Here is a 72,089-nt window from a genome sequence, read left to right on the forward strand (position 1 = left end):
TACCATAGTAATTCCACAATGATCAATGGATGGATCAATTACTGATAGAGATATCAACAGCTGAAAACAGAGTACTTAGAAATTGCACCTACCTCCAACAATAAAAATTGGAATAGTCTATTCACTGACAATTTAATTCTATAGCAATTCCAGAATGATAAATGGATAGTTTAATTATTGCTAGAGCAATTAGTAATTGGCAATGCAGTACTGAGTATAACCATCTGCACTGTAATATGGCCATTGTATCAATATATCTAATGATCATAGAAATTCCGTTGAAATTCTAACACAGTTTATATATAGATTAATTATCGAAATAGCTATTAACAATTGAATATACAACGCTGAGCATTGCCAAATATGCTATGCTATTGTCATTTGAGTAATCTATTCAATGAGCATCTAAATTCTATAATAAATTCTAGAATGATCGGTGGCTAGATCAATCATCGCTAGAGACTTTGACAACTGACAAAGAAGTGTTGAGTACAGCCATCTACAGAGTGCAATAGCCATTATGTCAGTCCATATAATGATCACATACACTCTACAGCAAATGCAGAATTATCAATGCGCAGATCATTGATGGCTAGAGATCTTAGCAGTTGACAGAACAGTACTAGTAATGCCATCTACACTGTACTAAAACCATTGAATTAATCTATCCTCTGATCACATATATTTTGTAGCAATCCTAGAATGATCACTGGATTGATCCGTTATGGGTAGAGATATTAACATTTGGCAATGCAGTACTGAATGCAGCAATCTACACACTGGCAAGGCCATTGGATTAGTCCATACACTGATCATGTAAATTCTATAGGAACTCTAGAATAATCAATAAATAAATGATGTACTATTGCCATTGAAATAATCTAACCGCTGATCCTCTAAATTCTATTGCAATTCCAGTATGATCAATTGGTACATCAAATATCGCAAGGGATATTGGCACTTCACAATAGATTACTGAGAATATCCACGCACATAGAGCTATTGTCATTGGATTCATCTGTTAACTGAACACTAAATTCTAGAACAAGTATAGAATGATCAGTGGATGCATCAATTGTCGGCCGAGACATTAACATTTGGCCCTACATTACTGTGTATAACCATCGACCCTGTAATATAGCCGTTAAATGAATCTATTTACCGATCATCTAAATTCTGTGGCAAATACAAAATTTACAGTAGATAGATCAATTATCGCTGCAGATATCAGGAGCTCTTCATAAAGTTGTGAGTATAGCCATCTACACAGTGATACAGCAGTATGTTTATCCTATTCACTCATTATTACATTCTATAGCAATTCCATTATGATCAATAGATAGACATTCTGATGCCATAGATATTAGCATTTGACCACATATTGCTGTATATAGCCATTTAGATTGGATTATAGCCGCTCAGATAATCTATTCACCGATCATGCAAAATTCTGTCGCAAATCCAAAATGTTCAATGGATTGGTCAACTATAGCTAGAGATATTAGCAACTGCCAATATATTACTGAGTATATCCGCCAACACAGGACTATAGCCGTTGTATTAATCAGTTCATTGAGCATTACTTTACATAACAACTCCAGAATGATAAATGGATAGATGAACCACCGATAGATACAATGGCAAATGACAAAGTAGTACTGAGTACAGCCAAATGCACAGCTATATAGCCACTGTGTCAATCTATATAATGACCATAGATATTCCGTTGGAATTATGGATTGGTCATTGGATAAATCAATTACAGCTATGGATATTGAGATTTGGCATTGAAGTACTGAGTTCAGCCACCTTCACTGTCACATAGCCATCGGATTAGACCACACACTGATAAAACAAGCACTGTAGCAGTTCTAGAATGACCAATGCATAGACAAATTGTCGATGGATATAATAAGGTCTATGCATTGATCATTCTAGAATTGCTACACAGCAATCGTATCTTAAATCATCACTGAATAGATTACTCCAACGACTACAGTGATCGGCTGGCGGATGTACTAGGTACCCCACTGGCAATTGTAAATATGTCTAGCCATAACTGATCTATGCCTTGCCCATTCTAGAAATGCAGTGGAACCGAAATCGTCAGTGTACCAGGGAAGATTAATCCAACAGCTACATTGCTCTGTTGGTGGATGTGCTGAGTACCGCACTGCCAATTGTAAATATCTTTACCCATAAGTCATCTGCACGCTGGTTATTATGGAAATACCCTGGAACTGAAGTCATCAGTGAACGAATTAGTCCAGCGGCTACAGTACTGCGATGATGACAGTTCCCCATGCTGTTTTGTCAATTGCTAATTTCTGTAGTGATGATGGCTCTGCCATTTGTCATTCTAGAACTGCTACAGGATTTAAATCAACAGTGAACAGATTAATCCAATGGCTATAATGCTCTGTTGGTGGATGTATCAAGTACCGTATTGTCAATTGCAAACGTCTCTACCCATAACTGATCCATACATTTATTACACTAGATTTGCTGTGGAGTGCATATCATCAGTGAACAGGTTAATCCAACGACAACTGTGTTCTGTTGGTGAATGTATTATGCACCGTACTGTCAATTGTTAATACCTCTAGACATAAATGCTCTATACGTTGATTAATCTGGCCGTGCTGTGGAGTTTAAATCATGAGTGAACAAATTGGTCCAACTGCCTCAGTACAGTCATGCTGGCTTTACTCTTCACTGTCCTGACATATGTTAATTTCTGCAGCGACAATTCCTCTATCCATTGATAACTCTACAAATAACTTAAATGATCCGCGGACAAATTAAAGCAATGGCTATGTTATTGTGTAGATGGCAACACTCGGTACTGTATTACCATTTGTCTATATCACTACGGACACATGATGTGTCCAATGATAATTCTAGAATTGTTATGGAGTTAAAGTAATCAGTGAGCTGATTAAGCCAACGGCAACAGTGCACTGTTGGTAGAGGTACGATGTAGCGTATAGTCAATTCTAAATATTTCTAGACATAACTGCTCTATATATGGATTATTCTGGAATTGCTGTGGATTTAAATCATCAGTGTTCAATTAATCCAACGGATGCAGTACTGTGGAGTTGCCTGTACTCAGTACTGCTTTCACATATTGCAATTTCTGCAGCGACAATTGCTGTATCCATTGATCGTCCTACAATTGTTGAAGAACATAGATGATCCGCGAACAGATTAATCCAATGGCTATAGTTTCCTGTAGATGGCAACATTCAGTACAGTATTTCAATTTGTCATTGTCACTACCGCTACATGATCCATTAATAGCTCTAGAATAGCTTTTGAGCTTTAATCGTCTGTGAACAGATTAATCTATCGGCAACAGTGCTCTGTTGGTGGATGTACCAAGTACCGTAATGAGAGTTGTAAATATCTCGTGCCACAACTTATCTACGCATTGATTATTCTGGAACTTTTGTGCAACTTCTATCATGAGTGAACAAATTAATCTAACGGCGACAGTCCTGTGTTGATGGCCGTACCCGGTGCAGTTTCGTCAGTTGCTAATATTTCGGGCGATAATGGGTCATTCGTTTGTCATTCTAGAATTGCTATATAATTTGTATTATTAGTGAACATATTTATCTAACGACAACTGTGACCTGTTGATAGCTATACTGAGTACTGCACAGCCATCTGTCAGTGTCTCCAGCGACAATTGCTCTATTCGTTGATCATTCTACAATTGCTGAAGAAATTAGATGATCTACGAAGAGAATAATTCAAAGGCTATAGTATTGTGTAGATTGCTACACCAGATAATCCATTGTCAGTTGTCAGTATCACCAACGATATATGATGTATCAATTAATCATTCTATAATTGCTATAGTGTTTAAATCATCAATGAACAGATTAAGCCAACGGCTACAGTGCTCTGTTGGTCGATATACCGGGTGACGTACAGTCAATTGTGTACATCTCTAGCCACATCAGATCAATCCACTGATCATTCTAGAGTGGCTATAGAGCTTAAATCATCATTGAACAGATAAATACAGCTGCGACGATGCTCTGATTGTATATGCACTAAGTAACGTACAGCCAATAGTGTATATTTCTGGCCATAACAGATCTATGCATTGCTCATTCTAGAATTGCTGTAGAATTTATGTCATCAATGAACAGACTGATCCAACGGCTACAGTGCTCTGTTGGTAGATGTACTAAGTAGCGTGCGATCGATTGTGCATATCTCTAGACACATGAGATCCATCCATTAATCATTCTAGAGTGGCTATGTAGTTTAAGTCATCCGTGGACAGATTAATCCAACGGCTACAGTGCTTTGTTTGTGGACGCAGTAAGTACCTAGCAACCAGTTGTGTATATCTCTAGACATGACTGATCCACACGTTGATCACCATAGAATTGCTGTGGAGTATATACGATTAGTGAATAAATTAATCCAACGGCTACACTCAGCACTACTTTCTGAATTGTTAATATCTCGAGCCATAATCGATCAGTCGTTTTTCATTCTAGAACTGCTATAAAGATTAAATCATCAGTGAACGTATCAATCAAACTGCTACAGTGATCTGCTGGTGAACGTACTAAGTAACGTACTGCCAATTGTGTATATGTGTGGCCACAACTGATGTATACATTGATTATTGCAGAATTGCTCTGGAATTTTAATCATCAGTGAATAGATTTATCCAACGGATACTGTGATCTGTTGGTGGATGTACTGAGTACCGTACTGCCTATCGTAACTATCTCTATCCATAACTGTACTATACAACGATTACTCTAGCAGTACTGTGGAACTTAAGTCGTCCGTGAACAAATTGCTCCATATGCTACAATACAGTGATGATTGCTGTACAGCCACCAATAGAGCATTGCTGCTGTTGGATTACACTGTTCACTGATGGCTCAAACACCGTAGCAATTCTAGAATGATGAATGTATATATCACACATCGTTAGTGATATTGACAATTGACAATGCAGTACAGAGTGTAGCCATTTACACCATGCTATAGCCATTGAATTTATCTGCACGATGACCAACAAAGTTCTTCAGCAATTGTTGAATGATCAATGAATAGAGGAATTGTAGCAGGAGACATTGACATGTGTCAATGCAGGACTAAGCTTAGACACTAACAGTGCATTTTAGCGGTTTGATTAATATGTTCACTTATGATATAAATTCTCTAGCATTTCTCGAATGACAAAGGACATATAAGTTATTGCTCGAGAAATTAACAACTAAGAAAACCGTACGGAGTACAACCATTGCAACAATACCGTGGCCACTGTATTAATTTAGTCACAGACGATTTACATTTCACAGCTAGTCTAGAATAATGAATGTATGGAACTGTTATTGCTGGAAATATTTACATTTGACAGTACGGTACATAGTATATTCATCAACGGACCACTGTTGTCGTGGGGTGAACCTGCTCACTGATGATTTAAGCTCTATAGCAGTTCTAGAATTACAAAATGCGGATCCATTATCGCTGAAGATATTAACAATTAACACAACGGCCCAGACAATAGCTTCCATCACAGTACAGCAGTCGTTCGATAAATTTTTTTACTGATGACATAAATTCGGCAGCAGTTGTAGTATAATCAATGCATACACCATTTCTTACTAGATATGTTTACAATTGACAGTACTATACTTAGTACATGCACCAATGTAGTACTGTAGCCGTCGGATTAATCTATTCACTGATAATTTAATCTCTGTAGCAACTCTAGAATGACAAGAGACAGATACATTGATGCTCGATATAATAACAACTGACAACACAGTACTGAGAGGGGCAATCATTACACTACTGTAGCAGTTCCCTAAATTTGTTCACTGTTGACTTGAATTCCACAGCAATTATAGAATTAGCAATGCATTGATTAGCTATGGCTGGAGACACTTAGAATTGGCAGTACGGTACTTAGTACATCCATCAGCAGAGCAATATAGCCGTTGGATTAATCTGTACTCTGATCATATATACTCTATAGCAATTATAGAATTTTCATCGCAGACATGATATATCGGTACTGATATTGACAAATGGCAATACAGTGCTGACTGTAGTCACCCGCACAATAATGTAGCCATTGCTTCAGTCTGCTCGCTGATCACCTAAGTTCTTCAGCAACTTTACAATGATCACTGGGCAGATCAATTGTCGCTGGAGACATTGACATTTGTCAAAGGGGTCCTTAGTACATCCACCAACAGTGCAATGTACCGGTTGGATTAATCTGAACAATGACGATTTAAATTCTATAGCAATTCTAGAATGGCACAAGATTGATCCATTACTGCTCGAAAAATTGGCAACTGACAATAGAGTACTGAGTACACCCATCACAATAGTACTATAGTCGTTGGACTAATTTGTTCACTGATGATATAAATTCTATAGCAACTCTCGAATGACAAATGACATATCCATTATCGCTCGAGATACTAACAATTGATGGCAAAGTATTGAGTACAGTCACCATCACGGTAATGTTGCGGCTAGATCAGTTTGTCCACTGATGACGTAAATTCCACAGCAATTCTGGCGTAATCAACATATTGATCAGTTGTGTCAAGAGATATTTCCAACTGACAGTGCGGTACTTAGTGTAGCCACCACCAGAGTCCTGCAGCCGTAGGATTAATCAACCGACTGATGATTTAAACTTTGTAGGAATTCTAGAATAATCAATGTATAGACCTGTTATATCTAGAGATGTTTACAATTGACAGTGCGATACATAGTACATCCTCAAACAGAGCACTGAATCCGTTGGATTTGTTTACCCATTGATTACTTAACTTCTATAGCAATTTTAGAATGACAAAGCACAGGTCCATTATTGCTCGTGTCATTATCAATTTGCAAAACACTGCTGAGTACAGCTATCATCACATTTCTATGGCCGTTGGAATAATTTGTTCAGTGATGATTTAAATTCCACAGGAATTTCAGAATATTCATTGTATAGTACGGTTATGGCTAAAGATATTTACTATAGGTTGTACGGTACTTAATGCGCACATCAACAGAGCTCTGTAGCCGTACGTTAATCTGTTCACTGATGGTCCAGACGCTATACCAACTCTAGAATGGTCAATGGATAGTTCAAATGTCGGTAGTGATATTGACGAATGACAATACAGTACCGAGTGTTGCCTTCAACGCAATGATATAGCCCTTGAATTAATATGTTAGCCGATGATTGAAATTCTATAACATTTCTAGAATGACAAAAGAGAGATGCATTATCACTCGCGACATTAATAACTAACAACACAGTACTGAGTACAGCCATTATCACACTGCTGCAGCCGTTGAATTAACTTGTTCACTGATGATCTAAATTCCACGGCAATTCGAGAATAATCATTGTATGTATCAGTCATGACTGGAGAAATTTACAACCAGCAGTTCGGTTCTTAGCACTTCAACTAACAGAGCACTGTATCCGACGGATTAATCCGTCCACTGATGATATAAGATATATAGCTGTTCTAGAATGATCAATAGTTAGTAGTTCAGTCATAGTCCAAACATCGGTGGTGATATTGACGAACGACAATACAGTACTAGGTGTAGCCATCTACACAATACTATAGCCATTGATTTAGTCCCTCCGCGGAACATTTAACTTCGTCAGCAATTGCCGCTGCAGTCATTGACATATGGCAGTACAGTACTCAGTGCAGCCACCAACATAGCACTGTAGGCGTTGGATTTATCTGCTCAATGACGTATTAAATTCTAATGCAATCCTGGGATAACAAAAGGCAGATCCATAGTCCATCGAGATATTAACAACTGAGAACAGAGAAACGAGAACAGCCATCATTACTTTACTGTGGCCGTGGGTTGGATTGCTAACTGATGATTATATTCCGCAGCAATTCTAGAATAGTCAATGTATGTATCAGGTATGGCTAGAGATATTTACAACTGACAGTACTGTACATAGTACATCCACCAACAGAGCACTATAGCCGTTTGATTAAACTGCTGACTGATGACATAAATTCCACGGCAATCCTAGAATAATCAATTTCTAGTGCAGTTATAGCTGCAGATATTTACAATTGACAGTACGGTACTTATTACATCCTCTAACAGAGCACTGTAGCCGTTTAAATTATCTGCTGACTGATGATACATATTTTATAGCAATACTAGGATGTCAAAAGACAGATCCATTATCTCTCGAGATATTAACCCTTTGAGCGCTGAGCTGTTCGACGCTAAGCGTACGCTGCGGGACAGCCCGATTCTTCGGGCAGTGCATGCGCTGGACTGCCTGCCTTTTACAACGAAGCGCATACTGCACCGTTTGAGATTCGGTTGTGAAATATGTTGATTTTAACTGAAATAACTTGCGCGGTGTCAACAAAGACCTTAACAGAATCATTTGTTTCATTAGGCAACAATAACATATAAAAAATACAATATAAGGAATATAACTATTATAACATGGAGGAAATGCAATATAAAAAAATACAGCTGTAATATCATATAGGAAATGCAATATGAAGAATACAGCTATAATAACAAAATTCAAAATATAGTAAATGATATATTTGAAATTGAAACTATAATAATTTTGTACTGCATAATATGTTTCGAAACAGGGTTCAATACATAAGCCAATGTACGCCTAATTAATTTTGAACATTTAATTAACAAAATGACTTATCTTATTCACCATTGTCAAATAAATATAATAAACTATAATTACGATATATGTGAAGAAATAATTGATATTTAACAAAATGTTCATGCATACAAGTAGGAAACGGTGGGAGGAGTTATTATTTTACTAACAATCCTATTAGCGCCTATGAGAAAAGAAGAAAGAAATTTGTTACTATCTATAATTGTTCGTTGCACAGGTATACGCGACTGGAAAAGGATAATCGTAATTATGTCGTAAAGTTAATGTTCAAGGAATATCAATCATAGCTGGAGAAATAAACAATTGACAATACGCTACTGAATATAGCCATCTACACAGTTCTAAAGCCATTGTATTAATCTATTCCTCGCTCATCTATCTTCTACAGCAATTAGCGAATGAATAACGTTATTCACTGAATAACAAATCTTTCATGCAACTTCAGCGCAGTTTGACTACAGTTCCAGTGCACTTTTAGGATATTTGAGATTTTCTGCGGTAAATTTTTTTACTGCTTCCGAGCTGCACATAATAACACTATTTTAGTAATGTCACACATTTCCTGCAATTGCAGTGTTGTTTAATTGCTGCTATAGCGTATTTTTAGAAAATTCGCGATTTTTGGTGCAAAGATTTGCTACTGCTTTATAACTGCTCAGAAATACTTTGTTTTAGTAATATCACACATTTCATGCAATTTCAGCACCGTTTGACTACAGTTTCAGCGAACGTTAGGAAAACTTTAGATTTCTTGCTGCAAAGTTTTACTACTGCTACAGAACTACACCGAATAGCCTTATTTTAGTAATATCACACATATCACACAATTTAAGCGCAATTTGATTGCAGTTGTATCGTCTGCCGACCTTTATATATAGGTATAGCGCGCTGCGTTAGCTGTACTCCACTCATAAAATATAAGAATCTATACCACACGAGCGATCCAATAAAGGACTTGTACCTCTTAAATATAAGAACGTACAGCATAGAGCGATGCAACAAAGGACATATTATAACCATATCATAACACGGTCGTGAGACCCGTGCATCTGCTTTTCCAAAGCCAAAACCATTTTTAAAGGTCCAGATGGCGAGTCCCGTTTCCAACCGGAGGAAAACGTATGTGAGTGCCATAGTGGCGAGCGAAGGAGCTTGGTCCCGCTCGTGCGCCAATTACGCCTTTCTCGTCCCACGATCCTCGCTATTCACTCTTCAGTAATGGCACTCTCGGCACGCTGTGCTTAAGTGTCACGTTTATGGTTATTAACCATTTGCGCTGGGAAATATTTTCGAGATGGACGCGCAGCAATTCGAAACTTTTCACGTATGCATCTATGGATTCCGGTTGCTGCCATTTATGGTGAAAAGAAAATAAAAAATTACGAGTAATTCATTTCCATTTTTCACGTGAAGCTAATTCAATTTCAGTTACTATTATATAGTCGTCACTTAAGACGAACAAACATGTTAACATTGCAACTAACATGAGTTCATCTTTCTCGATTTGAGTATGGACCCTTATGGGTTTCAATTTGTGAACATTACTCACATTATTGGTATCGTCTTTATATTATTATCCTGATACTTCAATGTAAAATTCTCAATGATCTTCCCTCACTCTAAGTGTTTCGTTTGCGACAGTAATTTTTCGGTTGGTACCTTTTTGCATGCGAATATCCTTTGCAATTGCTGAAGTCTGTATATTGCTTCGTCTGGGAATATTCACTACAAATTCGGCTTCACTTATTTTGTCATAGTCCTCACAGTTTAAATCAACTATCAAATAACTGCATGTTACTTCACATTATTCCTCATATTACGACAAATGTTCGGAAATAATTCTAATTTATTCCAAGTTTGCGCACGTAAAAGCAAAACCTTGCATTTCCTTCCTGAAATGTATTTCATTACTTTTCTGAAGTGCTTATACTAGCACCAGAAGAAACATACATCACCTTCATTTATTGCTTCAATTATTACATTTAAATTTTTAACGATAGCAATTACTAATTGCCTAAAATTATATTTTAATTAAAGTAATTGAATTTCGCTTTAATTACGTTCAATGATGCTATTCACATCGTGGGGCACATATTTGGTTACTAAGCATTCCAATTATAGTTACAGTCACAAATTGTTTAAATCGTATTTCTGCCAGGAAATGCGCGGCGATTTTTAAGTAGTTAATGCACACAGTTTCATTAAATTCGGAGAACCTGCACACTCAACATTTATATCCGAAGGAGGGGAATGCATTTCGAAACGTTCTTTTGCAAGGCATTTATATTTTCATCTCGCATAGGCTTTTCATAAATGTTCAATAATTTAATAAAAGACAAGGAAATACAATTCAATTTTAATAATTCAAAGCAAGCGGAATAAACTCGCATTACCGGGATGCGAATCAAACTTATCATGGCATCTGCTAACAATCACACATTCCATAATTGCCACCGTTCGAAGAAATTCGTACATGGAATCGTACTTTAAATTGGAAAATCTATTTTCGATAATGATAATTCTAGCGGAATGTAAGTAATTGACGAATGATTATCCTTTCGTGTAAATACTGTGAGAAAATGATTAGACGTTCATCATGAAATGGGTAGGAATTAAAATTTGATTTCTATGGATATTTTTATATTCATAAACATACATTAGGGATAATATGAATAGACTACCATCGAGTTCAAGCTATATTATAACGACATAATGCAGAATGTTGTATTATATAATTAATATATTATAGATGGAAGTAAAAATAATTTAACATTGGAGATCTTTCAATTTCTAAGTTTCCTTGTGATAAAATATATATCCTAACATTTCTAATTGGCCTCTGAAAATGGAGAACTCGTTAGAAGGCTATTATTATCAAGTCTGTTAGTAAAATTGAAGAATTTAGTCATTAATATATCATTCTTAAGGAAAGTATAGTTATACTCCAAATAACAGTATGAAACTATTTCAAAGGAGTGAATATTGTACAACTAGCCAAGCTAATTCGGTGTAACAAAGCATTGCATGCTAACACACAAGTCAATTCAATTTAGTTGCCAACATAGATCAAAGCAATGAATTAAACAGTAATGCAAACTGCCTGTCAGAGAATTCTATGAAACTCGGCACCTTAATTTAAATTGCAAATTTGCTCTTTAGGAAATGTACGATACTTGTTATTACGTTCAGCTTCACGACATATTGGGCAGCCCACGTTAGTTTCGTGTCATAACTCTGAACTCATACCCTCATCACTCAATTTAACAACTTTAGAAGGAACGAGGGAAATCTCCGATACTTTTTTTGTTTATGAAGTGCTTAATGGCCTTGTAAGATGCTCTGATATATTGGAAAAATTCTCCACCAATGTTCCAACTTTTTGTTCAAGACGACAGTACTCTCTTCACGTGCAAAAACTTTAAACCGTTTTGGCAAACCACTCAGGCATCAATAGAAATATTATTAGTGTTAATAATACATATCCCACCCTATGTTTATTCAGTCAATCCCTTCACACCATAAAACAGCTGTTATATCGCAACCCTCTGTAGAAAATTCTTTTTTCCCTATACTTATACACATCTATTCTCTTTGTATATAAGTACATTTTTATTATTACTTTCATTTCCTTGTTTAATTAGTATTTTCCCTGTTACCGTTAACTTTGTACCTCACAGTGATCATTTCCTTGTAACTTTTCTGATCTGTTAAATCCGTATAGATAGAGCAATAAATAAATGTACTAGTCATTTATAGATGTTACGATATTGAGCAATAATTCGTGCCGTCTACCGATCCATCTTAAACTATCTAGTCGACCAATATTCCTAGTTATCTTCTCGGAATTATTAAAAGACACAATTAAAAATGATAATTAGGGTAACAACTGAAACAGCAAACTCAGTCCACCCGCCAACATTAATTAAAGTAACGAATTGCATAACACTTCAATGCATATAGCAAAATTACCAAGAACCACGAATCCAGCAACAAATCCAAGCCATATGTATAACCAAACCTATCCATCAATAGTAACCCTGTAGTATAGGACGGAAAAGAATAAAGAAAACTTCCAAGTATACCAAGGGAGAGATCGTCGGTGAAACTGTTAACAGAAGGAATATCATACCGATGGCTACCCGATATAGAGTTTGTAGCCAGTTTCTTGTATTCTTGCCCGTTGAAGTATCTGTCCCGTTTCTTGACTTTCCGTCTCGAACGAATCAAATTCGCGAATCCGTGTATCTTTGTCCACGCGCGTCTTTTCCAGGAGAACTATGAAATGCTGGAGGCGGAAATGCGCATTACTTACTTCCGTTACGCGTTAGTAAGCATCTATACTGGCAACGAGACTCGAAGAAATTGGAATTAGGCCGTGGAACGCGCTTCATCGACAGAGTGCAGATTCAACACCTTGCCGTCGGCGGTTCAGTCGTTGCGGGAAAGTAGCCGTTCGAAGCTTTCCAGCTGAAAATTCGACGAAATTACTTAAAGCAGTGTGAGAGATGTCGGGTACTAACTAACGCGTGAAATTATTATATTTCGACGATAAACGCACCATCATTTCGTATTTATCGCTAAACCTATCACAGGTTAATTGAACCACGAATGAGAAAATGAAAGTAGAATTTGAAAAAAGGATAGTAGAATCAAATTAACGGATATTGGACGCAATATCACGCAATCATATGACCAAAGCAGTGATCGATTCAATGGGGAATTTCTAGTAAAAGTTTCTGGAAACGATTTCAGATTTTAACTTCGGCAGGTTTAATGCACGAATTAATGTTAATTATTACAGTACTCTTCTAAGTCCATACACCCAGATTTATTTACGATAATCTGAGCATGCTGATGTCACTGAATTTTAATTGGCAACATACATATCCATTTTATACAAAATAAAATTTTGTCAATTTTGGGGTTTACTCAAATTTCGCGCTCGTTAAAAGACGCTTCATGTTATCTCAGTCTAATGCCATTGCAGTTGATAGTCATGGCATTTAGTATGTGAATCTCACGACCATGTAGACTCGAAATGGCGGTGTAAGCGGTTAACGCCATACGCAACAATGTATATCTTTTGCATACTTTCGAGAGCCTTACATTCGCATCCCTGGATTGAATTTGCATTTAGACTGTTTTACTGTAGAAAACAGAGACAGTTTCCTTCTGAAAATTTGTAAAAATTGGAACACTGTTAGTTTCAATAAAGAAACGTCTTTTTTGCATTACGTTTAATTACGGTGTATAGAATCACTAAAGTCACAAGATGAAAGTAAATGGGCAATATCTGTTTGCAAGTAATTTCTGACTGAATGAAGAGTATACCAGCGACATGTTACTTACTAAACAATTTATATGGCAGGATATACGCAGGATGCAATTCATACTGAGTAAGCACAAGTAAAACTCCATCTGGATATTAATGTAATATCAAGAATATTCGGAGTGTAATAGAAAAATTTATTCGGAAAGAAGTTAATTTGGAGATGAAAATCGTATATAAAATTCCATGGGGTTTCTGCAGTAGTCCAACTTTCCCTAATTTGGAGCTCAGAAGTGAACGTCTAGAATGAACAGGATTCTAAAGATTTCCACAATCCTTTAACCGAAAACCCGTATCTGCTTTGCAGCACAAAAACATCCAAGTAAAAATTCGTTCGTTGGATGCAAGGATACGGCTTCACTCTTTATATGGAGCCCGTAAATGTTATTCTACGATCTCTCCTCGCAAAGTTATAACTGCTTAAAGGCGAAGGTAGCGTAGCTACAACTTAGCACTTGGTTGCATGAAATGAAATGTCATTGAACGCAGAAACAAGTTGCTGGATATTCAGTTATCTATGTAAAAATGCATTCGATGCAAGCACCGTGTTTTTGACGTCGGAATATAATAATGACGTCGCGGTAGCACACATAGTGAGTGCTAACGAACGTGTATTTTCATATTGTAGACGGCGAGCCTATCATATGCGCCGCGAACCGGCGACTAGCAATAGGTGTCGGTGCTCTAAAGAGCGGTGTTCTAAATGTTTGGCCCTGTTACGTTTTGCATGCATGCGAGCAGCATGGTTTCCGGCGCGCGTGTTCCGCTCTACGACATAGCGGCGTTTGCCTTTAAACAGAGCTCATTCCGTCGCCTCCTTCCAGAAACTTTGAAACGAAACGTTGTGTTTATTATTAGTCCCTTCCAATGTTGGGCTGCTGCAAGTGAATACGTTCGAGTCGGGCATGATGAAAGCATTAATTAGAGCTTTCTGCTGCAACGCTTATTTCCAAGAGTATACATGCCCATTTTGTTTCGTCGGTTTTGTAAATTCGTCGTCCTAATTATTCTAAATTTAGATGCAGTTTCTCTGGTAATATTATTATTACAATTTCTACTAACTACTATAATTGGTGTAGCATGATCTTATTGTGTATTTAATTAATTGGAAAGAGCAGTCCCAGTAAATGTTTCTGGAATTGTTAATTTTGAATTTTATTCAGACAGAATGATGTATTAATATTATTCATGTATACCGTATTTGGATGCATTTTTACATAGAATTACGACAATATATTGTAAACAAGACTTTTCTAGACTCTAAATGATCTAATACTTGTTTCTAAATGTCATAAGTGTATAAAACCTTGAAAAATTACACAGTCTTATAAAAAAGTTGAAAGAAAAATATGAGGATTCAAAATCTTTATAATAATATGATACTAGTTACGTAACGAATATCTAAAGGAAGCAATGACCTTGTTAACGGTACTATAATTAAAACTCTATTACAAGAGAAGTTATAACAATGAATGGGAAGATAAAAATAAAAGTGAATTAATTATAACTTACCATAGATTTTACAAACCTTATCGATACCTATAAGAAGTAAGATCTAGAGATTCTTCCATATGAAATCTAACGTTTAAAATTGACAAAACAACAATGACAGAATAACACCATCACAAGATTCATAAAACTATATTAACGAAGGAAATAGCACCCAGTAACGAAATGAAAACACACAGGGACACGCTCTAATTTATCTCGCTTTCGAACACCAAGCGACTCACGCCCGTGCCGGTCAGAATTGATCTCTAAGGACTCCGCCTTTGTCGTCCAGGAGCATGCTTTTATGCTTTTCCTAATCTACGGTTCACCTCCTTGTAGGGAGCACTGAACTTAATTTCGTTCGGAAAAATGACTCTTCCATTTGCTTCTATTAGAAATTGGTCATTGTCCAACATATAGGATAAGGAATTCTGTCCTTTCTTGTGAAGAAATTGATAACCGAGGTTAATCAACGAATTTAGGACTGACATGTTGAAATGAAATGCAGACTGGAGGAGAAGAAATTTTGAATTAATCTTCTAAGTATCGAAATTGCTGTTCTAAACGATTGATTTAAAATTCGACATTATTAAACATTAAGGATAAAGTATCTTGCTACGAATGTTATCGAACGATACGTAATGAAGGTAACACCTTTGTGGGAAAAGGTTGAACATATTTGTTAATTTGTATCTCAATTATTAAACAATTTCGCCGCTAATTTACATTCATGGTTATATCTAACCTTTATTTTGATGATTCCCTTCTAATTCATAACACAGTTCCTTAAGAGATAAGGGCTATTGAATATAATTGCACAATATTTGACTATTACTTGCTTAAAGAATATGCACATATCGTGTGTATTCTATGTCAAATTTTCCAAAATATCTACTTCTGTTATACACAACAATATACTATCCTTTCCCTCCCACTCTTTTCCAAAAACTTATTGTAGGAAATTCAGAAATTGCTATCTTTGTCCTGTGAAAAGGAAGTCCAATTATTTCTGGATTGAATTCGGAACTTCAACAATTCACAAAAGAAACTACAATTCCTGTAACGATGTATCAATACAATATACTCTTCCTCAATCGATACACCCTTTAAAAGCAAATTTCTAAAATAAAGATATAATGACCTTAATTTACATTTAGAAATTCTTATCGGTTCGTTCAGAAGGATTTTTCGCCTTGACATTGCATAAGGAGTTGGTGAGAAGGGATTAGAATCGCGCGAAGAGATGGAGTTAGGGAATTGCTGGATGTCAGTGCATGTTTACTTTAAGCGGAGCGTTTGCAAAGTCATGTTCCATTCATGGGTTTCGGAGGTTCCTGGAGGAAAATTCACGGCGAAGAAACTGAGGCGAAAAATCATCGTGTGCTTTGCATTATAAATCCACGCTGAAGATAAACCTGAGTATCGTTTATTATTCTTCGTATTCCCTATGCTGGACAAATGAGATACACAAATAATACGCATTCTCCTCTCGATTTATTTACCTTCAGTTATGTCGCAAAATTTCCCTTATTTGATTCACGATTTATTCCCTTAAATAATTTATTCCTTTAAGTCTGACTCAATTATTCATATTTTATTAAAATTTATTTCCCTCATTTACTTAGCAATTGAGTCACTGCAATATGTGCATGCAAAACTAAGCTATTTATAATTGATTTTTTTTAACATAGTTGGTAATATTAAGAATTTAATCGCGTACTAAAATTTTATTGAAAGAGAATAAATTCAAAATTTTGAAAAGTGTATTATTCTGATGTGGAAGAATCGAAACAATAGCGTGAGCATTAAAGTGGAATTTAAACGCTGATATTTAACAACGTTTTATAACGGAATATGAGTTTCCGGTTATTCGAATGTTATCATATTCGTACTGTTACATGGTGAGCTATAATATTAGAGATATGAAGAATTACTCGCGAAGCAAGAGAGAAATGGATCCGTGTGACGAGTAAGAAATTAACGAAGAGTAATGAGAGCAAGTTGAGGAGTAGGGTATATTAAAGGAATGTACTTCGTAACTTTTTAACCAAACACAGGAAGAAGGGTAACTCATATTCTACTTCCGCTGAATGCTCTACATCCGTTTCATACCACACAGTGCGTAACTGTAGAAATATAGTGATTGCTGTGGAGGACCTCGGCTTCCATCATTTTAAGTTGAATCTATAGGGCGCAATTTATCTTTGATAAACATGACATTGAGGTTGTTATTTGGGAAATTAAAGTTGGAAATCTGGTCATTTGGAGATCTTGTAATAAGAAATTACTGTGTTTATCTGAGAAACAGGAAAAAACGAAAAATATATAGTTATAGTGAATAAATAGTAACGAATACTCCTAAACTATTGCTTATGTTATGAGTAATATTAATTTGCATGTTATTTTAAAGTCAAAATCTATTTTATTTTAAATTTCAGTTATAAACGTGTAACGATGAAATTTAGAAAGATAGATGCAAGGAAATTTAAATTATTTTAAAAAATAGTGGATGTGAGTGCTCCAATTTATGTATATCATCGAATATCTAATTATTTAGTCTTCTGATTAAAATTATTCTGACACACGATGCATGGAGTACATAAAAAGTTTTAGTGAAATATATTTAAAGTACTGTAATATAGAACGCTGGGTTGAAGTTTATATGTGGAAATTGAAAGTGAGGGCAATCTTTCCAGTGAAAATATTGATTTTCCCTAAAGGCTTTTAATTAACAACGCCAGTAAGTACCAGAGCAAATATTAACAACCAGGGTATACAATTAGGTTATATTAAAGGAGAAGATTCGAAACAAAACGTTATTAACCGGTTGGTCTATAATTAAAGCTTCACCTGTTCCTTTTGGGGCAGGTTCCATTTTTGTCTAACTTCATTATCCCTTAAACAAGGTCATAGTTATTTAATATCGACCAATATTAAGCTAAAGCATAATTGCTAGTGCAGAAAATGTATCAGAATATAATTTTCAGGAATAATATTTTAGTCCGTCCTTTATCATTCCTATTTCTCCAGTTTCTAACATAAGAACGAACCTTTAATGAAATTGTGTGCAAATTAAAATTTAAAAATTTACATCCTTTCCTGAGAAATTTTATTACCATCATCTATTATTAGTAAATGCATTATTAATTAATTCGATGAGAGCGTATTCTATTTGGAAGGTCTCGCTACTTACTATCAATACCAGAGGAACAAGGATACAGATACTTGTTCTATTCAACATTTTTATAACCTTCATCGAAGGTTAATTTTGTCATTACTATAACTGCAGTCTCTCCTTTACATCTTTACTAATATTTACCAATAACTCCAAGAATTCCATTTAATCGACTGTCAATAATGTTCCAATGTACTGATTTATATATTAAGTAGTTAAGAACGAAAATTGTATACAATGAGCCACAATAATCAGAGAATCAACATATTGCAGATAAGCTTAGTATAGTACCGCTGTTACACATTTATCAAATATCACGCGCTGTGCCAAAGTTAGATTTCAAATCTGATGAAAGCTTTTCATACTGGATACTATTCACGATGAAATATGTTATTTCCATTATAAATAAAGGGAGAAGGAAAACATTATGTGGTATTTTTCGCAAGAAAGCAGATTTTAAATTTAATATACTTCATGTCAATTATACGCCTTCACATTTAAATTAGAAATTCAATATGCCTTTTTGCCGTAATATGTGCGTAGGATATTAAAAATTAGAAGCAATTTCACATAATTTAACGAGTTTACAATTTCCTTTTTTAACAAACTTATACCTTTGAAACTAATAAATTGGTTGTACTTTTATTTATTCTTACTATTATCCTGTATAGAATAAGAGTACAGTGAAGTATCAGAATATTAGAACACTAACTATATTATACTAAGATATTAGCATACTCTATTTTACACATTAATAGAAATCAAATTCAGGAAATCGAGGAGAATGGATATTTCAATACATTACCTTTCTTGTGACACCTTCATATGTACTGAATCGCAAAGAGCGTGTAGTCTCGGAAGATATTACTGACAGAAGGTTCTAAAAATGCGAAACAGTAGTATCATATAATGGACAATTGTATTGAAATTGTAACATGCATGGTTCCTATAAAAACGTTACAGCTATGCTAGCTGATCTTGAAACCCCGTATTTTTGAACAGATTACTAAGAAGGATCCACATTACCAAATAATGTTAAAATGAAAAATTATCGAAATACGATATCATGTATACCTCAATATAAAGCATATCATACAGTTATATAATTTCCTTCATATGAATTTTATACCATAAACTCGTATCATGTAAAATAAAACTTAACGTCAGAATAACCAAACCCGTTAAAATAACGAATTCCTAACTCCTTGCTTTCATAATTATATAAAAAATACTATTTTCACAACAAAATTATTCTTGATATTTATCATAATTGTTAGATGTGGATTATATATTCATACTTATTTTCATTGAATTATTCATATAATACGTATACCTTTGTCAGACGTACGTTGCAACTCGGAAGAACCAATGTTAAACAACAGACACTCGCACAAATTTCTGCATATCAATTTTACGTCTCGAATCCACTGCTGAATCCCACTTAACAGAGAATATCCAACAAAAATAAAAACAGCGAGCCACAGTTACATCGATAGAAAAGTTTCAAACATTTCGATCAATTTATTAGTAAGGCAAACAATTTCTAAATGGGAAGCAGTCAAACTCAATGGTTAAGTGCCGAAAGACTGTAAAACCGATGCACAATCGAAATTTCCCAGCCTGTATAAGCACTGGTCTTTGAGTGCACGACTTTTCAATCGTCCGGTATCCGAAAGCGAAAGATAGGGGTAGAATGACATTTTATTCTACATCTTATTCCATATTCTCGTTTTATCTGTCCACGCGGAATCGACCACAGCGATTAGATATCACCTCGACGACACACCTCGGTGCACATTCGTTTACCATTCTTCGCTCAAATGTGACCAAGTTAGAGTTGTATCGTTTCCTCGGTAAAGAGTGTCGCTGGAAGAACGATATCTCGGCATGCATTATTGCCATTCATTTATTGTTACCGAAACATAAATCTCCGTAGAGAATCCAGTCGGCGAATCGATTAAATCCGGTTTATTGTGAGACGCTACTTGGACAGATACATAGTGACCGTTGAATTAAGCTCAGGAAGTTAATGCGAAAATTTATGTTGAAAGGCCGGTAGTAAGACGGAGATGAACCCTGTCAGTTACAATGACCGTAATAACAATTAACCCTTTGTACTTTGAAAACATTTTTAGTTCAGTTCATTCAGAATATTTGCCAGCTTCCTTGAAGTGCGGTATCACTCAGTGCTTTCATGTTAACTGGTCACTGAAGATAAAGACAAATAAAAAATTGCAAATCAGCGACGTTGATCTACAGCTACAAGCGGCGCTCAAAATGTTGACAAATTGTACGTGAGAGAATGTTGTAGAGAATAATTTCAAGTAATACTGCAGCAGTAAAAATGCTTATAGTATTATATAAATATTGTGTAAGGAATGGAATATAATAGGAAAATTGTAGGAAACGAGTAAGTATCTCATTTTAAGGATATAGGTAAGGCTATGAAGCTATAAGACTGATGAAGTAATAGGAACTATGTAAAGGAATGTAAAATATACAGATTGACTGTACCCACATTTTCACCGATATTTTTGAAACGAGATACTTTCGACCTCTGAATTTTTATAATTACATGCTGCTTCTGTAACTTACATTAATATTATAGTTCATACTTACCCTAGTTATACCTGCACTTTTACACTTAGACTTTTACAGGTTCTAAGATTTGTTTTACTAGATACTTCTATATATAATATATTTAGTTAACGAAATCACTTCACTCCCCTTCCAATGACTCTACATCCCATAGTACCTACTTACCCGAATTTCACGTGAACTCTTACATAACTTGCGATTCGTAGAAGCCATGAGATCTTGTCCACACATTTTCTAAAAGTGTGCCACCTTCTTCATTGGTACCATAGACAAATCCAACTTTATTAATCCTTTACACAATGAAAATTTTTCTATGATTAAACATTATGTGCTCATATCATAGTGAAACGCTATACGTGACTGAAAATTTTGTTTGAAGAAGCAATGAAGCTCACAAATAGGCTCTCTCTCGTCCTGTACCTTCAAAGGAAGGAAACTAAGAAAAGTACTGCAGATTATTAATCTCATTACATCGACGCCAGTAGAGTGCAGAGATTTGGAGTCCCATTTGACTCCTATCGTATTAGGTTGTTGCGTATGGAATATCGGATTTTTAAGTGAATATATAAAACTGGACACCTTTTTCCAAAAGCTGTTTGTTCGATCAAAATATGCTCCATTCCCTTCAATACACTTTTCCTAACGAGACTTTAAAACATAGATCCCTGTGATAAAATATTCTGATCTTTCGAATCAATAAGTTTTGATATAGAATTTTTGATACTGTCTTCATTCTCATACTGTTTAGCCAGTGAAAACTGTTGTAAATGTTTTAAAATATGAAAGTCATTTGGCGATATATCCGGAGAATAGGCCGGGTGCTGGGAAACTTCATATTTCAATTCATTTCATTTCGTAATTGTTTTGTGCAATGTATATGTCCGAGCACTGTAATGGAGAAGTAGTGGGCCATGCCGATTAAAAAGTGATGGGCGTATAATTTTCAATTTTTCATGCATCTCATTAATGTACTTGCAGGACTTTTCGGCCGTAATTGTCTGCCCAGTTCGAAGGAACGAGTAATGACTTACCGCAGTGACATTCCACCAAACTGCGGTTAAAGTCTTCCGTGGATAAGGTGATGGCCTTGGAGCGTGAGCACAAACCTCATCCCTATCGAGCCACCGAGCACACCTTTTCCTGTCTTAAAGAACACATTATTCATCACAGGTAATAATACGATGAAAAAATGAATCTCGATGGAATCGGGTTAGTAGCGATGGGCGTACATTCAACCATTCCAGCTAATTTCGCTCGGGTAGCTGGTGCGGTATCCACGTATCTATCTCCTTCACCACGGCAGATGTCGCAATATCGTTATATGGTGAACTTTCATCCTAGTAAGAAGTTCCCTCGTCGATACAGTTGAATTCGCATCCACCGATGCCTACAGATCATCATTTTTCACAGACCTTTTGGCTTTCAACGCGGATTATTTTGTAGTGAAAAAGCAGCACACGGAAATTTTTCAAACCAAAACTGCACTTTTCGACCGTTAACAGTATTCTCCTCAAACACTTGGTGTATGTTGCGTGCAGCTTTTGCAACATTATTAGCAAATTTATACTCGTACAAGGAAATTACACGAATATCTGTTGATTCATATCGGTAGAAAATTTAAAACGAATGACAAGGGGGAACACTTTTGAGACAACCTCCTTGTTAAAATGTGAATCTGGCAATATACTTAATTACTAAAGAGCCAATTAAATTTGCGGCCAAGAAATATATGTATTATTAAGATCACTGTTAATAACAAATTGCTCAGAGCATGAATTTGTGGTGAAAATGAAAGGTACGAAAATAGCTTAAAAGATTAAACTATAAATTTCTCGTACCACTGATTAAACGAATTTTATAAGGGAAGAGGTAGCTGTAGGTAACACTGCCCAATTAATTTTAATTTCTTTTTAAATCTTTAGGAACCATTTTGTAATTCTTTTACAGTTTACTTTATCAAAGACGAATGCGTATTCTAAATGTCCTAGCATACTCAGATTTAAAAAAAAGTGCGTTTATCCAAGAATAAACTGTAACAATGTTAGCAGGTTCATTCTTGCTTCACAAGATAGATCAGTGCATCCTGAGTTTATCTATGTCTCTAATTAAAATTATTTTTGGTTCTGAATAATTATAACTAGTTATCAGAGTTTAAAAATGAATCTCCGATTACACTTCCTATGAATACTCTTAGATCTTCATAAAAAGTGTATTATATGATACGAATTTGCTTCACAATAGAGTATTCTGTACATTCCAGCATTATTAGTATAATGATCAATATTGATTGAACGGTTAAATACATATCCCCAAACCGAAAAACAAACATATAAAAAGTAATACGGTTAACTTGACATAACGATGTGTACAAGGGAATTCCTTAATTTATAAATCCTGTAAACCGCATTAATAATTTTGCATAAATTTATTGTTAACACCAAATTCATATTGTTAATAACATATTACCCAAATCATACATTTACAATGGAAACAGAAAAAGGTAAGAAAATATCTACTATTATTGAGAAAAAGAAATTATTATCGAAATCGACAAAATTCGTGAATCCCCGGCCGATTTCCGATACCGATTGGGGGTCAAATGGAAGGGGCACCGCGCGACCGCTCAGGACTATGCTGGATGGAGCTCGGAAGGGATACTTCGGGGTCTGGAGCAAGCACTTCCGGGACTTCACCAGTGGTACCTTGGCGACCTTCCCGACGTTCATATGTGGGCTAGCTAGCTTCGGTAAATAAATTTTGGTACAGTCTTTTGTTTCGGTTTCTTATTCTCGTTTCGATTCAAATATGCCGCTGTTATCTTTAATAAGTCTCATCCTTCCCCTTTTTAGTCAGTTCTTTTCCAGATCTGACCTACATATTTCCTTTGTAGGTTTAATATCTGAATTCGCAGATTTGAACTCGAGTTCATTTGTTGTTTTGCCTCTTTGATAGTAACTTCTGTGGTTTCGAAGAGTGGGTCGGAGGAGTGGTTGGAGGTGGCATTTGGGTGGGGTGGTATTAAGGTGGAGATGGATGGTGGTCATTGTCGAGATCTTCGGGCTTGTAGATAGCCATTGTCCACTCCACCTACACACCACACCCATCCCTTTTTCTTTCAGAATCTACTTATTTGTATTTCGAATTCTTTCTTCGTAGGTTTGTTATCTCGAGTTCGGGTTTATTGCATCAATGGGCTGTTTCTGTCTCATCGATGGATTTTTCCTATCATTCGGTTAACCTTTAAGGTTTCCGTTCTTCTCGCTTCTATTCCCTTTCCTCTAACTAATCCGCATTCCTTTGGTTTTATATTTAAATTAAGTCTCCTTCCAGCTTTCGGGTTTCTCAATATTTATTCTGGAAGACATCGTTAGGCGACGAGGGATGCGTGCGGTTAGATACATCTAGTTACGTGATAGGAGACATCGTTGGATTTCGAGGGTTGCGTGCGTTTAGATCTAAGCAGTTATAAGTAGTCTTAAGGTAGATTCCTAGGCTAAAACTTATGTGCGTTTTATCTGTGCAAAGGTAAGCTACTTAATTCGGAGCGAATTCATTAGTTCCGTATTCTTTCTCCCTTATCCCTGTCGATTACCAAATAGAACATAATTCTTCTCGCGCTAATCGCGATCGTTCTTAAGTACCGACTAGCCTACGCTACGTAGTCCCACGTATTCGATAATTCCATGCTTCGTATGCCATCGTCACGGCTCATCTCCGACACCCTTTGAAGCCAATGTCAACCTCATCATTCGTCGGGTTCCAGTATCTCCCTGGGGTCACTGCTTCTTCCGGAGTCAAGGCGATGTTCCAGCATCCCCTGTCGTACGCTGCTAGGGTATAGACCTGCAATTGGTCCGCCATGTGTCTACGGTCAGACCACTTGTGATGATTAAGTTCTACCCCTTGCGGCAGTGTAGGTAATGTCTGTCGGGCTGCAAGGCCACAGGGACTACCTTGGTTCACGTCTAAGTCATGGCAAGGTCGGCAATGGCAGAGTTGGGCTAGGCCCGATCGTTAGGCTGCACCTGGAGTTGTCTTGTACCCAGGGGTACGTTCCGTATACTAGTCGGTCTTTTGAATAATCGCGAACTCGTTCAGGCGCGTCGCAATTATAACAGATATTCTCTGCCCGCGTTTTTGATATTTGATTCCCCAAATTTTTGGGAAAATAGAAATATTAGAGCCTGTTTAAATGTAGTATACTAGCGTTATATCAGTAGAGTATATATTTGAGTATACCAACCCGAAACCCTTTTTGTAAGGAACGAAATGTAATAAAGTGTCAGTAGCTTCACTTTAACTTCCTTCGCTCCAAGTTAGATTACATATCCTTGGAATATATGTCGCCAGCAGGCTGCGACACTAGGTCGCATTCCGGGCCTCGATATGTGGCCAGCTCCACAACATGAATCCTGGTAACTGGTATCGCATTCCAAAGAGCAACTTCCGGAAAACGATATCAAGCTGAGGGCTACGTACAAAGTTTACGATATTTTCAATCTAATGGAAATGCTCAATGTTCCTTTTGAGCTCCGAATATATAAAGCGATAAGAGATTATTCTAATGAAACGTAAGTTAAGAGATTAAGTTTGGTATATGTTTCACACCTATTTCATTATCTACAGGACACCAACATTACAAGACATTACTCTAACCAGGATTCGGGGACTGTTATTGTGTGCATTTCATCGTATATTACCATTAAACAACGAAGATACATATCAACTTGTGTTTTAAAAGGAGCTTATAGTTAATGAATTGAAAATTTGTGATCCATAGTAGTTGTTTAACTTTTTATGAAGCAGGGTACCGAGGTCTTAAATTAATAATAGTATTATTAATATAATATTATTAATTACGTTATTCAAACCAAGTGCTCGATTAATTATATGCAGTATTGAATTTTCAGCTATATAAATTAATTACTGACCTAATATCTGCTACACCTTTAGAACTTCTAGTCTTCGCGGTACCGTACTTGCCGCAATGGAAGGGTTGACACGAACGCGTAAAAACCGCGTTTCCACGATGCCTGGCAGAATAGGTTACATTAAGCACATTTCCATAATACTTAATCTTCGTGAGTTGTGAGTAATATAATCCATGACGTTTCACGGGAATGGCGTAATTTCGATTACCTCAGAGGGACGAGTCAGGCTGCAGTTTATGTCAGTATTTCTCTGCTTTGTTTAAATAGACGAAAACGCTTTCCGAGACCATTTCACTCTTTGCAAAGGTTACTGCCGGTGTAAGAATTCGCGTATCAAACCCATTATTGCAATTGGGAACCACGATCTACGAATACCAATTCCATCTCGTGTACCTAGATTTAGACATTTGCAGTCGGTTTTAAATTTTACCGAATTGAATTACAGCGTTCCTTTATTAATAATCGTGTACAGATTTTAGAAAATGTTATCTATAACATCGTCACTCTCCTTCACTCTCTAACCTATGAAGGTTGATTAGCGTAGATATTCAATGGCACAAATACTCATCATACAGTTACGCGAACCTACATTATACATTATAGTTGCTGTCACACACGTGTGGCAGAACTATGTGTTTCGTAGAGCTGTCCGAATTAGGAACTTATACAGTGTACGTATTAAGCGGACTATAACAATCCTCTTGATATCTTCGATGCATATTTTCGAATTAATCAGTTAACAGCGAATTTAACATAATTCTCAATTCTTGTCGACCACTATATATCGCGGCAAAGAATTCCCTGACTTCAATGCATGTTCCTAAACTATTTACTCAATTTACCTCGTCAAACTTTACCTAATTCTTCGCTGAATCTGACAAGATAAATCTTTTCTGTGAACTTATGTTTATAAATTAATTACCTGATATATTCCATCAAAAACACTAACTCGAATTTCCTGCAGACTTCACAAATAATTCACCAATGATAAAAACAGTAAAACACATATTAACAATAGAACTACCAAAGGGGACAAAATCACTTGCTTTAGATATACTATCTTCGCAATTACCGATATTATGCAGCTGCGTATGGCAAGATCAACGTAGTATCGCACATTTTCCACCATGTACACGTAGCATTTCAAAGGTGACGAGGAGAACGTGGGTCGAACATACAAAGCCCAAGTCAATCGGGGAATCCGTAGGTAACACGTCGAAACATTGGTATGATAGTATATGGTCATGTTAATCTTTAGTTGAAGTCGAAGGTAATTGTTGTTTAATCGATTTGTAAAGTTGAGTGTAGAAGTCATACAGGTTTGTGATATTGCAATACTGTGTGGTGCGTTGCAGTGAGTCGAGAAATGATTCGTAACTTTAAAGTCATTCTCACGTATTTATAGTTTTGTTACCAATAAGTATCTTCATTTTCCAATCTCTGTATTAATATCGATTTTTATTCGATCGTGACCGTAACTATGTACGCTCTTTTAATTTCATTATACTGATTTAACACTTCGAGGAGCGCACTTTAGTCACCATTTGATAAAACTTTGAAGATCGATATTGCTAAATATGTCGAACTCCAAATAATAAAACGGTGTGCGAGGTATTGAAATCAAATAACACTACGGGTTAATTTAGGTTTTACTAAGATCGTAGAGTGCGAATGGTTAACTGTCATCAGTATTGTATATGATATTAAGGTACTCAATACAGGTTCATGGTTCTAAAGTTAACAATGTACTTTAATCTGTTAACTATTTCAAGCTTCTAAGCAGAAATTGAAATTCCATATGCTTGTCAATTTTCCTTCGAATATCTGATGAAACGTAACCTACTTTCTAATTTTCGTTAGTCTCCAGAAAAACTGTTGTTAATCATGCAGCAATCATCGTTGAAATTTCGAAGATACACGAAAAAGGGGAAGTGAAACTTGGAACACTGCCGTGAGAATATGAGAAGCCAGAGAGGTTGAGAAAATATACTCTACTACGAATGTGGAACATAGGCGATGATATACATGGTAAGAAAAAGATGACGAAGATCCTTGATAACAAAATGGAGACTCCAAATATTGAGCTAACATGCACTCTAGAATACTTTGACTGATGTGCGCCTATCATTTGTTTGCTATAATGACTCAGTATTACCAATTGGATATACTTCTGACCACTCCATATGCCTCATTATGATTGATACAATTCTCAACTACCACAGTGCCGCGATGTTAAGGCTCTTCCTAAATTCCACAGAGACCAAAGGGATCACCGCTCCATCTTTCAATCTTTCTTCCAAAATTTCCCCTTTGCGCTATCTCGAAATCTCCGCCGCCGTATATAGATTCGTGAGAACGTGCGTCATACCAGGACGATCGATAATACGACCATATCGTGGCTGGAGTTCACCGACAGGTGACGTACTGGCCCGGAAAGTTTCTTAGAATGGATGTAACGTGGGTGAAGCGTAAAAACTGACCGAGTGTGTCGTTACTTGCGAGAGACACGGTGTCGGCCGAAATAAGCAGAATATCACCGGTATATGTAAAGCATTCCCTTCCACCGCCAGCCGACACTTGCCTGCTCCTTGTCCTCTCTTCCTTTTTCCCCTTTCCTGTTCCGTGCTTTTTCCACGCCATATTGACGTAGCCGGACGTGTCAGTGGTCGCTTGATCGAAGTGCTTCCGGTCCGAGCTGCCTCTAAAAGTGTCCACGTGCACCATCGACGAGGGTAACTAAACGGGGCCCAGTTATTATTTGCTGGATCTCTGAGTCTTGGAGAATTTTCTCACAGGATCCATTTTCTTTCGAATGGCAAGGATTTTCATGAGGCATTTGGTGACTTGAGTGCTGATTTTTGATGAAGGCTTGCTTGTAGTATTGCCGAAATTCGCGAAATATTTGTTAGTAATTTTTGGTAGGATGTTGTTTAGAATTTTGACGTACACTTTGGTCAATTAATTGGAAATTTTTGGTGCATTTTGGATCAAAATTATGCTTCGATTCCATAGAGAAATTTCAATATACACTGTTGTAATGATTATTGTAAGGAATATATCTAATTCTGTATCTATTGCACTTCTTAAGCATTAAAGATATTATTACCTTTAGAAGAGTTACGTGTAGAGAAATTAATTTTACGATACCTTTAATTCGCATCTTTGAGTATATTTTTGCGTATTTATTTGCATGTTCTAAACGAATTCTGGCAAGAATTGTATATCGAGTACGTTATTCATTCGTTGGAATACTCGCGAATAATTGTAATCTTTAACGCACATTGGAGATATATTTATTTCGAGATCTGCTGGAATATTGTTAAGAGATTTTTAGTCATCCATAACGGTATAAATCGACCAAAAATTCTGAGATTAAACGTAAATAATTTATCTTATTTGAAACGAATTTTAATTTGTAACGTATAATATGTTTCCCGTCCTCCTACGAAAAATAAATATTTAACTTTAGGAACAGTCGCTAGTATTATCCTCACAAAATATCAGTTTATTGACTAATGCTATGAGGATTATGAATAGCAGAGGACATTATTCTTAATTACTACCAACCGTGGCTAGTTAATTCATGTAAGACCACATCGCTTGCAGTAAATTTGATTTCTGGACCTGTAAAGTCAATTAGCTTCTGAGGTCAGTGATCTACCATTTACTCCAGTATAACAAAAATCTTAGGACATGTTGTACATAATATCATATAAGCAACGTGACACTGGGTTAATTTAATATGCGTAGGAAGCACGTAATAAGATATTTTAAAGACATAATATGCAATAATACCATTTTCAAATAATTTCTCATTTCACTCCTCCTGTCGCCAAGATATAATTCTGAATTTTATGTTCATATGTACGTGCTGTACTCACTATACTAATTCTATCAAACCTTGTTTCTTAAAATGTATAATCTAATCGAATTAATTTGTACTACACTAACTCCAGTATTATATCGAATTTCCTTTCGTATAAAATATTCTCAAAAAATCTACCCAACCGTCTACTCAAAATGACGGCAAAGATAATCCTTCACGTTTTCATACTTACCAGTAGCACCAACACGCGTTTCGTTACCAAATTCGGATTAACGCCTACGTATTATAAAATGCTTGCAAAAGAAGTCGGAAGAAGCATTCGGTCATTTTATGAGTATGCATGTGCACATCCATTCACGTCATTCTCTCTGGTGATTCTGCGTCACGTGTTCCTGTCATCGCTATGTGGCTGCAAAGGGGAAAAGAGAAAGAGAGAGAGAAAGTGAGAGTGAGAGAGAGAGAGAGAGAGAGGTAGGACTAGTAAGATTGGACGGTGTTCCAGAAAGACGAAAAATGTCACACGACCGCTTCTTCATGCCAGAATTATTTTGCATTCTATTATCTGGCTTAATTAGTGAGTCGAAGGTCTGTTCTTCGATCTTGTTCGTTTTCCAAGGATTTCGTGTCTTAATTTGGATACTCGTGATCGTGGGCGATCACTTATAACAGGTATTTGGTTGTTTTTGGTATTCGGTGCGGCAAACTCATTAGTTTTTATTCTTTACCCTTCTATATATTGAAAGAAATTTCCCTCATTAAATGTTGCTTGATAATTTAATGGTTGCAGTTTATGATGTAAGTCGATAGATGCGGGAGTGAGGTTAAAGAGACAGGTGTGCTGAATTAACGACTGAATTAAGGAGAATTACAATATTCACCGGTTATCGAAAATAGATTGATAAATATGAGAAGTACACTTATGACATACTAAAGCGCCAATAAAGCTGTTTGTAAGTAGTATTTTACCGATGTATATAATTTAGACTAAATCCAAGTTATCACATCGGAATTAATTTGTATATTACTGCAAAATTTTGTTCTAATGAAAGAAACAGAAAAATACTTTTTTCTACGACATTTAAATTATAACCACTCCTTTACGCTCACTTTACATAATGAAGTTCCATAATCCTCAATGCTTCATACAAATCTACATACTAAATTATACAAGTTTAATCTAACTCGTCCACTTCACGCTGAAGAACATTTCAAATATTGTCTATGTCAACTTATATATTTAATTATACCAACAAATATCATTCCAAGACATTAACTAAATCTTTTTATTCCACGAAAATATTTTTGCTTCAAAATCACATGTCCACTTGCTTCTGACCACGGTGAGCATATTAATTCAGGCAAAATTTAGTACCACATATGTGGGAATATACGCAGCAAAATTTGTCTCATTTCAATCATTTATCTACATATAAATATTCATAACAGACAATACAAGCGACGGAATCATTCGTAGGGAACCTATATAGAACGAAAGTAATGATAAATAGAATTGAATACCTCTTACACCCTGCATCTACTAATAAATTTCCATTTCAGACACAAGAGGTGACGAAACTCTTCATGAAATATCACAGCAATAGCTACACTGTGCGACAAAATGATAGTCCACTCTACAACCTTCAACGCCATTCATCTCTCGGAAAGAAATTATTTTCTATTATAAACAAATTTGATTGTACGGGGGAACGTTAGCATTAAACAAAGCAATTGATAAATACTTTGGTGAAGCTGTTACTATTTTCACAATATTATATAAGGATAAAAATGAAAGTAGTCAAAACCAATTACTTTTAAATATATATTACATAAACCTGACATGGCAAACGATATTTGATCTTAGATTCGGATTCATCACATAGAGCTATAAAAGATTTTAAGGGAGAGGTCTTAAAAATCACCATCCCCTTGATCTGTCTTTCATTTGATACATTCATCATGCATTATTACATTGCAGCGATTTTTCACATAAACCGGTAAAATTTGTAGAACGAAATGTAGGTGGTAATTAATGTTCGCTTGTAGTATTAGAGACTGAAGACACTGAGCCAATGCGTATGCAACATATGCGTACATTGAATTTCGATTTAAGGCACATTGAAGCCTGCAGGATACATAAAATCAATCCCGAATCAAGACTACTTCCTCCCATAGTTTCAACAACCACAGCCAGTAGTAAAGACATTGGATAAGACGAGTACAATGTTTGACCGCTATACATATTTCGTATGTCTTCCGGTTTCCCGAATCCATCGAAGTTTCTAAGTGCCTGTGTCACGATGGCGATGGAGAGTCTGGTTCAAAACATGTCAATGAAGTACTAATTAATTGACTGAATTGGTGGGCTTTGAATATTGTGAAGTCAAAGGAAGTATGACCAAGTCTCTAGAATCAACGCATAACGTAACGACGAGCGGTTTTAGGGAATTGGACGATGAAAATGGAGGCTAGAAGACGAGGCTAAATGGAAGTTGCTCGGATGAAAGGAGAAGGATGTGTGCGCCCTCTGTCTCTCTGCCCTCTTGCTCTTTTCTCCACTATTTTTGTTCGGATTATCAGGTATGAGGAGTACGGATTCTTGTTCTTCAGAATCGGGTGCAAGGATGAAATTGCGCTGGTTATGAAGTAGTTGATTGGGAAGGGTTTAGCTTGAGAGGAGGGATGAAGGAAGCGATTAGTTTGGGGGTTTGCAGCGCTTTGTCTTTTAAGGGCGAGTAATATAAGTATTACGTAATAATATTAAGAATATTTTGTTAATTAGTAGGATCACATAATTCATCAAACCAACCTCGTCATGTTTGCAAACCACGGGAGTATGAAAGATATATGTCTTACTATGAACTGTACTGCGCACATGTTACTTGAAAAAAACGATCACAATTTTGCTGTCTGACAAGGTATATACAGAAGAATTTTGGAATTAACCTAACCTATTAATTAATTAATTTAATTACGACGATGATTGAAATCTGCCGATTGGTTAATACTGTGCATATTACCAGTTATCATATTAAATACAGTTATCATTTTCTATATTTCTGACTAATGGCGATTACAATAGTTAGTAATATCCTCATTGATGTGTTTTGCTCTTTTTGTTAACTGCATATCTACTTCTTCTTTATTCAATTACCCTAATCTCCCTACCTACGTCTAAAGAAATGATTTTAATGCAATTTTCCTTAACCTCCGCATTAAACGAGTTGTCATGAACAGATTGAAGAAACTTTGGATTAAGTACCTTCTATTCCTGACTTAATTGTAATATAATATTCTACCCTTCCGATTTCCATTTTTCATTTCCTATTGCGCGTAGTATCAGAAGCTCGAAACTCCCTGAAAAATTGGATAAAACCGCGAACAGAAAGGGACTCAGCAGGGCATATCAGAGCGCACGAGAGCACAGCTGAGCACAGGAAAGCACAGCTGAGTACAGCGACGTAAGTTATAGCGTCGAATAGGATCGATTGCAATAAACAGGCGCTGCTTCCATCAGCAAAGCTACAAATAGGTATAGCATCTGTAGAGCGCAGCAGATCACAGTTCGTTTAACGATGCCACCGAAAAACATCGAATGTAACGGATTCCTAACCATACGTTAGCTAACCACAACTAAAACGTCCAAATCTAAGTAAACCTTACAACGCCTTTCCCACCTTTTCTAAACAAAGCGGACCAAGGCAGCGCGCAGTAGGGCACAGTGTAGCGCCGGATACTACCGAATAACACCCATTAGCAAAGTTTCAGACATGAGTGCTCCGAATATAAGCTCCACTGCGTCAAAGCACTGGAAAGCGCAGCAGAGTACAGCAATGCGTATCAGAGTACAAAAGAGAAGAGTAAAGCGCTGGATACCACGGGATTTTAGCTAATATCACAGGTTCCTGGCCTAGCCTAACCTATCCAAACCTAAACATAACAAAGCTAAGCGGAGCGCAATACAGCACTCTAATACGCCGAAAACCAACGAATAGCAGATGTTAGAGCATACTCTCAACGTAACCCATCCTAGCATAATCAAACTTATCCCGAACATAGCAGAGCAACGCAGAGAGCAAGAAAGCGCAGCAGAGGGCAGCAAACCACCGTTTACCCCGAATTTGTGCCAATAGTACAAATTCCTAACCTAAGTCAACATTACCGAACCTAACCTGTCTTACCCTGACGCAATGAAGCCTAACAACAGTAGTGCAAGGCAGCGCGTTGGAAAGAGCAGCAGGCCTCATTAAAACGCAGAAACCATCGAAGAGCAGCGAGAAATACAGATTCGAAACCTAACCTAACTTAACCAATCCGAGCCCAGCATGTCCTACCATAACGTAAACTATTTTCCCTAATCTAACTAGAGCTGGGACCAGCAGAACGTAGGTAATCGCAGCTGATTACTGGAGAGCACAGTAATTCGCCAATTGCTAAAGAATACCAGCGTAAAGCGCAGATTCCAAACCCAAGCTAACCAAACCTGGCCTATAGATAGTTGAGCATGGCATAGTGCATGTGAGAGCAGCAGAGCGTATCACAGCACAGTAAAGCGCCGAATATCACTGGTGGCAGCGTATAGCACAGATGTCTATCCTAACATTATCCATCGCTGCATATTCTAACTTTACCACAGTAGAGCATATCCGTGCGTAACGTAGCGCAGCAGAAAAGAGCAGTGCATAGAAAAGTGACGATCACCACCGTATCGCGGCGAATAAAGCAGACTCATGTCCAATCCTAACCTGAGGTATCATTATAAATAATACCCTCCCAAACCTGTCCAGAGAGGATCAATGCAGTGTGTACAAAAGTGCAGCAGAGCACAGCAGAATACACATAGGCGCCAAATAAGAATGAATAGGATCATTGTCATTGGATTAACCTATTCACTGAACATTAAATACTATAGTAATTCCAAAATGATCAATGGATATATCAATTATTGCTGGAGGTATTAGCAATTGAATGTACAGTAGAGGCTGTAGCCATCTACACAGTATTATTTGCATTGGTGTAATCTATTTCCTGGTCATCCAAATTCTATGACAACGCTAGAATTACCGATGGGTAAATCAATTATCGCCAGAGGTATCAACAATTGGCTGTACAGAAGTGAGTATATCCGCCTACAAAATTATATACTCATTGGATTAACTTACACACTGACCATCTAAATCCTACAGCAATCCAAGAATGTCCAAAGATGGTTCAATTATCGACAGAGGTATCAGCAATTGAAAATTAAATGCTTAGCGTAGCCACTTAAACTGTACGATTGCCATTTGACTAATCTATTCAATGAGCATCTAAATTCTATGACAAATTATAGTACAATCAATGGCTAAATTAATCATCGCCTGAGAAGTAAGCCATTGACATTACATTCCTCAATATAGCCATCTACCCGTACCTGTAGCCATTGAATCAATCTATACACTTGTCATATAAGTTCTAGAGATATTTTGGAATGACCAGCGGATATTTCTAATATTGCTAGTGATATTATGAAATGTCAATACGGTAATGAGTATAGAAATCTGCTCAGTGCTATTGCAATTGCATTAATCTATTCCCAGATAATCTTGATTCTATAGCTACTCTACAATGATCAACGTTTAAAACAATTGTTTCTAGAGAAACTGACAGTCGACAGTACCGTACTACGTATAGCCGTCTAGACACTATAAGTGTCATCTGATTAATCTGTCTACAGAACACATAAATTTGGCAGCAATTTTAGGATGATGAATGGATATATCTTTTATAGCAAGAGATATCAAAAATAAACAATACAGTCCTGTGTGCAGCCATCAATAAGGTAGTATTGCCATTCAATATCCTATTCACTGATCATCTAAATACCATAGCAGTCCTAAAAGAACCATCGGATAAATCAATTATCGCGAGAAACATTGTCAATTGACTTTACGGTACTGAGTATAGCCATCTTCACAGTACCATAGCAATTGCATTAATCTATTCACTGATCCTTTAAGTGCCATAGCTGTTCTAGAATGATCATGATTAAAGCTGGCTAGACAACACTAAAGCCTTTGTACTTATCTGTGCAGCTATCATCCTTATTCCACAGCAATTCTAGAATTATCAATGTGTATGTCAATCATCGCTCGACATATTGCCAATTGACAATACAATACTTAATATAACCCTCTGCAGAGAACTATAGCTATTGGAATAATTTATTCACTGATCACATAAATTCTATAGCAGCTCTCGAATGACCAATGAATAGATCAATTGTCGCTGGTGATATTAGAATTAACACAACAGTACGGGGTATGGTCATCTACAAATTAATGTAGTCATTGGTTTAATGTATACACTGATCACCTATATTCTATATCAGTCATAGATGGATTATTGGATAGATCAATTATCGCTAGAGATATTAGCATTGAACAATTCATTACTGAGGATATGTGTCTACACAGTACTATAACCATTGGATTAATATACTCACTGATAATCTTAATTCTAGAGTAATTCTAGAATGATTAATGGATTGATCAATTATTGCTGGAGATGACAACATTCAACAAAACAGTGCTCAGTATTGCCACTTACACCGTACTATAGCCGTTGCATCAATATATTCACTGACCATTTATCTTTCATAGCAATTCTAGGATAATCAATGTCTATATCACTTGTCGCTACAGATATTGAAAGTTGACAATGCAGTACTGAGTGCTGCTACCTTAGCGGAAATATAACCACCTACGCATTACTAACGTCATTGGGTTGACCTATTCAGTTAATATTTACATTCCACAGAAATTCAAGAATAATCAATGGATGGATCAATTATCTCTAGAGATATTAACAGTTAAGGAAACAGTAGATGGTACAGCCGCCTACACAGTACTATATCCATAGCACTATTCTGTTCACTGATATTATCAGTTCCGTTGCAATTTCTCATTGATCAATAGATTGATGATTTGTCGCTTAATATATCAGCAATTGAAATCACAGTACTCAGTTTATCCGTGGAAACGGTACTATGGGCAATTGATTATTCCATCCACTGATCACAAATATTCTGTAATAATTCTATAATGATAAATGGATACTTCATAAGTCGCTAGAGATGTGTATGATCATCTACGCAGTACTACAACCATTGGATTAATCCACTCTCTGGTCATTTAACTACCATTGAATTTCTAGAATGATAAATCGCTAGATCAATTATCGCAAGAGGTATTGACAGTAGACGATACAGTACTGAGTTTTGCATTTTCACGGAAATATAGCCATCCGCGCAGTACTAACGCCAATGTGTTAATATATTCAGTGATCATGTTAATACGATAGCAATTCTATATTGATCAATAGATAGATGAATTTTCCCTTGAAATATTAACAATTGATAATGCAGCACTTGGTATAGCTGTCTAAGCAGAACTACAGCCACTGTATAAATCTATTCACTCACCACATAAATTACAAAGGAATCCAAGAATGATCAATGGATTTAACATTCATGTCCGAGGATATTAACTATTAACGATACAGTAGAGAGTAGAGCCACCGACACTGAGCAGTAGCCACTGCAATAATAGATTCACTGACCACTTAATTCTTTAGCAAAGAAGAATCATCAATGTATAGGTAAACTATCACTAGGGACAGTAACAAATATTAATACCCAACTTATTATAGCCATTCACGCAATATTATTGCATTTGTATTAATGAATTCATTGATCATTAATATGCTATAGCAATTCCAGTGTTTTCAATAGATAGATCAATTATCGCTAGAGATATTAGAATTAACAATAAAGTACAGAGTGTAGCTACCAGCATTTTCCTGTTGCCAATGGTACAATGTATACGTTGATAATGTAAGTTCCGTAGCAATTAAAGAATGTTCTATATATAGATCAATTATCGCTAGAGATATTAACGACTGACTGTACAGTGCTGACTATAATCACATTTATAGTATCGTGGCCATTGAATTAATCTTTTCACTGATCATACTAATTCTATAGCAATTCTATAGTGATGAATGGAAAGATTTATTATCGCTAGCGATTTTACCAATTCCAAATACAGTGATGAGTATAGCCACGATCATAGTACTATACACATTCGTATACGCCATTGACTAGTCATAGAAATTCTGTGACTATTCTAGAATGGTCAACGGGTGGCTCAATTATCGCCAGAGATATTGACGATTGAAAATACATTGCCGAGTACTGCAACGATCAATGGATAGAACAATTGAGGCTAGTATCATTGGCATATGGCAATACAGTACTGAATATGACCATGAACAGAGCATTGTAGCCGTTTTATTAATCTGTATACTGACGATTTAAATTCTATAACAATTCTGGAATGACGAAAACACGTCCACTATCGCTCGATATATCAACTATTGGCAAGATAGTAAAGAGTACAGCCATTATCACATTTCTGTGGCCATTGATTTAGTTTGTTCTGTGATTATATAAATTTTACGACAATTCTAGAATGACAAAGACAGATCCGTTATCGATCGAGGCGATAGCAATTGACAACATGGTATTGACTACAAGCAAGGTCACAGTGCTATAGCCGTTGGGTAAATTTGTTCACTGATGATTTTAATTGCACAGCAATTCTATAATATTCAATGCATAGATCAGTTAGTGCCGGAGATGTTTATAATTGACATAACGTTTCTTAGTGCGTCCACCAACAGACCTAGTGCTCACACGCCTTTCTCCTTTCATCCGCACAACTTCCGATCAGCTTCGTCTTCTGGACTCCATTTTCATCATCCCTTCTCCTAAAACCGCTGGTTTAGAGCTTTTTAAAGCTAGCGTCTCGATTATATCCCCTTTGACTTCACAATATCCACAACCCCTCAATTCCGCCAAATAATTAGTACTCAATGGACATGTTTCGAACTACACTATCCATCGCCATCGTGATGCGGGTACCGAGAGACTATGTCGGATTCGGGGAACGGGAAGGCATACGAAAAATGTATGAGGACCAAATTTTATACCCGTCTCAAAGAATGACAATATTCCCGGCTGCGATTATTGAAACTCTGGGAGGATGTAATCTTGACTTGGGACAGATGTTATCGTACAGTCAGCGATGAAATACCAGCACAGCCTGCCGATTTCGATGATCTTTAAATCAAAATTCAATGTACGCACATGTTACATACGTATTCGGGTAGTGCCTTCTGTCTTCATTACCACAATCAGGCATTAATTACCATCTACATTTCCTTCTACAAATTTTACCGGTTTATGTGAAGAATCGCCGCAATGTAATAATGCATGATGAATGCATCCAAAAAAAGAAAGAGCAAGGGGAATGTGATTTTTAAAGTCTTTCTTCTGAAATCTTTTATAATTCTATGTGATCGATCGGAATCTAGGAGCAAATACTGTTTGCCATGTTAGGTTTATGAAATAAATAACTAAGAGGAATTGATTTTTGCTATTTCAATTTTTATGTTTAGAAGATGTTCTAAAAATAGTAGAAGTTTCTTCAACGTGTTTATCAAATACTTTGCGTAATGCTAACGTTCCCCCGTCCAACCAAATTTTTTATAATGAAAAATAATTTTTTTTACCTTCATATACTGCTCTGAAGTTATTCGAAAGGCAGGGCAAATTGTAGAGTGGAATATCCACTTATCGCATAGTGTAGCTAGTGCTATGCTATTTCATGAAGAATTTCGACCTCTCTTGTATGTAAAATGGAAGTTTATTATTAGATGCAAAGTGCAAGTGGTATTCAATTTTAGTTATCATTACCTGCGTCCTATATAGGTTACCTACGAAGAATTTCGTCGCTTGTTCCGTCTGAGATGAATATTAACATGTAGATAAATAATTGAATGAAGACAAATTTTGATGCGTATTTTCACCCATAAGTAGTATTTAATTTCAGCTCAATTTATAAGTACACAGTGGTGAGAAAGATGTGGATTTGTCATTTTGAAGCAAAAATAATTTCGTGGAATAAAAAGATTTTGCTAATGCTTTGGAATGATATTTCTCCTTATTATTCAATGTATAAGCTAGCATAGAAAATACTTGAGATGTCTCTCAACGTGAAGTGGATAACATAGAGTAGGTTTGCATTATACAGTATGTAGATATGTATGATATTTTGGGGACTGTGGAAGTTCATTATGTAAAAGTGAACGTAAAGGAGTGGCTACAACTTGAGTTTCGTAGAAGATGGTATCTTCCTGCTTCTTTCATTAGAACAAAATTTTGCAGTAATAACCAAATTATTTCCGAGGTGATAATTTGCATCTTACCTAAATTACGTGCATCTGTAGAATTCTGTTAACAAATAGTTTTATTTGGTGCCTTACACTACCACGGTGTAGTTCTCTTCACTTTTAGTCTATTTTCGACGATATGTGAACATTGCAATTCTCCTCAATTCAGTCGTTTATTCTACACACCGGTTTCTTTGACATCATTCCGGAATCGATTGATTTGACATAATAATCTGCAACCAATAAATTATCGAGCAAAATTGAAAGAGGAAGATTTCTTTAAGTATATACAAGTGTAAAGAATGAGAAGGAAATGTCTTTATTACAAAGAAAATAAGAAACAACCGAAAATCTGACCTAAATGATCCCCCACAGTCACGTGTATACAAATTCAGTCACGAAATGTTTGGAAACGACATAAGCTCGAGGAACAGACCTCCGACACACGAACTACGCAGGGAAATATCATGGAAAATAATTCTGAGAAGAAGATACGATGGCAGTGTAGAAATTCGTGCAATAAAAGCTTGACTATAGTATTCGATGCGGGGTGGACTAAATAAAAATGGTGCACGGTGGATCCATGTGGAGGACGAATAACAAAAGCGAATGAAGTATTGACGACACCTGTCACCTGTTGTATCGCCTGCTACACCACAGATCGCGCTCATTCTCCCGATTTCTCTGTGTATGCATGCGAGTGTGTGATATTATTCTTCTCTTTGCAAGCTTCAATTTTCCATCCTTTGCAATTTCTTTAGTCCTCCCTCTCACTCACTCTCTCTCTCTCTCTCTCTCTCTCTCTTCCCCTACGCCGCCACATGTCCGTGACATGAACACGTGACGGAGAATCAACAGAAAGAATCACGAGAATCGATGTGCACACGCATACTCATGAAAGGATCGAAAGATTCTTCCGCCTCCCTTTGCAAGGATTTTATAATACGTAGGCGTTAATTCGAATTTGGTAACGAAGCGCGTGTGAGTGCTTCTGGTAAATAGGAATATGCGAAGCATAAACATTTGTCGCCATTTTGAGTAGTCATTTATGTAGATGCTTTGAGAATATTTTATGGGAAAAATTTGGATATAATACTGCAACCAGTATAGTATAAATTAATTTAATTACATTATACATTTTAAGATATAAAGTTTGATTGAGTTGGTATAGTGAGTACAGCACGTAAATATGAACATAAAATTCAGAATTATATTTTGGCAACAGGAGTGAAATGAGAAATGGTTTGAAAATGATAATATTGCTTATTATGTCTTTAAAATAATTTATTACGTGCTTCCTGCGCATTGTAAATTAACGCAGTGTCACGTTACTAATATGATATCATGTTCAACATGTCCTAAGATTTTTGTTATACTGGAGTAAATGCTAGATCACTGACCTCCGAAGTTAATTCACTCTAGACGTCTAAAAATCATATTTATTAGAAGCGATGTGGCTTTAGAAGAATTAATTAGCCACGGTCAGTAGTAATTAAGAATAATATCCTCTGCGATTCATATTCTTCGTAGCATTAGTCAATAAACTGATATTTTGTGAAGATAACACTAGCGACTATTCCTAAAGGTAAATAATTATTTTTCGTAGGGAAACGGGAAACGTATTCTATGTTACAAATTAGAATTCGTTTCAAATAAAATAAACTATGTATGCTTAAAATAAGAATTTTAGTCGCTTTATATCATAATGGGTGATTAAATATCTCTAAACAATGTTCCAACAGATCCCGAAATAAATAAATCTCCAACGTACATACAATTGTTCTGATTACTAGTGGAATACAAACAAGGGCTTAGCTTCGAAATAATGAATTACTCTGCTTAAAAGTCAAATTAAATTGATTCCAAAGTGGATTCAGCGAAACCTTGCCAATTCCCTTGCACTGAAAATTCACTCTAAACTTAAATGGAAGCAGATATTCCTACAAATACAGGGCAATCGTGTACATAATCACACTCAATAAATGCAGCTCACCTTTTCTTCGCAGATAGAAATACGGTTCTCGTGTAAATGCAGATTGCGTGTAAAACTTTCGAACGAGTATTCGAACGAAAGAATAACGTGTTCGATGTCTAATCCTTGGCAGCATTCTCTTAGAATATGCAGTAAAGCTAGCCCAAATGTACTCAAAGGGACATATTCAAATTATAGTCTAATTAACTGCTAGATAGGGGTTCACTGCATCGCTCAACACAGTATTGCAATATTACAACCCTGTTCGACTTCGGCTCTTTTTTTTACAGCTCGATTAGACAACTGTCTTCGGCCTCAGCTGAAGATTAACATAACCATATGTGGCCATATTAAGGGTCCGACGTGTCACCTACGGATTCCCTGACTGACCTGGACTTTGTATATGTGACCCTCGCTCTCTCGGTAACCTTCGAAAAGTTACATATGCATGAAGTAAAATGCGCGAAACTACGTTGATTTTGCCATAAGCAACTGCTTACTCTCGGTAATTGCGAAGATGGTACATCTAGGGCAAGTCACTTTGTGTCCATTGCTAGCGCTATTGTTAATATGTGTGTTAATGGTCTTATCGTTGGTCTATTATTTATGGTGTCTGTGGAGAACTTAAACGAGTATTTTTGAAGAAATATGTTACGTAACTAATTTATAAGTATACATTCATAGAAACGATTTGTCTTATCAGATACAGCGTATAATTAGGTAAAGTTTCATGAGGTATATTGGGTAATTAGTTTAGGAACAAGCATTGAAAGCAGAGGTTCCTTTGTCGCCACGTAGCAAGTTCGACAAGAATTGAGAATAATGTTAAATTCGGTGTTGACTGATTAATTCCAAAGTATGGATCAAAGATATTAAGTGGATTGTTAAAATCCGCATAACAGGTTAATTGTATAAGTTTCTAATTTGGGTAGCTTCATGTAGCACGTATTTTAGCCGCGCGTGTGTGAGAGCAACTATGATGCATAATGCAGGTTCGCGTAAAGGTATGATGAAAATTTGTGCCATTGAAAGTCTACGTTGATCAACCATCATAGGTTAGAGAGTGAAGAAGAGTGACGATGTTATGGATAACACTTTCTAAAGTCTATACAGTATTATTAATAAAGGAATGCAGTAATTGAGCCCGGTGAATAATTAAAATCGAGTACAGAAGTTTAAATCTATTTCCACGAGATGGAATTAAAATTCGTGGATTGTGAACCTCAATTTTAACAAAAGGACTGTTACGATGTCTGTAGCATCGGCAAGCATCGGCAATTCCAGTTATTAATCATTAATTAATCCACCGTACAGCAATTACTTTAACGAAGTAAAACGGGCTCGAGTTGCTTTCTCGTCTATTGGAACAACGGAGAGAAGTACTGACATAAATTGCAGTCTGACTCGTCCCTCTGAGCTAATCTTAATTACGTCTTTCCCTTGGAACGTCAATGATTACATTACTCACATCTCCCGATGATTAAGTATCATGGAAATGTGCCTAATGTAACTTATTTCTCCAGGCGTCATTGAAACGCGGCTTTTACTCGTTCGTACCAACACTTTCATTGCCACAAGTACGATATCACATAGGCTAAAACTTCTAAGAGTATAGGAAATATTATGTCTTCAATTAATATATGCTGCTGATGATTCAGTACCGTATATAATTAATCGAAGACTTAGTTCTGGTAGTGTAATTAGTAATATTAAATTAATATTAAATTAATAATGCTATTATTAGCAATATTAAATTTAAATTGAATTAATAATACTGTTATCTATAATACTATTATTAATTTGAGACCTTGGTACCCAGTCGCATGATAAGTTAACCATGTACCATGGACCATAAGTTTTCGCTTTATTAACTTTAAACTCCTTTTAAATTTCACGTGTATATGTATCTTCGTCGTTTATTGGCAATATACGACGAAATGCATGCTATAACAATCTCCGAATCCTGGTTACGGTATTGTCATGCAGTGTTGATGTCCTGTAGATAAAAACTATGAGCGTAACGTATACCAAATTTAATATCTTAACCTACATTTCATGAGAATAATTCCTGATCGCTCCACATTTTCAAAGCTCCAAAGGACATTGAAAATTTTCAATATATATCGAATATCGTAAATTTCGCAGCGTTTCCAAAAAATTGCTTTCTACCAATACGATAATACCTGGTATTGTCACGATACCAATTACCAGGTCTCACCACGTGGACGCTGCTACGCATAGGGACCAGACATGCGCCCAAGTGGCGCAACCCGCTGGCGCCATCCATATCATAGGTACCCTAATCCAACTAGGAGCGAAAGAAGTTAAAGTGAAGCTACTGACACTTTATTATATTTCGCCACTTACAAAAAGGTATTCGGATCGGTATATTAAAATTTGGACTCTACTGATGGAACGCTGATATACTGCACTTCATCTGACTCAAATACTACTATGTTCCCAAAAATTTGTGGAAATAAATATGAAATACGCGAGCGAAGGGAAACGAAGTTATGATCGCGACGCGCCCTAACGAATTCGCAATTATTCAAAGTACAGGCTGTCTTACGATATGTACACCTGTATACACGACAACTTCAGGTTCAGCGGCCTCGCGATCGGGCACAGCCCACCTCAGCCACTGCCGATCTTGCCATGACTTAGCCGTGAGCCAAGGTAGTTGCCGAAGCAACGAAACTCCCATAACCATTACAAGAATCCAGCGAGGCCTTGCAGCCGGACAGACATTACGTGCCCCTGCCCCAAGGGTAGAACTTGATCATCCGATGTGGCCTGACCGTAGACACATGCCGGACCAACTGCAGGCCTATACTCCAGACGCCTATGACCAGGGCAGCTGGAACCTCGCATTGACACCAGAAGGAACAGTGATCGGAGGGCTATCCTGGAAACCGATGCATGTCGAGATTGGCAGTGGCTTAAATGAGTGTCGGAGACGAAACGTGACGATGACTTTCGAATCGTGTAATTATCGAGCACACCGGAGTACATCGCATAGGCTTGTCGGTACTTAAGGACGATTGCGATTATCGCGAGAACAATTGCGTTTTATTTGGAAAACGAGAGGGATAAGAGAGAAAGAATATGTAATTGATATCTTCGATCCAAGTTAGGTAGCTTACCTTTGTACAGATAACGCGCACATGTGTCTTAGCCTAGGAATCTATCTTACAACTATTTATAACTATTTGGATCTGTTCGCACCCATCCCTTGTCGTCCAACGATATCTTCTATCTTGCAACTAGTTGTGTTTAAACTCACACATCCCTCGTCGTCCAACGATGTCTTCCAGAATAAGTCATGAGGAACCTGAAAAGCTGAAAAGAGAATATGTTAATATAAATATAAACCCGAAAGAAAACTGATTAGTTAGAGGAAAGAAAATAGGAGTGAAACTAATAGAAACCGCAAAGGTTTAAAAAATGGACGGAACAATGCATCGATGAGACAGAAGGAGCCCATCGATGAAATGTAACCGAATTCGAGATAACGATGAGGAATTCGGAAATGAATATAAGTGGATTATGAAGGAAAACAAGGCTGGGGGTGGTGCATAGATGTAGTGGACAATGCCTATCGATTAGGCCGAAGATCTAGACAATGACCAACATCCATCGCCACCTCACCAGCGTCCCACCATAATGCAACCTCTAATCACTCCTCCGACTACCTCTTCGAAATCTTAGAATTTATCAAAAAGTCAAAACGACAAATAAACTGAAGTTCGAACCAGTGATTTCAGGTAATAGAGCTATAAAGGAAATATGTGGATTAGTTCTGAATAAGGCCTAATTGGAAAGGGGAACGATGAGACATATTAACGACAACGACGAAAAAATAAATCCAAAAGAAAAGACGATATAAAATTGATTTACATAGCCAGCATGGCCATCTCTGACCCTCGGGAAGGTCGCCAAGATTCCACTCGTGAAGTGAAGTGGAGTGGAAGTGATGTTGGAGTGGAAGTGTCACGTCGAGCTCCACCCGGCAAAGACCTGCGCATTCGCGCGATGCCCTCTTTATGTGCCCCCCAATCGGTTTCCTTAATCGGCCGAGGATATTCGGTTATTGTCGATTTCGTTAATAATTACCTTTTCCGTATAATAGTCGATATTTTCTAACATTTTCCTATTTATACTGTAAATATATGATTCAAGTAATTGGTTATTAACTATTGCAATTAGATGCTAGGAATAAACTCAGTACTTTATGCAAAATTAATAATACCATTTACATGATTTCTAAATTAAGTAATTCTCTTGTACACATCGTTATGTTAAGTTAACCGTATTGCTTTTTATGTTTGTTTCTCGGTTTGGGGATATTTATTTAACCCTTCAATCAATGTTAATCATCATTCTAATATTGCTTCTGTATGGTTTCTTCTTGAGAAGAATGTACAGAATACTATATTGTGAAGCAAATTGGTATCGTATGATAAACTTTTTATTAAAATCCAGAAATACTCGTATGAGGTATGCTCGAAGAGTTACTTTTAAACGCTGATAACAAGTTACAATTATTCAGAAGCAAAGTAATTTCAATCAGAGGCATTGATTTACTCTGAATACTCTCGTCTAACTTGTAAGGCAGGAATGAACCTCCTAACGTTCTTACTGCTTATTTTTAGATAAAGGCACATTTTTTCAGAAACTGAAGATGCTAGAACTATTTAGATTACGCATTCGCCTTTGTTAAAGTAAGCTCTAAAGCTATTAACAAGTAGTTATTACAGATTGACGAAGAATTTAATATTCATTGGACAGTGTTACCTAAAGCTATCTATTCCCTTACAAAATTCATTTAATCAGTGATACGAGAAATTTAAAATTAAATGTTGTAACCTATTATCGTGCTCCTCATTTTCATCACAAATTCATGCCGTGAGCAATTTGTCATTAACGGTAAACTTAATAATCCATAAATCTGCGTACTTAATCACATCGAAATAGATCACGCGATATAAGATCGCTTCTTCTTGCACAGGCATAAACAGGACAGTATCGCGGTACTTCCTGTCCGCAACAAGATCAGGAAACGCGAATGAGAAACGTACCGTTGGTGATCAATCGTGCGAGTCTGATAAACCTCACCTTATCTCAGTTGGAGCAAAACGACTTCGAACGAAGTTGCTCGTACGCGTTCACGAGCTTGTCAGAAGCAAGCACACCGTAATCCTGGTCTTAAGCCTGGATTTGAACATGTACGTCGAGCCTCGTACGTCGACCCTGTTTTCGACTCTGATAGATACAACGTGAGTCAAGTGGGACTCTAAATCTATACACCCTACTGGCGTCGCCATAAAGGGATAAATAATCTGCAGTTCGTTACTTGATTTTCTTCCTCTCGAAGGTATAATACGAGCGAGCGTCTATCTATAATTTCCTTTCCTTCCTCAAACAAAATTGTCAGCCTTGAATAACGTTTCACTATGAAACGAGCACATAATGGTGTCTCATAGAATAATTTTCATGGTGCAAAGAATTAATAAAGTTGGATTTGACTATGGTATTAATGAAGATGTTGGCACACTCTTAGAAAATGTGTGAATAAGAAGCCGTAGATTCTTCGAACCGCAAATTATTGTAAAAATTCGCGAGAAATTAAGGTAAGCAGGTACTACGGGATGAAGAGCTATGCGAAGCGGAATGAAGTGATTTCGATAATTGAAAAGCTTATATATGGAAGGATCTAATGAAACGAATCTTAGAATGTGTAAAAGTCTAATTTTATAAATGCAGGTACAATCATGGTAAATATGCACTATAATATTAATGTAAGTTACAAAAACAGTATATCATTTTAAAAATTCAAAAGTCGGAAATATCTCGTTTCAAAAATATGAGTGAAGATAGGAGTACAATTAATCTGTATACTTTATATTTGTTTACATAGACACCATTAGATCCATCATAGATCCATCACTCATACAAAACTTTATCTATATCTTTAAAATGAGGTACTTACTCGCTTTCTACAATTTTCCTATTATATTCCCTTCCTGACATAATATTTACATAACACTATAAGTATTTTTAATGTTACAGTATTACTTGAAATTTTTCTTTCCAACTTACTGTCACGAACAATTTCTCAACCCTTGGCACACCGCTTGTACCACTAGAACAACGTCGTTGATCTGCAATATACTTACTTTTCTCTTCAGTAGCCAGTTAAAATGAAAACGCTGAGTTAGACTGCTCTTCAAGGAAGCTCGCAAATATTTATAATTTCCTTTCCTCGAAGAAAAATTTATGTTTCAAAACTATCTTCCCATGCAGACATCTGATTGTATTCGCTACATATCGAAGGAATGAAAATGTTTTCAAAGTACAAAGGATTATTTGTTATTCCTATTATTGTAACTGACAAGTTTCACCTCTGTTTTATTAGCGGTTTTCCAAATAATTTTTTCGGAATATCTTCCTTGTTCTAATTCTGCGGTCACTATGTATCTGCCCAAGTATCGTCACACAATAAATTGGATTTAATCGATTCGCCGACAGAATCCTCTTCGGAAGTTTATGATTCGGTTACAGTAAATGAAAGGCAGTAAGGCACATCGAGATTTCGATATTCTGTGGACGCACTGTACCGAGAAAACGGTACAACTCTAACTTGGTAACAGTTGAGCGATGGATAGTAAACGAATATGCATCACGGTGTGTTATCGAGGTGATATCTGATCGCAGTGCTCGATTCCTAGTGGCAAAACGAGAATATCGAATAAAATGCCAAATAGGATGTGCTTTTTATCCCTATATCCATTTTCGAATACCGGACGTTTAAAACGTAGTGGATTCGAAGACCAGTTCATATACGCGCTGTGAAATTTCGATTGCGTTTCGGTTTTACAGTTATTCTTCAGTTAACCATTGAATATGAGTGCTTCGTATTTAGAAATTGTTTGTCTCACTATTAAATTGTTAAAAATGTTTGGGTCTTCTCTATGGATATAACTGTGCCTCGCGTATTTCATTTTTGTTAGATATTCTCGGTTAAGTGTGCTTCAGCATTGAATTCGAGACTTAAAATTGATATGCAGAAATTTGTGCAAGTGTCTGTTGTTTAATATTGGTTCTTGCGAGCTACAACGAATGTTTGAAGAAAGTGTACATACCTTATGGCCATTCCAAAAATAAGTAAAAATAAATAATCCTTCTCTTACCTTAATGATAAATATCAACAACAATTTTGTCGTAAAAGGAGTATTTTTTAAATAACTATGAAACAAGTCAGGAATTAGTTATTTTAACGGGTCCGGTAGTTCTGACGTTAAGTTTTATCTTACATGATACGAATTTATGATATAAAATTGATATAAAGTGAATTATATAAATGTATGATAGGATCTGTTTTGAGGTATAGACGATTTCGTATTAAGATAATCTTTTGTTAACATTATTTGGTATTTTTAATCATTCTTAGGGATCTGTTAGGACCTAAAATGCCAGGCATTTAAGAGCAGATAGCATATCTGTGACCTTCTTATAGAAACCACGGATGTCACAATTTCAATGTAGATATCCATTATTTGATTTTTCTGTATCGTATATTTAGTCCCTCCTATCAGGAGCATCTTGTTGGACAATATGCTTTTTGTGATCCAATAGATATGAAGATATGACGATATGACGAGAAAGAAAATGTCCGGAAATATCCATTCTCCTTGATCTTCTGAATTTGATGCCGCTTACTGATTAAAAGAGAATATTCTTATATCTTAACATAATAAAGTTACTATTCTAATATTCTAATGCCTCATTATAGCCTTGAACTGTCAGAGATAAGAATAAAAATATATAAAAATAGAATCAACTTATTAGGTTCAAGGGTTATAGAATTGTAAACTCGTTAAATTTTATGAAATTGCTATCAATTTATATTTTTTTACACATTTACTAAGGCAAAACGGCAAATTGAATTTCTAAACTGAGTGTAAACACGTAAAATCAATAAACATGTTAAATTTAAAATCTGCTTTCCTGCGAAGAATGGCTTATAATATTCTCCTCCTCTCTTCATCTATAATATAAACAATTTATTCTATCGTGAACAATATCCAGAATGAAATGCTTTCAACAGATTTGAAATCTACCTTTTTCGAAGCATGTGATATTTGACAGAAATGCGGCATTGATATTACACCAATCTTATCTGCAATATGTTGATTCCCTGATTATTGTAGTTCATTATAGTCAATTACGGTAGATTAAATGTAATTCTTGGAGTTCTCAATGAATATTAGTGAAGATGTAAAGCAGAGGCTGCAATTATAGCTATGGTAAAATTAACCAACGTTGAAGGTAATAAAAATGTTGAATAAAATAGATATCTATATATTTGTTCCTCTGGTATTAATAGTAAGGAACGTGATTTTACAAATGTAATGTGTTTTCATTGAATTAATTTATAATGCACTTAAAAATAACAGATGATAGTAATAAAATTTCTCTGGAAAGGATCTGAATTTTCTAATTTTAGTTAGCAAACAGTTTCATTAAAAATTCCTTATTAAATAAAAAACTGGTGAAATGGAAATATTAAAGGATATAATAAAATATTAATTTTCAAAATGAAATTCTCATATACCTTCTGCAGTAGAAATTATGTTTTAGCGTAGTATTAATTAAGATGATTAATTGTGATTCAGTTGAATAAATTTTGAAGTTAGTGAAGTATGAACCCTGCACCAAAATGAACTGGTGAAATTTTAATTTTCGACCATCCGATTAATAATGTTTTGATTCGAATCTGTTGTTTTAATATGACCTAACTGTATACTCTGATAATTTATCTTGGCTCTGGCACTTACTGGAGTGGTTAATTAAAAGCCTTTAGAAAATATCCACATTTACACTAGAAGGATTGCCCCCATTTTTAATTTTCATATATAAGCTTCAAACCTGCGATCTATATCATATTACTTTAAATACGTTTCACTAAAACTTTTTATTGATTCTATGCGCCATGTGTCAGGATAATTTAAATCAGACGAATAAATAATTAAATATTCGATGGTATATTATAATTGGAGCCCACACGAACACCATTTCTTAAAATAATTTGATTTTCCTTTCAACCTTGTTTCTAAATTACATCGTTACACATATAAAATTGAAACATGAAATAAAATAGATTATGACTTTAAAATAGCATGTATATTAATATTACTAATAATATGAGGAATGATATAGGAGGATTCGTTAATATTTACTGACTCCAATTATACAGTTTTCTTCTCTTTTTCTATTCCTCAGATACACAGTAATTTCTTATCGCAAAGTTTCCAAGTGACCAGATTTCCAATTTTAATTTCCCAAATAACTACCTCAATATCATATTTGTCAAAGATAAATTACTCCCTATAAATTAAACTTATAATAATCAAAGCAGGATCCTCCATAGTGATCACAATATTTCTACCGTTTCGCACTGTGTGGTAGGAAAGGGATGTAGAGCTTTCAGCGGAAGAAGAATATGAGTTGCTTCTCTTCATCTGTTTCATTAAAGAAATGACGAAAGGTATAGCTTTAATATACCCTATTCTTCAAAGTGCTTTCATTACCCTTCGTTAATTTTTTACACATCACACAGACCCATTTCTCTCCCGCTTCCAGTGTAATTCTTCATATCTTTAGTATTCTAGCTCACCATATAACAGAACGAAAATTATAGCACTCGTAAAACCTGTAGCTCATGTTCCAGTATAAAACGTTCGTAAAAATCAGCGCAAAGTTCCATTTTAATGCTCACGCTTTTGCTTCTATTCTTCCGCATCAGATTAATACACTTTTCAAAATTTTCAATTTATACTCTTCGAATAAAGTTTGAATGCCAGATTGAGTTGCTAATATTACAAACATACATGTTAATGAATATCTATTATAAATAGTTTAGTTTTGTTTGAACAGATAGCACTGCCTTAAATGCTAAATAAGCTAAGGAAATAAATTTTACTAATATATAAATAATTAAGTTACACTTAAATGAATAAATTATTTGAGAGAATAAATCGTGAATCGAATAATGGAAATGTACGACATAAGTGAAGGGAAATAGATCGACAGGAGAATAGGTGTTATCAGTATATTTCATTTGTGAGGCATAGGGAATCCGTTGAATAGTAAACGATACGCAGGCTTATTCTCAGCGTGGAATTTATAATGCAAAACACAATTTGATTTTTCGCCTCAGCTTCCTCGCCATGCGGTGTCCTCCGAGAACCTCCGAACCCAATCAATGAAATATGATTTGGCAAACACTCCGCTTAAAGTGAGCATGCACTGACTTCCAGCAATTCGCGAACTCCACCCATTAGCGCGATTCCACTTCCTTTTCACCAAACGCTTGTGCAATATCAAGGCGAAAAGTCCTTGCGAATGCACCGATAAGAATTTCTTAATATAAATAAAAGTTAATATACTTTACTTTAGAAATTTGTTTTTATCAGGTGCATCTATTGAGGAATAGTATCTTATAATGATACATAATTACAGGAATTGCTGTTCCTTTCGTGAAGTAGAGAAATTCCAACTGCAATCTGGAAACAATTGGACTTCATTTTCGTAAGAAAAAATAGCAATTTCTTAGTTTCTTAAAATTAATTTTTGGAAAAAAGTTGGAAGGGAAGTATTGTCTATTATTGTGTAGAACGGGAGTAGATATCTTGAAAAATTTGACATGGAATACACACAATTCACGCAAATCTTTCAAGCAAAACATAGTCAAATATTGTGCAATTATATTCAATAGTCTTATTCAGTTAGGGAACTGAATTAGGAATTACAAATGTATCTGCAAGTTAAAAGGTAGAAATAACCATGAATATTAAATAATGGCAATATTGTTTAAAGATTGAGAGACAAATGTACTAATATTTTCAATCCTTTCCCACAAAAGAAATATTCTTCGTCAGGCTTAGTTCGATATTATTCGTGGCAAAATACTTTATCTTTAATATTGAATAATGGCGAACTTTAGATCAGTACTTTAGAACGGTAATGTCGATGTTAAGAAGGTTAATTCAAAATTTCTTCTCCTCCACCCAGTATTCCAATTCTACTTCTCAGTTCTAGATTCTTCGATTATCCTCGATTCCCAATTTTCATCCATGAAAACACGATCCCTTTTTCCGATTCGTCACATTATTCCTCATCATAAATGTTCAATATTAACGAATTTTAAATTAACCTTCTACAGCATGGTAATTTCAACATTAAAATGAATAATTGGGAATTTCTGCTAGAAGAAATGAATTTCTTTCCTGCGCATGGTATTCAATTACGACTTCTCAATTATGCATTCGTCGATTGTCCTCGTTTCTCAATTTTTTCCGATAAAAAGACAATATCCCTTCTCCTTAATGTTGAATAATGACGAATTATGGGTCTGTAGTATATAGGAGAGTGTAGGATACCATTTCAGAAAGAAATCACGAATCGGCGATTGCCAACAAAAACCACTTTTAAACCGGCCATTATTTTCTAGAAGTAAATGGAAACGTCATTCTGGGTAACAAAATTAAGTTGCGAGCTCCCTATGGGGGGGGGGGGTAGACGCAGATTAGGAAAGGCGTAAAAGCATGGTCCTTGACTACCAAAAGTGTGTCCTCAAAAGTCAATTGTGACCGGCACGAACGTGAGTCGCTTGGGGTTTGGAAGAGAGTTAAATTAGAGTGCGTATTTACGAGTTCCTGTTTCGCTACCTTGGTGTTCTTTCCCTTTGTTAAAATAGCTCTATGGGCTTTGAGTTTGTGTCATTCTGCTCCTGTTGTTTTGTCAAATTTCGGTGTCTCAACACTAGTTTCCGCCAACCTACAATACTAATTTCAACATTAAGAATATAAATTCCGAGTGTTGGAAAAATGAACTGTATGAAAATACTACGAGGTTGGCCATATTAGAGTAATAGAAGAAAATTCGTGATATTAAGTTAATATGAAATTTTTTATTAAATTTTCAGAATAGAAATTTGATCTATTGTAGGTTTAGTATTAAATGGAAATATTCTTCATTCGTGTAGATATAAGGAATGGTAGGTAATACATTTTTTCTTTATTTATGATTAGACGAAAGTAAGTGGGAAATAAAATATCGTGCAAGATAAAAAGGGAAATGGAAATGTTAAATTTGATATGGAGGAATCTGTATATTTTACATCTTATAGGAATCAATAAGGTTTGGAAAATGTATGGTAGGTTATAAGTAATTCACTTTTCAGTTTCATCTTCCCATTTTTGTTATAACTTCTCTTGCAGTAGAGGTTTAATTAAAGTACTTTTAATTACGACGTTGCTTCCTTTATATATTCGTTACGTCGCTAATGCAATATTGCTATAAAATTTCGAATCCTCCCATTTTCCTTTCAATTTTCTTATAAAACAGTGTATTTTCCACGCTTTCACACAAGAATGATACTTAGAATCCAGTGTTAGGTTACTTAGAGTCTAGCAAAATCTTGTTTACAATATTTTATAGTAATTCTACGCAAAACTGCACCTAAATACGGTATACATGAACAATATTAATATATCACTCTGTCTGAATAAGACTCAAAATTAACAATTCTAGAAACACTGGGACCGGGTGTTCCAATTATTTACATGCACGATAAGATCATGCTACTCCAATTATAGCAGTTAATAATCATTGCAATGGTAATACTTCCCGTGAAACTGCCTTTAAATTCTGAATGACTAAGACGATGAATTTTTCAAAAGCGACGAAACTAAATGGGCATATATATTCATGGGAGTAAGCGTTGCAGCAGAAAGCTTTAATTAATTGTTCGGTCAAGGCCGACACGAACGTATTCATGTGCAGCAGCTGAACGTATTCCACTCACTCATATCTCTTCAAATCGCGCGTCTTTTCGAGCGTCTTTCGCACAATGGATGGAATTAATAGTACACACGCCGTTTCGTTCGAAAATTGCTCGAAGGAGGTGTCGGATTGGGTTTCGTTTAAAGGCGAGCGCCGATATTTTGTAGAGTGGAACATGCGTGCCGAAAGCCAAGTTGCTCGCATGCATGCAAAAGGTAATCGGGCCAAATATTTAGAATCACCGCTCTTATGGAGCATCGTGACCTATTGCAAGTTGCTAGTTCGCGTCATACTTATTAGGTTCGCCGTCTACTGTGGAAAAATACCCGTTCGTTAGCGTTCGCTGTGCGTCCTACCGCGGTGACATTATTATATTCCGGCGTCGCGAACACGGTACTAGCATCGAACGTACTTTTACAGAGATATCTGAATACCTAGCAACTTGTTTCTCCGTTCAATGATATTTCATAACATGCAACCAAGTGCAAATGTGGATTTTCCCTACCTTCGAATTTGTACAATTATAACTTCACGAGGAGAGGTCGTTGAATAGCATTTGCCCCGCCCCCCCCCCGCCCACCCTTGCGTCTTTCGATTGAATTTTCTCTTGGACATTTTTCTGGTGGGAAACGGGGACGGGTCTTCGGTTATAAGATTGGGGAAATCTTCTCTGGCCTCAAATTGAGATAATTGGATTACTGCAGAAACCATATGGAATTTTATATACGATTTTCAACTCCAAATTAATTTCTCTCCGAATAAAATATTCTATTACACTCCGAACCTATTTGATACTACTTTAAAGTCCTGGTGGAATTTTACTTGTTCTTACTCAGTATGACTGGTGCGTGTTAATGGAATTGCATCCTGTGTATATTCCGTCATACAAATTTTTTAATTAGTAACATGTCGCTGGTATACTCTTCATTCAGTCTGAAGTCCCTTGCAAACGAAAAGTTGCCCATAAACTTTCATCTTGTGACTTTAGTGATTTTACACGCCGTAATTGAACGTAATGCAAAAATGGCATTTTTTCTTTGAAACTAACAGTGTTCCAATTTTTACAAATTTTTACCAAGAAACTGTCTCTGTTTTCTACAGTAAAACTGTCTAAATGCAAATTCAATCCAGGGATGCGAATGTAAAACTCACGAAAGTATGCAAACGATATACATTTAGGGGTATGTCGTTAACCGCGTATATTACGATAACGAGTTGACATCGTCGTGAGTTCCTCATGATAAGTCCCGTTAAATCAATTGCACAATATCCTCAGTCTCTCGTAAATAAATCATGATGTAAGGAGTTAAGACAGTGCTGTAAGAATTAACACTAATTCGTATATTAAACCTGCCAAAGTGTAAATCCAATCCGTTTCCGAACATTTTAATCAAAATTATCCATTGAATCGATCATAGGTTTGGTCACACCTTTGCGTGATATAGCGTTCAATATACGTTAAATTAATATTTCTATATTTTTTTGAAATTCTTCTTTCCTTTCCTTATTCTTGGGTCAATTAACCAGTGGTAGGTTTAGCGCTAAGCTTCAAATCACCATGCGTGGAATTTCGGAATAAAATAACTCCACGCGTTTACTTGTACCCGATTTCTCGTTCAGCGTTTTAAGAAATTTCGTCGACATTCCAGCAAGAAATCTACGAAGCTCTATTTTTCCGCAGCGATGGACCGTCGAGAATAAAGTGTTGACCCTACACTCAGTCGATGAAACTCGTTCTACGGTCCAATTGTAATTCCTCCACGACACGTTGCCACGATATACGCTTCCTGCTGCGTAACGGAAGTATTTAACGAGCATTTACGGCTTTCCTGACGACAATGTATAGTATTAGCGGCGGGTTGGGGCCAGCATTTCTACATTCTTCTGGCAAACGCGCGCGTCATCGAAGTTGCACGACTTCGCGTATTTGATTCGATTGCATTTGGCACTCGCTCGAGACTGAAAGCCAACGAACGGAACAGATGCTTTGATGGGCCTGAATAATCAGTCAATGATTCCACCGGCTACCTCTCCCTGGATATTCTTGGAAGTCTTCCTCATTGTCTTCCTTCATGCACCGATCTCGCGATCAGCGGCGGAATGATGCAGCGGATTGGAATCTGGCCAATTATATATACACATCGGACTAGACAACGCGTAAATCGTAACTTGACCGCACTCCCGTATTATACTTTAGCCGGTGTTCAACCGTGCTGCATGACAAAATCACCGCCCATGTAGCCACTTAATATTCCGCGCAATTGAGTATCCCTGACGAAGGGAGACGTCACGTGAAACGCATCTCAACGAGAACCGACCGCGGCCAAATCCTATTATACGCCGTTGGGTATTTGGGATTGATACATTTGCGTATCCTAAATCCCTGAATCGCGGGCCATTCATTTTTCTCGAGCAACTACAGAGCGAGCTGTGCGTTATTTTGGAGCTAAGAACTTGGAATGACGAGTGAGGAAGCGTTGGTGGATCCTTCGTTATTTCCATGGAATTCTGACTACTTCAGGAAATGTCTGATGCGGGGGCGTGGAGTTAATTCAGATTGTTACATGTGCTTCGTGAATGCTATTATATGGTTACCGAATGGGGAGTAATCGGTTTTAATCGAATAATTATTTATATGTGCCTTCCAACGGGAAATACGCTACATTGTTGGGAGTTGACCGGAAAAGGTACTTGATGATGTTTTAGTATTTTGATACGATTGGTTGCATATGTTTGGGTGAAATTTATTGAGATGACGAATAAATGTTATAAGCGAAAATAGTAGTTGGAGTATTGAAAGTAACTAATTGTCAACCGATTATTCTGATTATATTTTTTAACGGAGTATTTCCCATTTGAAGCATCATTTATTAAGAAATTTGTTAATCTATTTCGGAGGTAGGAGGCGATTCATTTACTAATATTCTTGGATTTGGATGGAATTGGTTAATAGATTCTATACCTGGCAAAAATAGCAGTGAAATATATTTCAATTTGGAGTAACTATACTGTGATTACTTTAAATCGTGTGAATATGGTTCCAATAGATTAATCTTCCTATCTTGTACACAACTAGATGATAGATAAAAATATAACACTTTTGGAGATTTTCCGAGGCGTAGATTAATTTGAAGGACAGAGAAAGATAGATAGGATGGACGGGAAATATATGTAAATTTTAGCACACTTGGACTTGGTTACGTTGGTTGGCAAGTGAGACCAATTGGTTACAAAATATTAATTGTACAATAATTGATAATTAAGATGACGGTAGAAAAATTTCATTACATTCGTAACACGGTTAACAATAAACGATCACGATAGACGACATTCGTCGACAGGGAGACTAAATATATTCCTAGCATTGCTAGTACCACTTAATGTCCAACAATTTCTCTTCCAACGTGTCATCCATATTTCTTTAAAAAATTTTATGAATTTTGCAGAAATGAATACAAACTACAGTACACGATAAGAAATGAGACGCTGTATTTATAATTCGAAGCAATTTTACAGTTTTTCGTCATTCTCTCTCAATCAGTCCATAGAAATATTCTATATCCAAAATGAAATAGAAAGAGGGAAAGGACTATCCATTGCGCGGACAGTAATACAGAAAGTTCGGCGTATGCTTCCCTAAAATATTAATGCCAGAATTTCGCTTTCGGTCACAAGGTAAACCTGTCAAGTGTCATCAAATATTTCATGCTTGAAAAATCAATTTCGCGTAACGCAGCTGAAACGTCGGCTAATCACGTGTGCACAGGACTCCAGCAGTCTTATTCATATTCAGGGAACTCTGTTTTATTTGCGAAAGTGTGTCCATGATATGGATTAGTTTCTTTGTTTCGGATATTTGACAATTTGGGAATGTCATTAGTAAATATCTCCGCCCAAATGGATTACAGTTCAGGCTGCAGTTTAAACGAATTGCGGTAATCCACAAATGAGCAGTCAGTTCATCCCGGCTAAGGTTCCGCGATGTTTCCTTAGCAAATCGATCCTGTGCGAGCTTAAACAAGGGATAAGTTTAAACGTTACATACGCCATAAAACTATAAACCCTTAATCGCTATTATTAATAAAGTAAAATTTGTTTTCAAGTAGAAGTGACTGATGTTAATAATATTTATTATTAATTACTTTATTGGTTCTTTTGAATGTTTCCCTTGTGGCAAGAGGTTTTCAATATTTTTCTTTGAACTAGATAATGTTTGGTGAAATTGGGAAGTTTACTACAAAAATTCGAATTTTTACGTTTCCTATTAGACCATTATTGAAACTTTTGTTACATTTATAACAAAAGTAGTCCAAATATTAGTATTGTCTCGAATATTACCATATGATATTCCATTAGTACACTCTTTGAAGTACTTTCTTTGTTACTATAAGGATTTTACTAATTTATAACAGTTCGTCTCGAAGAATAAAGTTTGTAATTACAAAGCCAAACAATTCAACATAAGGCTTTTCACATGTTCAAATTTTTCATGCGTATGCTGTTTCCGCAATCACAGAGTCATAATCTTTTGGGCTGAATGTAAATGTCAGAATACGTTTGGCATCGGAGTTACAAACATCCGGTCTGAATAAGCAGGAAAGAACAACACTGTACTTGAATAGAAAATGGAAAATAAGTTGAAAAGTTAGATAACTGTGTTACCGGCTAGAGGGAGGTAACCGTTGACTGTCATTACCACGGTTTCTCGTATTCCTTTCGTAGGGATAGAGAAGGTATCCGAGACAACGTGAAACCTTTGGTTGGAGCTGACGACCTCGATGTTGATTCAGACTATCCTGCATGCTAATATTCGCGAACTGCGGGATTGCTGAACGCTTTATCATTGTCTGGTTTCCTGATGGCGCGCTGTCTGTCGTCCTATCGCGATGTGTGTTCGGTTTCCGTTCTCTTATGCGTGTACTGAACAAATGGGCTCGCGAGCGGCGGCGGCGATCGCCAGATACGGAAGGGTTCCCGGTTCGTCGTATGGTTCTCCTGCTGTTTCCTAAGGTAATAGTCTCGTTTAACATTCTCGTCGTGTCTGTAATGCTCTCTGTCTACATGGTGTTGGCATTCGTAGCTGCAGGCAGTCGCGAGTGTCTGATTTAGCCGCGGTGACATGTGTCGACGTCGGGAAAACAGGCGAGCTTCGTCCAGTGACAGTCGGCGTCATCATCCAAATCGAGGGCTTACTCTTCGGCGATACCGATCGTTTCCATGATATGTTCCGTGTCGCGGCGTAAATGTTCCGTTCGTAGACTGGGACCAATGCCTCTAGTAAAGCAGGACGGAGTGATCTTGTCTATCCTCCGAACGTCAACACGGGCACATTCACGGATTGCACTCTTCAAATGCGTCATGCGACTTACGTATAAGGGCACAATCTCATGGGGGTTCCTGTAGAATTCGTCACAATATACTCTGTCAAATTTCGTTCTTAGTCTGGCGCAGATCACAGCAACAGATTGGAAATGGCACCCGAGGCTACTGACAAATGTTTGCTGCCGAGGAGTCTGACAAGTGTCTCTTCTCAGTTCGGAGTCAGCATGTACCAGGCTCGCATTAACACCCACCAGCAAGAGAGAACCGACGTATTCGAACCGCCGGAGAGTCGCAGTGAGTAGTGAGTTCTATTAACCGACATGTTGACTGCGTCAGTTCGCTCCATCACAATGGATAAGGGGTGTGTCCGACCCGGGGTACATCTGTAGGCTGCGAGGAGGTTTTCTATTTCAAGATTTTATTCCGCATTTTCGAGTCGCAATACCTCTATTTCCTCCTTTTAACGTGTGACACCCTCCACTTCGTCCTCCAGTAGTCTGCGTTATTTTCGCAGTTGTTTTTCTTCATACCGAAGTCATGAATGGAGGCCTGTCTCTTCGTTATCGAACGTACTGGACTGAAATAGGGTGGTTGTCATTGTCGCTGTACGCGTAATTTAGCAAAAGAGACCAAAGGGCAGCACGGAGACATAGGGGTGAAGAGTTGGAGCGATGCTCCTGCATACTTCGGTACACCGTTAGGGATTTCACTATCCATCCGCTGTCGCCAATCTGTCACGTCCCGACGCATCGTATAGGTAAAAAGGAAACTAAGCCACGAAAAGAGATGAGTGTAAGGTGCCCCTTTTGGCCACCTGTCTATGAAATCCAGCTCTGTACTGGTCGGGCTTTGAATTCCCCTATCACTCTGAAACACGGTTTAGAGATAATGCCTTCTTTTCCTACTTACGAATGGCGCCGCCACCTTTGGAGTGCGACGGGTCCTCAGTTTAATGTTGCGAGCGAATGCGGTGACCCCTGGAATGATCGAGGGTATGTCTGCTGTCGAGGATAGTCAGGGCGACTCGAGGCGCAGCTCGGTAATGAAGGCAGGTGCTGCAAGCGGAGAAGTCTGCTGCTGTGCCTTTCGGTTTCTGTAGATGACCCAGCCTCGATGAGAAGTTGCACAAGTTATCTCAAGTTTCACACTCGAAGTGCGGTAAGGACGATATAATACTCTATTACTTTAGTGCAAGTAAGAATGGTACAATGGTAGCAAACATTCGCGGGACAAATGCTTTCGATTCGAGACCAAACTACCCGTTTAAAGTGGCTGGCTTCTCCAAGCGTGTTGGTTGACGTCTCGACAGACATGTCTGAAGGCTCAAACTAAACAGGAATTCTGAACTCCGCGCTGGTGGTGCGCTGCTCCATTTAAGGTGATGTGATGTTGCACACTTCACACTGTTTCACACGGTTCCACTGATTGATGTAAAGCGGCTGGTCACGTAATCCCTGGGTCTCACACGGGGGTGACATCAGCCTTCCCTCGCCTCTGGTATGCGACATTGACGCCAATCTTATCTCACCTCTGGTATGCGATATTGACCCCAATTCTATCTCGCTCCTGGTGTGCGATGGTGACGCCAACTGCGGCGGGCGTGTCATCACGTGTGAAGGCCTCGGTTGCTTCCCGCGAGTGGCTGGTGGCGCCAACTCCTGCGAGAGACTTATCTCATGTGAAAGCGTTGGCTACTCCCTGTGCGAGGCTTGCTACGTATTGTCATGTGCCAAGGCCTTGTTGATACTCCGCGCGCGACTTCGCTATGCTCTCTTCAGTGTTACTTTCGTATATTCTTCGTGCAATTTTGGCTTTCGTTAGAGTTCGTGCGATAGTGCGGTTGCGATATTGGCATTGTCCTTGCAATCGTTTCATCAATCATAATTACTATGTAATTTGTTCCTTCATTTATGTTCCGTATTATATGTGTTTCATTCGCTTCATCCCTCCATAATATTCACGCTGGTTTTAGAGTTTAAACGGTGTCACTCTGTCTCCACTTATTCTTCGTGCAGTTACTTATGCTGGAGTCTCTTATTCCTATATTACAGGCTACGCCTTATGCTACGGAATATTCGTTAGTTTATAATATGTCCTTTATTGGATCACTTTTACGCTATAGGTTCTTATATTTATGGAGTACAAGTTCTTTATTGGATCGCTCTTGCGCTATTAATTCTTATACTTAATGAATAGTACAGATAGTGTGGCGCGTTATTCCAAATAGTAAAGTTTGGCAGACGATACAACTGCAATCAAACTGCGCTGAAATTTCATGAAGTGTGTGATATTGCTAAAATAAGGCTATTCGGTGCAATTGTGAAGCAATAGTAAAACTTTGCAGCAAAAAATCGAAAGTTTTCAAATATTCGCTGAAACTGCAATCAAACTCTATTGAAATTGCACGAAGTGTGTGATATTACAGAAATAATGGTATTCGATGCAGTTCTGAAGCAGTTAAGAGACTTTGCAGCAAAAAATTGAAAGTTTTCTAAGCATTCGCTGAAACTGTAGTCAAACTGCCCCGAAATTGTATGAAATTTGTGAAATTACTAATACAAAGCATTTCTGTGCAGTTATGGGGAGTTAGAAAATCTTTGCTGCAGAAAATCGCAAATTTTTTAAATATTCGATGAGACAGCAATCAAACAATACGGTATTTGTAGGAAATGTGTGATATTACTAAAAAAAAAATATTATTATATGCAATTCTGAGGCAGCAAAAAAGCATTACCGTAAAAAATCACAAATATACTAACAGTTCGCTGGAACTGTATTCAAACCATAGAATATGCTATTATGTGCAGTTTAATGCAGTTCTGAAGCAGTAGTAAGACTACGCCGTTGAAAAATCGATAATTTTCTAAGAAATCGCTGAAGCTGCTTTCATACTTTGCTGAAAAGGCATGAGTTGTGTGTTATCTAGTGAATAACGTTGTCCATTCGAGAGCTGTTGAAGAACGTCGATGTTCAGGAATAGGTAAATACAATGGCTGTGGAACTATGTTCATTAATATCCTCAGTACCATATTGTCAACTGTTTATGCCTCCAACTACAATTTATGTATACTTTGCTCATTCTAGAATAGGTATAGAATTAAAATCGTCAGTGTATAAATTAATCCAACGGCTATATTTCTGTATTGGTGGCTGTACCCAATACTGTATGGACATATGTCTATGTCTCTAGTGACAGCTGTTCTATCCACTGGTAATTCTTCAACTGCTATAGAGCCTTGACTACCTGCGACTAGATATATTTAATCGTTATAGTATTGTGTAGACGGCTGCAACCAGTACTGCATTGTCATTTGTCAATATCACTACAGATACTTTACCTCTCTATTGATAGTTCTAGGATTGCCATAGAGTTTATGCCATCAGTGAATAAATTACTCCAACGGCTTCAGTACTGTGATAATGGCTGCCCTTTGTAATGTGTTGTCAATTGTTAATATATCGAGCAACTGTGGATCCGCATTTTGTCAACCTAGGATTGCTATAGAATTTAAATCACCATTGAACAGATTCGTCCAGCGGCTACCGTGCTCAGTTGGTGTGCGTACCGACTAGCGTACTGTCAATTGTGAATCTCTCTAGCCATATTTGTACTATAAATTCATTAGTATAGATTTGTGGAATTTAAAACGTCAGTGAACAAATTAATCTTGCGGCAACAGTACTGTGATTATGGTGGTACTCATTAGGGTTTTGTCAATTTTTAATACCTGGAGCAATTATGGATCTGTCCTTTGTCGTTCTAGCATAGCTGTAGCATATTAATCATCATTGAACACAAAAATACTACACCTACAGTGCGCCGTCGGTGTATATTCCATGTACTGTACCGTTAATTGTAATTATCTGTGGCCATAACTTTTCTGTACATTGGTTATTTTAGATTTGGTCAGTAATTTGACCAACTTGGCCAACAATTAAACACTCGCGACTGCCTCCATCGACGAAAGCTCGGCCAAACCACGTTGTGGTACCCTACGAGAAACCGGTAACTCTTCCGTATTTCGCGATCGCCCCGATCTTCGTGAGCCCATTTCATAAGTACACGCGTAAGCCAATGGAAGCCGAAAATTCATCGCGTTAGGACGACAGACCGCACGGCACCAGGAACCCAGACGATGATAAAGCGCTCTGCAATCCCGCAATACGCGACCACTAACACGTTGGGGATGCTGAATCTACACGGGGTCAGGAACGAGGTCGTAAATTCATTGGGGTCCACCGAGTTTTAAGACTTCAGCTCCAATCAAAAGTGTCTCGTTGTCCTGGATACATTCTCGATCCCTGCGGGAGGATTCTTCTGGTCCGACTTAAATACCAAGGGGGCAATCATTTCGTATGAATACCGCTCACTCGAGCTAGGTGGTATGGTACCTCCGCCCGTACACCGGCTGTTTAATCCCGCAGCGATCACACTGGCACCGAGATCGTTAACCTGCATCACGGTAGACGTGAACAGTCCCGTGTACGGCAACATTAAAAGAAGGGAACATCACCCAAAGGTATCTACGTTCAAGATCATACAGGAAAATTCTAACGGAACAGCCGTGATATGCTGCGCTAACTTTAACGAGGTTCCGATATACCGATTGCGAACCCAAAGCTGATTTTGGAAGAGTTCATCATATTAATTGCACCACATGATGGTTAGGTTAGGTTAGGTTAGGTTAGGTATACTCCCTCACGCCTCGACGAAACAAGTCGCTACTACACTGTACATTAGCAGGGTCCCGATACCCCCGACCGTGCTTAACGAATCTTGAAATCGTTCGAACGTAATCACCAATCTGCGGAGCAACTAAAACATGTAGGAACTCTCGTGGCCCAACGCAACTACCTCTTTGAACTCGAGGGGGACAAATTACGATGTGCCCCGCCAATCCAAAATAAAGTTAAACTCACGGACGATACTCCAATCATCAAACGGTAGTACCGGCACACTCCCACCCCGTGCCTAAAGAAGATATTACAAGCAAATGGTGGATATACGGGAGAATTACATCGTGACCCCATCCAACTCCACATTTAACTCGCCACTGTGGATCAACCCAAAGTAATCGGACGCTCCCAACACCAAAAGTGGTGAATTGTCATGGTCTACAGATCCTTAAATGAGCGATTAACGCCCGATGCATATCCCATCCAGAACTTTCACGAGACATTAGACCCACTTGGAGGCTCGAAATATTTCAGCATATTCGATTTAAAAAGTGTGCCTCACCAGGTTCCCCTGGTCACAAACGATGCACACAAAGCTGCCTTGTCTACTTCATACGAACATTACGAATTTAAGGGTATTCCTTTCGGCGTGCTCAACGCCCCCGCTGCGCTACAACGCTTCATGTATTTTGTCCTGTTGGTACTGCCATGCACGGAGTAGTTTGCATACTTATATAACAATATAACATACTCGGGTCCCCTACAAGGGCAAGAAGAGGGGTTCGAGCAATTCACCTTCAAACAGCGCCCGGCAAACCTGAAGCTGCCACCTGCGAAGTGTGACACTCCTCATAGGGAAGTTGCCTGCTTGGGCCGCATGATATCAGAAGAAAGCGTGAAGCCGTATCCAGAAAATGTGGCCGCTGTGAAGGGATTCCCTGCCGCGAAAACCCATAAGAATATTCGCGAATTTCTCGAACTGACAGGGTACTACCTCCGATTCATCAACAAATTCCCTTGCATCGTCAGACAGCTCACTGACCTACTTAAGAGGGACTAAGGATGTACGTGGTTAAAAACGCAACAACTGGCTTTCGCCACGTTACGATACGCGCTATTCACGGAATCCTTCCTGTCCTATCCCGTCTTCACTAAACCGCTTAACGAAACCACTGACGTTTCCGGCAAGACCTTGCGCGCCGTCCTAAGGCAGGGCGAAATAGGCAAGGACAGAACGAGTGAGTACACCTCTCGCCCCTCCAAGGTTCAGAGTTAAACTACTCAAGCATAATGGAAGTGTGTCTAGCTATAGTCTGCACACTTCATTATCTTTGACACTATTTAGAGGACCACGAATTCATCCTCACTGCCGGTCACAGGCCCCTGGTTAGTATGAATTCGGTGAAGGTGAAGGCCGACCTCCAAGAACCAAGGGTGTAGAGAAGCCATACTTGGGGATCAGCGAAAACTGCCCTTGGCTCCCCTTAAAGCTGGACATGGCGAAATATGCCACCAGATGCCATAGCTGCCAGATGCAGAAGCTGACGCAACATAAGACCCTCCAATCAATGACCCTTACTGGCACACTGCAGCAGGACTTTGATAAAATCTCTCGATGGATGTCGTAGGACTTCCACGAATGCCGCGGAACATGCGGTATAGTTTGACATTGCAAGGTTTATTAGCATTATATACCGCAGCCACAGCAGCCATTAGATGCCGCGAGTGATCTCGTGGACAAAAATATTTGCCGAATTGGTGCCCACATGGCAATACTGACAGACCGGTGCACAAGCTTCATAGACCATCTAATCAAGCACATAGCCAGGATATTCCGTATTTCCCAATTTGCGACCACCCAGTTCCATTTACAACCAAATGGGTCGGTCGAAAGTTGTCACCAGGTATCGGTTGGGTACCTACGGTGTTATATCCCTAAGATTAATTTGGATACATGTGGCGACCTCGCCATGTACCCTTACAACGCAAGCGTAGACGAAGGGATGCATTTCACGTCGCACGAGATGGACGTCGGTAAACTAGCTCGCGCCCAAGCTGCGGACAGTACCCCAGTCTTCACCTCTGACCAGTACTACAACGAATACTTGCATCACTCACACCCGCGATTAGCATTGTCCCAGGACACTGTGCAGAACAACCTTAATATTTCAAAGGTACAATCTAAATCCTACTGTGACCATAAGCTAAACCCACAGTCGTTTGACCCGGAAGACCTGGTGTATATGTTGAAGAAGCCTCAGAATAGCAAACCAGGGCGACAATACACGGACCCGCATAGAATAAATTGTGTATATCCTAGGGATAACGTGAAACGAGCGTACTACATTTATAGCGCATAAGATTAAAATTAAGCATGCGAGAATCCCCTCGCTGGAAACAAACACCCCACCACCAGCTATATTATCCCCCTCCCCTACCGCAACTGCTAGAGACGACAGCCCGGCGAAACTCTTATAAAAGTTGATCACGTTACAGTTTCGCTCTTTTCCACAATCCTCCATATCGCCGGAGACCTCGTACGCTACGATTGCGGAAGCCAGAAGCAGAACATGACATTGTTTTCACTAATTTACGAGCCCATGTGCGGAATTTCGATAGAGGCGGCCGGCACCGCGGAAAGACGTATTCAGCTGCTCCAATTGGCGGAATAAAGTAATTCAAAATTAAAGCAATACAAAGTCGGAATTGAGAGGACAAAATACCACTGTAGGATGCACTCCCAAACATCAGCCGTTGGAAACGGTACTGATCAGTAGCTTTTAGCAATAACCATGTAACATGCTAATAGGAACGGGCAGATTACATATTACAGGAACATCGATATTAACAGGCCTTAAATAGAATAAATCGGCAAATAGAGGAGTCGGAGTGCAGGTGATTGACGAACTGACGATACCTGTGACGCTGCAACCTACAGCGACCCATGCGACACATAGACGAACGTGATGGACCAAGCCTTGGTAAAAATCTGTACACAGGACTGTACAGGCACCAGAGACGTATAAAACAGCGAAATCATCTTACTCTCTGGCTGACGGTGTGCACTGCTATCGGGAAGCTACTTGGATACCGATGACGGTGACGCCTTTTGGAGCCCAACACGTGATGACCATTGCTGTATCAGCGGCTACGACGTCTTGCACGAAGGTAAGATTTTGGTCACTACAACATCAGGTCATCCAACAGTTTGCTCCGTGGCGACACAAGACATAACATTTGCTCCAGATGAGACTACAGAAACCTTAATATGCGGATATCAATTAACAAAGACGGAATATCCAAAAGTCTTCACTTTAGAGGCAGGCAACAGCCCGTTCCAAATAAAATCAAAACCAACTATTAAAAACTTCGACATATTCACCTACGTAAATTCGAAGATTGTATATGCGGAACGGCAGATCCGTTGTTAAATTTCAAGTGTGTACAAGAATATGTAAGGTGCGAGATGTAAAATACAGTCGCAAATAATAAAAACGCCATGGCACAACTGACCAAGGAAAAAGTAGCCCTTGTCACTAAGTAAGCACAAGGGTACCTTGTAATACCTTAAGTGGTAGCCGTACCAATAATAAAATGTTTCCCGTACACATAATAAATTGTTATATTAAGGAAAGTAGAAAGCTGCGGTAACGAATTACCCATAACGGTTAGTAGTCTGTCGGCCTTCCCACAATCCCGAACACATGTCATCTCGTGCAACGGAACCACGAGGCGTTGTAACGAACTACTACCGGCGTTATATATAATTCATTCACAATGGTACAAACTGACTCCTTGACTATCAGACATGTTAAACCCACCGGTATTGGAACCCCTTTCCAGACCGCAATGGCGTTTCATATAACTCGCTACCGGAGGAATCTACTCGCAGATCTAAAGGACCGTATCATGTATCCCATAGAAAATCTCTCTGTTCTAGACAAGTTGGCACAATGCGTAACGTGGATCATAAACGCGCAAGGAAATTTAAGCATACTTAATTTGCTGACCGAATTCGGCAACATTATCATAACGCATTCCTTATCATACTGAATCTGGTAGAAGTTCTTCCAAATGGGTACTATGACATGAGAATTCATGGCAAATTTCGTAGTCGTAAAACTTCCGAAAACCTTAACGAACACTACATTGAACGGGATTGTCCACGATAGTGTATATGGATGGAGCCTCCATCATCTCACCACTATATGGACAAACTTGGCTAACTTTCTCGTCCAGAACAACCGTCGCCTCTTACGGAATACCTGCGACAGTGACAATAGTGCAAATAACGGGTGAAGTGCTGTGACCCCAAGTATGTAGCTTCTTATGACAGAAGCACAAGACTGAAACAAAATATTAAAAACTCACATAAAAATTACGAAGCCGGCGGCGATTCAGAATAATTACGCCGTATCACACGACAGATTCCCACGACATATGTAATGAAATCTAGACGGTTTCTTTTCTCCAGGCAGGGGATGCGTGGCGTCTGCCGACGTTTGTCTATATAAGAATAGCGCCCCAACGCTAATCACATTGCAACCGTAATATAAAAAATAGGGATTAATATAACAAGTTCTATTTCAATAAGGGACATGTGTAATCGAGAACAGATTGTAAGAATCAGTGGCATTTGCCGTAACTCGCAATATACAATATAGGATCCCATAGCATAGGACACACGTTTGCAGAATGAATGCAAACAGCGTGACATCAACCTACTTGTAAAACTAGTATGAATATTATGGACGAGTGCAGTGATCAATGCGAATAGAATAAGGAATGAAAATGTAAGAACAACAGATATAATAACTATATCTATTAGAATAATTTTACTAGCAAAATTAGTATATGCAACCGGACGGTTATACGGATCACAGCAAAGGTCGAAATTTTGTGAATAATTACTAAGGCTAAACTTGAATTTTATTGGATATATTTTACAAATGTTTCATTATATAAAATTAATAACTTTACATGTTATAGTATATAAAATTGTTATTATAGTTATTAAACTATATGAAAGTAAGGCAATATAATATAATATTATTTCTATAATAATTTAAAATAATTTATTTAAATTATATGTATCTATCATGAGTGTTTCTTATTAAACTATTTAAATTAGTTCAAATTAAGGAATTTAAATTAAATGCAAATAAATTTAATTGGATTCAGTGTGACAATACAGTTAAGTATTTCACTAATATTCCACTTATTAAATTTAAATTAAAAGCATTTATTCCTCAATTAATAACTAAGGGAATATATTGAATAAATTGATCTTGATAATCCATATAAATTAGAAATAAAGTTAAAATTTTGTACTGAAAAGTTACACCTATTAATAATATAATTTCTTTAACCAAGTTAAAAGAAAGTGGTAATGATATATTAAATGAAAATAGTATAAATCACATTGAAGTTATTTAAGGTGTTAACCTTTGCCTAATTAATTATTATTAATCGTCTAAGTGATACCTTCATGAGGAAGAGCACCTATAAAATATTCTATAAATTGAATTGAACATAAAGCATAATTTACTTTATTTAGGAATTAGGTGGACATTGAAGTAACTTTAAATTGTCAACTTGAAATTAATATGAAATTGGTATATATAACATTTTTTTATTATATGTCTTAATCCAAAGGATTTACAACTTACATCCAATATAGTCTATTTAATAAGAACTTTTAATGAAAATATAATTCCGCAAATAATGCAAATTAAACGATTAATAGTTTCTTTAACGTATTGCACATTCAATATGTTTATTAATTAACTTTAATTTAGTATTAAGTAATCTAAATTTTAAGGTAAGGGTAACAATAGAGGAAGATGAAAATTAATTTCATGAATGTATTTAAAGTATTTGGTCCAATCACTAATTTTTATTATTTTCCTAATCGATTCGAACCAATTTTTATTTATTCTAAGATGTCTAGATTAATTTCAAGCCCATATAACTTAATTTGATTAGGATTTTCATATATTATATTTGAAGAATTTACAATAGTTTATAAATTGAACTAAACTCTTATTATTTTCCAAGCTTACTAATTTATATTCATTTGTTGCATTTCTAACATTTAATTCCTAATGCTTTTACTTCAACAGATATTTAATTATTATTTTATAAACATCTTTAACCTTCTGATTCACATTAATAGCTTGTATTTTAAAAAATTCTTAGAAACTTTTTTTTAATAATTTAGTGCTTTGAATTCACCTTCCAACTTAATAAATTTTATAGTTATTATTTAATTAATTAGAAATATTATACGACCAACAGCTTGCTCAATTCGATTATTTGCAAATTTAATATTATGGCATTTAATTCTAACATTATTCAGAAATTTTTTAACGAATTCTTTCAAGTTATTTATTTTTTCATTCTTTCTTCAAAACGTTTTAATGATTTTATTAACGTTTATGTCACTTATTCTAGCTTACGTATTTTCCATATTAACACTGTTATGTTATTCAGAATATTATAGTGAATATAGAAATTAATGAAAAATTAAGGAATTTAATTTACCATTTCGCTTAGTATGCTTCAGACCTTGACCTTTACTAATGTCTTAAATAATAATAAATTTCATAAACAATATAAAATATAATTTATATATAAAGTATTTGCTACAGGGTACTTCATGGAATACAAGCATGTATTAATAATATTATAAACTTTTAAAATTTAGATCAATTTTGTTTAATTCACGAACCTCACGTAACTGTTCCTTTCTAGCACATCCCCCTAATCATTTTTTATCAACATTCGCTACAGACTCCACCCGCACATATTTATGTCATATCAAATAGCTTTCATTTATTCTATTTTAATAACATTCACACATATAAAACATACACACATACTCTTATAGGTCCAATACTCACAAATATTATATCCAATTGACTTAAACATATAATTATCAAAATTAATATTTTTA

The sequence above is a fragment of the Eufriesea mexicana genome, unplaced genomic scaffold (genome assembly GCF_001483705.2).
Source record: "Eufriesea mexicana isolate 0111107269 unplaced genomic scaffold, ASM148370v2 scaffold1447, whole genome shotgun sequence".
Lineage (NCBI taxonomy): Eukaryota > Metazoa > Arthropoda > Insecta > Hymenoptera > Apidae > Eufriesea > Eufriesea mexicana.